General features: G+C 35.2%; 5 protein-coding genes across 12 annotated transcripts; all 5 read left to right on the forward strand.

Moving 5' to 3' along the window:
* The first annotated feature begins 4,950 nt into the window (after window positions 1-4,950).
* LOC133287536 (cation/H(+) antiporter 18-like) lies at window positions 4,951-9,131 on the forward strand. The gene is made up of 4 exons (XM_061485163.1): window positions 4,951-5,029; window positions 5,481-5,715; window positions 6,592-7,593; window positions 7,688-9,131. The coding sequence occupies exons 2-4, from the start codon at window positions 5,515-5,517 to the stop codon at window positions 8,888-8,890; spliced, it is 2,406 nt and encodes an 801-aa protein (XP_061341147.1). The 5' UTR covers window positions 4,951-5,029; window positions 5,481-5,514; the 3' UTR covers window positions 8,891-9,131.
* A 1,188-nt stretch (window positions 9,132-10,319) lies between these two features.
* Window positions 10,320-15,336, forward strand: LOC133287534 (protein PAM71, chloroplastic). The gene is made up of 11 exons (XM_061485161.1): window positions 10,320-10,705; window positions 10,803-11,096; window positions 11,358-11,411; window positions 11,866-11,927; window positions 12,342-12,410; window positions 12,893-12,944; window positions 13,061-13,135; window positions 13,285-13,414; window positions 13,731-13,801; window positions 14,356-14,403; window positions 15,001-15,336. The coding sequence occupies exons 1-11, from the start codon at window positions 10,445-10,447 to the stop codon at window positions 15,070-15,072; spliced, it is 1,188 nt and encodes a 395-aa protein (XP_061341145.1). The 5' UTR covers window positions 10,320-10,444; the 3' UTR covers window positions 15,073-15,336.
* A 5,370-nt stretch (window positions 15,337-20,706) lies between these two features.
* Window positions 20,707-27,349, forward strand: LOC133287533 (uncharacterized). 8 transcript variants are annotated; one of them, XR_009748250.1, is made up of 5 exons: window positions 20,707-20,876; window positions 22,134-25,726; window positions 25,905-25,968; window positions 26,164-26,263; window positions 26,498-27,349. XR_009748250.1 is itself a non-coding variant. In XM_061485160.1 (2 exons), exon 2 carries the CDS (start codon window positions 22,409-22,411, stop codon window positions 24,464-24,466), a length of 2,058 nt encoding a protein of 685 aa, XP_061341144.1. In that variant the 5' UTR covers window positions 20,707-20,876; window positions 22,134-22,408; the 3' UTR covers window positions 24,467-25,891. The 8 variants fall into 8 exon arrangements, 1 of the variants encoding a protein (XP_061341144.1); XR_009748246.1 differs by having other exon boundaries at window positions 25,905-26,349; XR_009748248.1 differs by having other exon boundaries at window positions 25,905-26,291.
* Window positions 27,350-29,229: 1,880 nt separating this feature from the next.
* On the forward strand, window positions 29,230-33,303 carry LOC133287532 (calcium-dependent protein kinase 1-like). The gene is given in 9 exon segments (XM_061485158.1): window positions 29,230-29,995; window positions 30,077-30,220; window positions 30,476-30,628; window positions 31,507-31,619; window positions 31,842-32,009; window positions 32,131-32,258; window positions 32,561-32,660; window positions 32,813-32,855; window positions 32,858-33,303. Coding segments are annotated over 9 exon segments (1,500 nt in total). The 5' UTR covers window positions 29,230-29,379; the 3' UTR covers window positions 32,893-33,303.
* A 29,846-nt stretch (window positions 33,304-63,149) lies between these two features.
* Window positions 63,150-64,451, forward strand: LOC133287535 (probable membrane-associated kinase regulator 2). Its single transcript, XM_061485162.1, has 2 exons — window positions 63,150-64,263; window positions 64,345-64,451. Exons 1-2 carry the CDS (start codon window positions 63,150-63,152, stop codon window positions 64,449-64,451), a joined length of 1,221 nt encoding a protein of 406 aa, XP_061341146.1.
* Window positions 64,452-72,089: the final 7,638 nt, after the last annotated feature.

The following is a 72,089-nucleotide window of genomic DNA, read 5'->3' on the forward strand; positions in this document are numbered from 1 at the left end:
ATGCTTATCATGTATTTTGTCTACGTCACATCGAAAGCAACTTCAATACCCGTTTTAGGAATGTGGAATTGAAGAAAACGTTGATGAAATTAGGTAATGTACGGTATAATTACTCACATTTTCAACCATTTGAAGAAAACGTTGATGAAATTCACTAACCAATGCATATGTCATGGTTTTTTGCAGGGTACACATGTTCAAAGATAAATTTCGACATTAGATACAAGGAATTTATCGAGAACAATCCTGAAGTTGCTTCATGGTTGGATGCGATTCCGAAAGGGCAATGGTGCAGGTCGTATGATGAGACAGGACGTAGGTTTGGTCATATGACAACTAACCTATCTGAGTGTGTGAATAAGGTGCTTCGTGGAGCACGAAATCTGCCTATAACTGCATTGGTCAAGATGACATTCAGTAGACTCGTTGAGTATTTCGTCAAGAGACGTGAAGGGATTGAAAAAGATATCTCACAAGGTTGGATAATTTCAAAGAAGGTTGAGGCAGCTTTGCAAAAAAATGATGAATTGGCCGACGCTTATCGTGTGAGGATATATGATAGTGAGCTGTTATTGTTTGAGGTTGAGGATGCCTACAATCAATCTACACACGAGGTCGGTGACACCATGAGAGTGGACTTAATCAATCGTACATGTCAGTGTGGTAGGTTTACAGCAAGGAGGTATCCCTGCAGTCATGTATTAGCAGTTTGCAAGGTAGCCAAGCTAAACCATCATGATTATGTGGATCATGTTTTCAAAATTCCAACCATTGCTAAAGTATATGCTGCACACTGGTTTCCTATTGGCAATGAATTGTTGATTCCATCCGTTGTTGGGCCTACTGTAATTCCGGATGCTCAGTTGGTACATGCAAAAGGAAGACCAAAGTCTTCAAGGATTCAGAATGAGATGGATTGGGTTGAGTCTCAACCCTCTAGCAGTCAGAGCAGATGTAAGCATTGCAAGCAAGTTGGACATAACATTCGTACATGTCCATTGAGACTAAGACAAGCATGATTACGTATTGTTTTTGTGTAGTACTTTGTTTTGTAATGACAATCACTTTACGTATTGTTTTGTTTCCTTGTACCCTAAACTTTATCTTGTATTAGTTATGTATTGTGTTGTTGAAATGTATTGTTGAACTGTATTCTTGTGTTGTTGAAATGTATTGTTGAAATGTATCCGTTAAGTTTAGCGAGTCACTCGTTCCGTATTGTGCAATCTGAATATCTACCATACCCATTTACCCCTTCCCCGAGTCAGTTAAGGTTATTGTATTACACATCAATTACCAAGATGCAAAAAAAATGGATTGAACAGCACCTGCTGCTGCATCTGCAACTGGTCTACCCGGGTAACTCGTAATGATATACCCGAGTACATCCTACCCGGGTAGACCAGTTCGTGGTACCCGGGTAGACCAGTTGCAGATGCTGTTTTGGCCATTTTTTTTGCATTTTGGTAATTGTTGTGTAATACCTACATACAGTATGACTTGGGGGTGGATTGATTTCGTAGAAATAGGATGCAGTAATCAAGATGTGTGCCAATGAAAGTTGAACATGAATATTAAAGTACTTTGGGTTGAATTGATTTCCAAATTAACTATGACAATATTAATGCAAGGTCCCATACTAATGCATAGAACCAACAAGTCTGAACGTGCGCAAAACGAAAATTTCATTCATTCAAATTTTGAACATCCAGTACAAAAACATCCATGCAATGTAGGTAAAGTTCCTAAATGTACCAAAATGACTACATTACATCAAACTAAATCAATGATATGAAACCCTATGGACACACTAATCCGATGGCGTGTCCTCCCCATTCTCTTCATCCGATTGTGTGTCATCCCCATTGTCATCATCCTCCTCCTCCTCCTCCTGAGTATGGGCACCCTCGCCAATTAAACCCTCCAAGCGTGAAACCCTTGTGTCCAACCGTGCAACCCTTGTGTCCATCTGGTTCCGCCACTTGCTCGTGCTCTGTCTATATCCTCTAAAGTCAGTAGTCAGATCATATATGGATGCCATGACATGATCAAGTGTGCATCCACCCTCAGGAGGAGCTGGTGGTAGCCGACTGCGGGTGGGACGTGTCGGTCTGACATCAACCTCAGCAACGCCATCATCATCGTCATCATCATCAAGTCCTACATCATAAACCATGAAAAACACATATTATAAATACCACATTAAAAAATAAACAACACAAAATTGCATAAACTCATAAAGACCAACACATCACCTGCAGGTGCATCCTCCATCTCAGCATCGTGGTGGAATGGGATCTCAGGTGGTTCTGGTGCCTTCTTCCACGTCCAGATACCCGCTCTGTTCGGTAGGATCCCACACTGCTTCAGGAGCCTCTCACCAAATGTAGCATTCCAGCCTCTGGCGGTCTTCAAGGTCTCTGTTGCCATAGGCACTCCAAATCTATGCAGAATCTTCTGCACCAGAAATGCAAAAGGCAATTCAGCCTTCTTTGACTTGGCTGCCTTCCACATCAGTATGCATATGTAATGCCTCCAGTTCACCTGCTAACTGTGAAGGAGGGCCCACAGGATGACAAAGTCCCCTTCCAGCACCTTTGAGTGATTATGCGGGCGCTGGAAAATAATATGTGTCACCACATAATGAAGAATGCGAGCAGAAACTGACAAGTTGCTAACAGGATAATGAGCAAAATGACCGGGCTCTGCGTCTGCCCTCCTAGTCTATGTAACAATGGTCTCCCGGTTATAATCACCAAATATATGATGGCTGTCTCCATCATATAGTGTTGCTCCTGTGACACCATCAAAATCGAACCCCAGTAGCTCCGTCCAGATAGGAGCAGTCATGATGATATCAATCCCGCAGACACGGGAAGTCAGCTCGCCTTGCGAGTAGCCAAGGTTCTAGTAGAAGGCTCTTACCATAACCTCCGAGTATGGGCACCGCATCTCCGCCAGGTGAAGTAAATGTGTCTGCTCAAGAAGCGGCACAATGTCAAAACGCTCTAGGTTGAAGAATGCCGAATCCAGTGATTTCGGTTCGCCGATCTTCCGGGTCATGAAAAACTTCACGAACTTCTCGTGTGAAGGTATGTCATCCTCAAACAAATATCTGAACGTCAAGTCCGGAGCCTGACTCGAAGCAGCCTGGGGCTGAGAGGATGACGACCCATCGAGACGACTCTTGGTTCTTCTCTCGGAATGGGTCACTGGCAGCTTTGAAACGCGTCGAGAGGTCATTGTGTCACACTATTAAACTGAAAAAATAACCAAAATCAGAAATTAGATACATGTTAGTGTTAGTGTTAGGGTTAGGGTTAGGGTTAGGGTTAGGGTTAGATTCAGGGTTAGGGTTAGGGTTAGGGTAAGCGTATGACATACAAATTGATAAAATAATTCGGACAGAATCAAATGATATAAACGAAAATACAATGAATCAGAACAGAAATCATAACATAATTGAAAAAACTGAAAAAAAATGCACCTTTGATCGATTTCAATCGGTAGAAGGCAGAGAGGTTGCAAGGTCCGCGAATGATGATCAGAAACAAGACGAATTGGTGCAAGATTATGCCTGAAATCGCTCAAGAAGACACTCCTCCAGCAGCTCTACTCGGGTACCCCTTTTGTGGGTTTTCGAAATGGGGCTGCTGGGGTATTTTAAAACCCTACCGTCGATGTTTACCCGGGTACACTGCTCCATACCCGGGTAAATAATTCAACCATTTTTCCAGATTCAAGAACTCTACCCGGGTACACCCCTTCATACTCGGGTAGATAAAAAGTTTCAAAAATTACCCGGGTAGGTAATGGTATACCCGGGTAGGCTTCGTGGTCAACGGTCAAACAGGGACATATTGGTGTTATGTTTGTTGGGGAGGGTAAATTTTCGAAATAGTTTTGAATGAAGGGCAATTTGATAATTAGTTATTAATTAAGGGTCATAAGGGTCAAAAAGCCTGGTAGGGAGTCTTATCCTACAGTTAGGATTTGACATAAGTTTCTCTGTCCATCCCTGATAATAAGCTTATCTATTTATTGGATTGTTCAGATATGGGTCAATATCTTATTCCATAACAATAATTAATTTTATTATTTGTTTTTAAATTAAACAAATACTTTATAATTTTTGAAAATAATATATAAATAAGTAACTAAATTTAATATAATAGTTAAATAATAATAAAAAAATGTTTATCATTTTAAATGACATAAAATTATGTCATTTTAAAAGAGATAGATATTTTATTTAAAATTTGAATTAAAAAAAAATTCGCCATAATTTTCATTTCTTATGTCTATCTCTTTCCTAAAATGATATAACTTTTTTTTTTGAGGTTACAAGGAATTGAACACAACACCCTATACTACACACACTCCTAACACACACACCCCACACCACTAGGCTAACCCTAGTGGTGCCTAAAATGATATAATTTAAGGGAAATAGTAGTCTCATGTGGTAGGAGATTACTATCTTATGCCATAGACACTTTGATAAGTGTGCTGTTACTTTCTTTTCTTTCTTTTTTTCGTTTTTAGTGGTGGGTCCCATCATCTTGTGTCTTAGCATAAGATATAATATCTTCTATAACATGAGAGTAAACAAACCCATAATTTAAATCATTTAAAATGACAAAAGATCAAATTCAATAATAATATTTGATATATTGCATATGATAAATACTGAAAAGAAAAACTCGTAATGGAGATAAAGTGAGATTGAGTGTGAGTGCGACGGATAAAACAATTTTTTGAGTCTGAATATTGGGCCCACTTTGTTGCCAAAGAATAGAAAGTCAGAGGGCTTTCAGTTTTCACTTATGACTGTGAGCGGCGAGCGCATCTAAGAAGTCTTTATCACTTTTGAATCATTTATCAACGAATGTGTTTCCCTCTGGAGTCTGGAGCTTCTTTTTTCTTCCCCAATTTCTCTCTCTCTCTCTCTCTCTCTGAATGATCATTAGGACTTGCATAACTGAATCTGATTCCTCTTTTTCTTTCAATGACCATAAACGTCAAACAGGTAATGTCTCAGTGCTCTTCTTTTCTTCCCTTCCTCTGTTTAATTTTTTCTTGTTTTCAAAAATTAAAATAAAATAAAAATATACCGATTCTTATTCTTTATTATGTGATTAGTAAAAGAAAGATGCATTTTCCAATTCACTTGTGTTGAAGAACAAACATGTCATGTTTGTGTGCGAGTGGCGTGTGTTTTGAGTGTGTGGTCTTGGGGATTGCATCCTCTCATTTTAAAATTTCATGAAATTTTTGTGTGTATTCCTCTTTTTATATGCATTAAATAAGTGGGATTCAATTATCGATGATGAAAAAAGAGATATACACAAAATTTTCACGTGATTATTATGGTGGTTTGGTGAGAGAGATACCATCTTTGAAAGATAGTTGTTACTATAATTTGGAGTATGTTGTCGATGAGTATTTATCGGTGTCGATTTTATCAATTTCTCATGCAGAAATTTGGGTGTATCGGATTTCGTAGTGGTAAAAATGACTTTGAATGCTACATCTGGAAATGCTTGCCCGTCACCAATGAAACCCACATCAAATGGTGTATTTCAGGGAGATAATCCTCTTGATTATGCACTTCCCCTGGCTATTTTACAGATATGCCTTGTTCTTGTAGTCACAAGGGGACTCGCATACCTTCTAAGACCTTTAAGGCAACCACGAGTTATTGCAGAGATTGTTGTAAGTTCCTTTTTTTTTCCCTTTAAATATTTGCTCAATCTAATGAAGTTAGGCTATGTTTTTCTTCTTTATAAATAAATATTCGTTATTTAATATTACTAAGATCTTTCTCTTTTTGGTTTTGGTTGCAAGGGAGTTCCTAGGAACTAGTGAATGATTGGCTAAGACCCACAAGGGATTGAACTTGAGATCATTTGCTTCCCAAAAAAACTGGTTGCCACTAGGTTACAAGGCATTTGGCAATTGGCATACAATAAGAGCTTATACTGTTCCATTTTTATATAATTTCATGGTCTTCAGTCTTCACTTTGTTTCACTAGTCTAAATGAGTATAATATTTAACGTGAAATTTACCATGTAGAATGCAATATGGCTTTAAGGAGACGTGCTATATTGGGTCAGAACATAACATATCGATTTTATTCTATGTTTGATTTATATTATAAATAGGACAGAACTAGATATGGGGTTAAAATGTGGTACATTTTGGTTCTACTAAAAAGGGTGGAACCAAGAAGAACAGAACAGAACAAAGTTGTTCCATCCCCGTTCCATTCTTCTCTGTCGGTATGCCAAAAGCTATCTAAACAATTCACATATTTAGAGAAATATACATGCAAAAATGTGTACATTAGAGAAATTAGAATTGCAGTTTTTGCGCAACCACTCTCTACACAGCAAGGAATTTAAACGCACATCATTAAAGCCATGTATGGTCTTACAAATTGCCTTCAGAAAAGCACAGAGATTTTTGTAACTTCTATTAGATGTGAGCTTGTACATGAAAAAGGAATGGTTATTACTGTATAATTTTTTTTTTTTGGTGGGTACAAATTAATGTATGATTTTAATATATGTAATACTGCTTATTGACAGGGAGGAATATTACTTGGGCCATCAGCACTTGGACGGAATAAAAGCTATCTGCATGCAGTTTTCCCACCAAAGAGTCTTACAGTATTAGATACTCTTGCAAACATTGGCCTTATATTCTTTCTCTTCCTAGCAGGCCTAGAGTTAGATCCTAAATCTGTGCGTCAGACTGGAAAACAAGCCTTTGGCATTGCTATGGCTGGAATAAGCTTGCCTTTTGCAATAGGAATTGGTTCATCATTCGTTCTGCATGAAACAATTAACAGAGGCGGAGATAGTACCACATTTCTTGTATTTATGGGTGTTGCTCTGTCGATAACTGCATTTCCTGTATTAGCTCGTATTTTGGCAGAGTTGAAACTTCTAACCACTAATGTTGGCAGAATGGCTATGTCAGCTGCAGCAGTTAATGATATAGCTGCCTGGATTCTGCTTGCCCTGGCTGTTGCCTTATCAGGCAAGAGCCAATCTCCACTTGTGTCCTTGTGGGTCTTCTTATCTGGGTGTGGTTTTGTAATTTGTTCAATCCTCATTGTCCCCCCAATTTTCAAATGGATGGCCCAACGATGCCATGAAGGGGAGCCGGTTGAGGAGATATACATATGTGCTACGTTAGCTGTAGTTCTAGCTGCTGGGTTTGCCACAGATGCTATTGGAATCCATGCTATGTTTGGCGCTTTTGTTATTGGAGTTTTGGTCCCAAAAGATGGTCCATTTGCCAGTGCTCTTGTGGACAAAGTAGAGGATCTTGTGTCTGGTCTGTTGCTCCCACTCTATTTTGTGTCAAGTGGATTAAAGACCGATGTAGCCACCATTCGGGGGCTGCAATCATGGGGTCTTCTGGCTTTTGTTATATTTACGGCTTCTTTTGGGAAGATTGTTGGGACTGTTGTAGTGTCTCTTTTCTGTAAAGTACCTTTTAATGAGGCTTTAATGTTGGGATTCTTAATGAATAGTAAAGGCTTGGTTGAATTAATTGTCCTCAACATCGGTAAAGATAGAAAGGTATTTGAGTTTCCTTGCATTCACTATTCTCTATAATTAGTTTAACAAGGCTATATATCATCATGATGGATATTTATAATATATGCATTTGCAGGTTTTGAATGATCAGACCTTTGCCATTATGGTTCTTATGGCTCTCTTTACTACCTTCATTACCACTCCTCTTGTCATTGCTGTGTATAAGCCCGCAAGGAAGACGGCTGATTACAAATACAGAACAATTGAAAGGAAAACTGCAAATAGCCAACTGAGGATTCTTGCCTGCTTCCATGGTGCGAGAAATATTCCATCAATGATAAATTTGATTGAGGCTTCAAGAGGAATCCAGAAGCGTGATGCACTTTGTGTGTATGCAATGCACCTTAAAGAACTTTCCGAGAGATCATCATCTATACTAATGGTTCATAAGGCAAGGAAAAATGGGTTGCCATTCTGGAATAAAGGTCAACGTGCAGATTCTAACCATGTTATTGTGGCATTTGAGGCTTACAGGCAACTAAGCCAAGTTTCTGTCCGGCCAATGATAGCAATTTCATCCATGGCTAGCATACATGAAGACATTTGTGCAACTGCTGAGAGAAAGAGAGCTGCTGTCATTATTCTTCCATTTCATAAGCATCAAAGGTTGGATGGTTCACTAGATATTACAAGAAATGATTTTCGATCGGTTAACAAAAGGGTACTTGAGTATGCTCCATGCTCAGTTGGAATTCTTGTTGATCGTGGGCTTGGTGGTACATCTCAGGTATCTGCAAGTAATGTTTCTTATTGCATTACAGTCCTTTTCTTTGGTGGTGGTGATGACCGTGAGGCCCTTGCTTATGGAGGTCGAATGGCTGAACATCCAGGCATAAGATTAGTGGTTCTTCGCTTTGTGCTGGAACATAGGATTGTAGGAGAGATAGTTAGAGTTGATGTGGGAGAGTCCTCCAGCACCAAAATAATCTCAGAAGATGAGGAGTTCCTTGCTGAATATAAGCTGAAAATAGCCAATGATGACTCCATCGTCTATGAAGAGAAAATAGTAAAAAGTGCTGCAGAAACAGTTGCTACTATCCGTGAGTTTAATTGCTGCAATCTGTTTCTCGTGGGTCGAAGACCAGCAGGTGAAGTGGCCTATGCTCTGAAAAGAAGTGAATGCCCCGAACTAGGACCCGTCGGTGGTTTCTTGGCATCACAAGATTGCCCCGCAACAGCATCGGTTTTGGTGATGCAACAGTATCACAATGGGGTGCCAATAGAATTTATCTCAGAAGTGGAAGAACAGTTATCTGATAGAGACCCAGAATCTGCTTAACGGATATGTTGTAATTTTGGTGTAGAACGCACTCACGGGGATGGGACTACAGGCCATCATTGGATTCATATGACTTCAAAATTAGGGGCTGATTGGTGCCCATGATAGTATAGGAATCAAATCTCGTAACTCTTTGTATCTCTTTCTTTTATTTTTTTTTTAGTTTCCCAAAGTATCCTCCCACTCACAGTCGAAGACTAATCTTTTCGAGGCAGGAGATCTCATTAAGTGGGCAAATCTCTTCCAACAAAGTCTTTTCCATACATACTGCCAGGAATCGAATCCTTGTCAATATATTTAAGGAACCCAACTATCTACCAACTGTGTTGGGCTTTGTTGGTTCTTTCTTTCTCCTTTTTAAGTCTATGTAATTAAATAATGATAATTCAACAAAAAATTAAAAAATTGACAACTAAGAGAAAAATATTGTCTTTTAAAATAGTTTTTTCTTTCCCCCCAGATTTGTCTTTATTTAATTTTAGAGGACGTGGAAAGAGACACGAGAAAGAAATAGCATATTTGAATCCAATAATACAAAACTTAGTAATATAAGATAAAATTTTAATATTATATCATGTTGGGCATAATATTCTATAAAATGTTATGTCAAATAAAATAATATTGTTTTATATTTAGTGAGTGTGAGTGTTTGTTTTATGGAAGGACTAAAATCTCACCCTAGGGTCATGTAATGCGTGCCAAGACCATTAGCTTGAGCCTCTTACCATGCATTGGGGGAAATATTAAGACATTTTATTCGAATTGAATCCTAAATTAAGTATAAGATACTCATCCAAAACACACGTAATCTTGAAATTGCAAAGCCCATAAGATTTTGAATATTTTTCTTTCTTTTTAAAAAAAGAAAGACACAAGGTTTAGAAAAAACAAAAGCTAACTAACAACTTTTAGAAAACTTCAACCTTCATTTGATGAGAGATGACAAGTATATTCAACTCGGTAAATTTTATTTCTAGTTTTGCCAAATATCACATTTTTAGTTTACAAATAGCCACCTATGATGAAAGAAATTGTTCCCTTTTAATGGTTGAATGAACCTTCAAAAGAGATAAAGATGGGGTTCAAATGGAATTAGTTGGGACTTGGGAGTAGGGTAGTCCCTGCTTGAGGGTGCAGTCTAACTAAAATAATTGAAGGCAATTTTATAATTGTAGCAATTAAGTTACTGGATAATGTTAATTTTTAATTTTTCTTTCATGCGACGTCAAAGAATTTAAATCTCTAGGATCTATTATGTTATATTATAAAACAAATTTTTTTTTTTATTTCCCCCTCTTCCTTGGGTCTTATTGGGCTAGCAGAGATTCAGAACTATTAGTTTGGGCCCAAAAAAGGCCCAGAAAAATAGACATGGAATTGCTGACGGTTAATTTATAAGTGCCAAGTTGCAAAAAGATAATAAGCGGGGAGAGTTGGTTAGTGAATGGTGTCGCGGGGCTTATCCAAGGAGGAACCACAGAGTGATGTGATGACACAGTAGTTGAGGAAGCAGAGAGTTAGGGACGCAAAGGGAAAGTGCCATACAAGTTAGAAATGCACTCACACTCATATAGCTTGCTACGCCCACATTCACTCCTTTCATTTCCCAAACCATTCGCTTCCTCTTCTTTTGTTCTTCTTCCTTCCACTCTCCTCTCTAAGAGTAAGAGGTACCTCCCTCCGCAATCTTCAACTTTCTCCTCTTGCATTTGCTGCCCAATTTTCCGAAATGAAACCAAATGCCGAATTCTCCTTTCAACTCCTTCCTGCAATCAACCGCCACGTTTTGGAATTGATAAGCTTCGGGGTACAGGGGTAATTTCCTTCACCTCTTTTCAACTTGATTTTACTGATTAGCGCCAATGTCGTTGGTTTCCATAGGTTAAATGAATGCTTGTGTATTTTCACACAGGAATTCACTCGTGCTTACAAGAATTGCTGCACAGCAGCACACAGTTGCAACAATTCGGGTGAATCAGTTGGTGACAACTCCAATTTGGAATGTCACTTAGCCCAACCTATTGTTTCTTCTGCTGGTGATGGTTTATCCATTGAGATTCTCAAGTTTATGCTGCTCTTTGGGTTCCTCACACTTGAAGACTCTTATCCAGCTGCTGCTGCTGCTGCTGCTTCTGATTTTACCAGTGGTTTGAATCCACTTCCTATCTTTGGTGATATCGGTGACATAAGCACAGGTTTTGCTTCAGTTAGGAAAATCTCCCTGTCACTTTTATTATCATAATCATTCTCTTTTTAAGGAAAAATGAAGCATAGCAACACATTACAATTAATAGTGGAACACGCAGCTTCTCTTTACTAACATATAATTATAGATTTTTATTTGGTATTAGTTACAGATTTGCAGTGGACTCTGTTATGCCTTTACCATTTTTAGTAAAATCAATTGAATATAAATTATTGTGCCACTCAGAGACTAATATTTGCTCCTCTTTGTGCTCTGTCACAGGCATTTCTGCTGATCTTTTTCTCTGAACTGGGAGACAAGACCTTTTTTATTGCCGTAAGTTTACATAAATCAACAGTTCATTCGTTTCCAACCAAACGCAAAACAATTGAAGAAACCAAATCGTACCATTACCAAACCATAACCACCCTTCTATTAAGTTTCATTTGACAAGTCTGCATGGTGGGATGAACGGGCCTAGCTCTGTAAATAAGTTTGTTTTCATGCATCTCTGAGCACACAGTTAATTCTGATATAATTGCACCATACTTTCTCGAGTGTATACTGATATAAGTCATATACCTAACTGTAGACCACAATGTTGACTTTGGTTTTAACTACTTAATTTTGTGAATGTTCTTGGAGAGAGAGTCTTATCCATTTTCCCCTTTTTCTAGAAAAGAGACTAAAAAGTAAGAGATTTATGGTGTTCAAGGATAAATATATTCACCTATACCATCAAAGCAAATGTTATCACCCCATTGATTTAGGTATTTGATGTCTTATGCAGGCACTGTTAGCAGCTAGGAATTCCGCTGGTGTTGTTTTCATTGGGACATTTGGCGCACTTGCGTAAGTTTTAATATTTCATGGTGATTTAGATACCCTTGCAGTTTATACTTCGTTTTGATAGAGTTTGACATGATTACTCACCATGTGTGGTAAGTTTATGCAAGCAATTACGGTGAAAATATTTGCACAAGCTAGAATAATGAAATTGGCTAATCAAAATCCTCCACAGAGTTATCTAGTGGACAATATCAGTATACTTTATGGTTTTCTTAACATGCCTTCTGGAAAGACCAAGTGGTAAATTTGTACAGAATTCTTCAGGCCTATATTTTGTTTAGAAGTCAAATAAACATGTGAGCATTTACATTGAATGCCACTTTAATAAATGTCAATTATTTTATATAATGTATACATCTTTCACTTATATACTAATCTTCAAATCATTAATATTTTTCAATTTATTTGTATTCTCAGGGCAATGACTCTCATATCTGTTGTTCTTGGACGAACTTTTCATTATGTTGATGAAATCTTGCCGTTCAGGTTTTCTTTATTTCCTAGCTTTATTTATTAACTCTGTGATATGACTTGGTCACACTGTAAGAGTGAAAATAGTCTTAGTAATTCTTCACATGTTACGAAGTACAATGTTTTCGTGAATTCATGCTAATCACTATATAGGCTGCGGATTTTGAAAATGACTCACAATGTTGTATTTCAACTCATATGAGCCTTTGACCAATCACAAAACAGTTTTATCATAATACAAAACAAATTTCTGTTGAACACATTTTTTATCATTTGCAACAACTTAATTGATTACTTTGTGATGCATAGACTAAGTTCCTTGTTTTTGTATAAATATAATTACTTTCTTCTATGCCTTTCTTTGGGTTTAGTTTTTGAAACCACGTAACTTGAAAGCGTAATCTGAGTATTTGACTAATACTTTTATAGGAAAGTACTACCAGTTAGAATTAAGAATGACTTCTCAAAAGCTTCATCTAATAGGTTACCTTGAACAGGTTTGGAGAAACTGATTTACCTGTTGATGACATTGCTGCTGTTTGCCTATTGGTAAACATCACCTCTGTGTTAGTTAACATTGTGTTTATTATGGAACACATATTTATCCTTTGCATTTTCCGTTTTTAGATGAAACACGCTGTTAAGTGATACTAAATTGACTTCAGGTTTACTTTGGGGTCTCTACCCTGCTGGATGCTTCCTCTAGTGATGGCCAAAAATCGGATGATGAGCAGAAGGAGGTAATATTTGGCATTTATTTATCATCTGTTACAGAATAATGTGCTGGATACACGAATACTGGTTTAAGCCCTGTTTTTATTCTTCACTTTGAAATGGTTCACGATGTTTTCTAAGATTCCTAAGATTCAATGGTTCATACCTTAACCAGGCAGAGCTTGCAGTTTCAGAATTTTCTGGAAATGGTGCTGGGATACTAGCTGCTGCTAGCACAGTCGTGAGCACTTTTTTCTTAGTTTTTGTTGCTGAATGGGGTGATAAATCATTTTTCTCCACAATTGGTGAGTGCTGAAGTTAGAATTGTTGGTTCATAAAACGTACTGTTATGTATGGACCACTTATGATTAGAACAGATCACTTTTCTCATTGTCAATTTCAAAAAATTTATGGTTTTACCATTCTTTGGTTTGAAATATAGGAGAAAAAAACATCTTGTACCAAAATTCCTATTAAACAAACTCATGCGTAATTAAGTAAATAAATTTATTTATATTGATTGAAAAATCTTGATGCTAAGTTGTCATGTTATTCTGCACGTTGTTATGTGCTGAACTTACCTTCAAAGATCCTGAACTATTTTTCCCCACTACTATTCAGCCCTTGCCGCAGCTTCTTCACCCCTTGGAGTAATAGCTGGAGCACTGGCCGGTCATGGTGTTGCAACTTTGGTAACTCTTTTTTTTTCAGTAATAATTGATGCAACTTCTGAGTATGGGGATCTGCTCTTTTAAAGTAACAATAAGTGCATTGTTTAAAATTAACATAACAGTATTACTTTAAGCTTCCAGTGCAGTATATACAAATTGGATTTGCCAAAATCTCGAACTGTAAGTGAAACCAGAAAAAAAAGGAAATATATAAATTAACAATTGGTAAATATAGGCCCAGTGCAAAATGAGTTGCTGAAATTACTTGTACCCATTTTCTTGGTGCTTTTTAAACAATTACTTTCGAGATGGCTTTTATCAATTTATTTTAAAACATCTTATTCAATAGTTTGAAAACAGCTTCAAGTTATAAGCGATTTTTCTTTTTTTTTCTCCTGCTGAGCTAAAAAAAATAAAGCTGAAAATAAATCTGTCTGAAGAGGACCTTAACTATGTCATGAAAGAGTTTAATGCGTGTAATTTATATTCCTTGAACCAACTATCTTTGCTCTTTATATCACAAATCTGTATATATTTTTGGGCTTTAATATTCTCAATGTATCTTTTATATACAGCTAGCTGTCCTTGGGGGCTCTCTACTGGGTACATTGTTGTCAGAGAAGGTAACTTCTGGCTTGTAGCATCTATTCCTGATATGCTATGTTTTGTTAGTTCCAACTTCATGGTTCTCTCCCTCGCACAAATGGACCGGATTTCATAAATTTGGAACTCTACATATTGATGCTCTATTATCTCAATTAGATTTATTAACCAATTTAACCGTAAGGGTTTAATTTTAGGCAAAATAATAGAAGTTGAGATATGATCTTCAAAATGATTTTCTTGAGTTAGTGCTACGTATAGAATCTGGCTCGTGGAACTCTTCTGTGGATGATTTTCTGCCCGAGAATTCCAGTATTAAGTACATATGGCTGTTATGAACAGCAGCAACATGTTAGACGTTCCTCTTGAGGGGCCTAATTGGGAACGAACATGTTCTCTCAACCAGATAATGGATGACCAAGTGAAGTCTTCCTTCTGGTTGGGCGACTAAGAGCACCTTATTATAGGCATACGAAATTTTTGATGCTCTTCCAACTACACTTTATATTCTGTGGATAGTGCACTATGGTTGAAGCATGGACCTACATTTGTGCATCTGTTTTGGAATATTACATTATGGAGATATAAACTAAACAGTTTTTTCGTTCCTTTTGAAGGTTATTGCCTACATCGGAGGTGTTCTCTTTCTCGTCTTTGCTGCAGTAACCTTATTTGAAATCGTGCAATAGAGGTTAAAAGAATTGCAATATAAGCTCAGTACAAAGTCATCAAGAACGCATTGACCTCCAGAGTTTTAGTCGCACTTCCTTTATTAAATTTTTTTAATGTGGCCTCCCAAAAAAAGAAGAAGAAAAATCACTGTATCTTTTTTACAAATAGTTGATCTACCTTTTATTGCGATCCTCATGAATTAGGTCATGTTAGTGCTACTTGCATTAAAATTTTAATTACTTAAATTATGTGACATATTTCTTAATCGCTACTGTAAAAACATACAATTTTTTAAATAAACAATGGGGACAAAGGCCCAATTAGTTTGCAAGACAATCAAAATGAAAAAAACTGGAATCGACCAACAGAGGTAGAGACAAGAAAGAAGCGACTGTAGAAGACGAAACCCCACAGGAAGGGAATGACTATGCTTTGGCCGGAGGTCTGCGCAACTATTTGTCTATTTCCTTCTCTTTTCTTATCTGTACATATTATAGGCACCCAAAATTTATTCAAAAATGGAGCACTGGAAAGCACATCTGAAATCTTGAATCTGCTTAATTGATGACTCTCCTATGGCCCAAGTCGTAAGCAATACGAGCCCCAGATAAACTCCACAGTTCTGCTATTGTATTAGATCAGGAGCCGAAATTAGCCATAAAATCAGTGATACTTTTCAATTTTACAGAGTATAAAAACTTTTCAATTGAGATTGAATTCAAACTCTTTAGATAAACTTTTTAGGTCTTTTATTTTAGGGCCTTAATTTCACGTATGTGCACCAATTCGCTCTAGTAAGAGTATGGTTGGGGAGGATATGCCAAATAGGGGGTGTCAAAGGTTACGTTTGGAATAAGTCTCTTGTTTAATTAAGTACCTACCAAGTTACTATCGTTGATATAACAGTTAGATTAATCTCTTTACATAATGCTTATTTATCATAGTTAAATTGTGAATGGTTAAACAACACATAATGACATGATAATATAAAAAAATGAATTTTATAAGAGTTATGTTGTAGGAAAAGTGATTGTGTAATGTTATAGAGATTCGTTTTGCGTGTCATAATTTCTTTTTTTTTTGTTTTTCTTCAAAAAGTGTGGACCTCACAAAATGTTGTGTGTGTAGAAAAATTTGTTGTATCATGTCAAATGACAAATGCAAATCCTTAAAAAAAATATCCCATTTGCTTTATCTGGTTATCCCAAATTTACACATGGACCATAGAAAACAGTGGAAAAAAAGAAAAAAAGAAAAGAAAGCTTTGCATATGCATGTGAGCTAAAAGTGTTGGGAAAAGTTGGCAGACGTGTGGTAGTGCCTCGCCCATCCATAAGGTGATCTGAGTCGGAGAATCAGAATTCAGAACGTGCGAAAAGTGATAATTATGCAGTGGACAAACATTTTCCGTCTATAGCTCTCCCCTCCCCCTGGCCCTTCCCCACATAAAACCTTTTTTCTCCACTAGTTCTATGATATGTCTTTTGATGATTTATTTATATATATATATATATATATATATATATATATATTTCTAAAACATCTACCTTGTCACTTTTTATTTTACACTTGAAAATCCACATTAAAGCTACGCCTAATTATCAATATACTAGTTATTGATTACTATTGTATGGTGGTCAATTAACCATATGATAAACACTAATAGCACAAATAACTAATACGTAAGCAACCAAGTATATATTTGAGGCGTAAATATAACATTTTTCTATATTGCAGTGAAACGATATATTTACCAAACTATCGTACCTCAATTGATTCACTTATCGTATCAAATTAAATCAAAGACAAATTATTCACGCAAAACTAAATAATTTCCAAGGATTTTACCTTCTAATCTGTAAAACCACAAATTCCTTCAGAAGTTTATGTGACGCTATTTGACCATTTTACTCCTCATTAATTAATTAATAACTATTTTATTCCTGATTCGAAACTATCTACCAATTTGTCCCTCTTTAATCGACTACTTTGCATTTTTAATCGACTAAATGGTTGTTAGGAGATTTAATCGACTAAATCTCCTTACTTAATCGATTAAAAAATCATACTGACTTGTTTTCTTTTGTTGTCTGTTGGGAGATTTAGTCAACTAAATAGGGAGATTTAGTCGATTAAATCTCTCAACAGTCATTTTTGCATGTTTTGGCCATTTAGTCGATTAAAAATGCAAGGTAGTCGATTAAAGGGGGGCAAATTAGTAGATAGTTTCGAATCAGGGGCAAAATGATTATTAATTAATTAATAAGGGGCAAAAGGATGAAAAAGCCGTTTATGTGACTATCAAACATCAACAGTGTAAACTACGTGACTGTTTTTCGTGAATAATTTTTATTTTTGATTATGTTTGGTTTGAGCGATGACAAAAGGTGTTTAGTTTGTTTTATATCATTTTTTTAAATATTAGAAAAGAAATAATGAAAATAAAGACAGGTTATTTTTATATAAATAAAAAAATAAAAAATATTACATTCATTTTTTGTTATTAATACACTAGTATCATAATATCATTGATTCACATATCTTAAAAATTAAAATCATTAAATAAAAAAATTAACCATCGAGAATATAACTTATATTTACATAATGGAAAAAATATTCTATTTTTGCGCACTAAAATCATTGATAACTACAGTATATTTTTGCGTGGGGTCTAACAGAAGGGAAGGGTGCGAGACGAGCCGCTACGTATTCGGCAAAGGCCAAGTTGACGTGAGAGGAAGAGAATGGAGAAAAGTTAACATAGACCCGGTGCACCATAATTCAGTGTTCCATTTTTTAAAATAAGAAATTTTTTATGACACTTTTATCCCTATCCTTTTAGGTATTTCCTTCCATGTCCTAGTTTTTTTCTATTTTTAGAAAAAGGTCCATTGTACCGGGTGCATAGTAACTTTTCTCAGGAGAATGGTGCATCTGTTCCTTCTTTCAGTTGCCATCTCGTTTCGCCACGCCTACTCAAGGCCCAACTCCTCAAATCTCAAATATCCAATTCCAAATCCATCCATGCCCTTTTTATCTCATTGAATTCTTTATTTTAAATTAGGGTTATATTTTTAAGGGTTTGATTTTTTCATGTTGCATGAGAATTCTCATATTGTGGCTCAATTAGTGGTGGACTCCATATTTATTAAAAAAAGGAAAAGAAAAGAAATATTTTGCATGCAAATTAAAAGATCACACCATGAGAATTAAATCCTCATGCAACATGAGAAAATATTTTTCCTATTTTTAATTAGGGTAGTTTATATTAATCTTAAAACAGTTTTCTATTGTTTAACAATGTATATAATTTATTTAAGTGCATACCGACTGTTTTTAAGTGCATATTCCGTATAAGATTATTTGTCACGGTTATTTTAATTAAAATTAGTATTTTTATTTAATATTCACTTTCTTCCATTATAATTTTTGTTTTTATATCATAAAACATAATAATTTTAATTAAAATAACACAAATCTACCTCCTTTAAAAGGATAAACACGAATCCCTAAGATTAATTGACCAATCTACTATTATTTTACAATTTATTTATTAATCTATTTTATTTTAATAAAAGTTCATCACTTTGAACCAGGTTTATCCATCAAATGTAACATATATATTATATAATTAAAACATGTCGTGTTTGTGGGATCTATCATGATTAAAAGTGATTAACTTTAACAAAAAATTATAACTTAATAAATAATTAAAAAAAATATTAAATAATTTTAAAATAAGGATATATTCATTGTTCCCCAATTTAGAAGCTGGACTGGATTTGGCGAGACTTATAAATCATGATTCCATTGATTCAATCAGTTGTATTAATAATTTTAAACGTTATGAAAATTAATCAACATTCATACAATTGATTAACAGTTCAACTAGTCTGATTCATTGTTTGGATAGTTACTTCCCATTCATGGTATATGGAGCCAAATTGCAGTATTATTTTTTATGGTTGATTTTTTCTAGAGTGAATGTAGATAATTTATTTACATTGAATCTAAAATGATATCGTTTTGAAACAGAAATCAAGGTATTTTTGTAATTATAATTTATTTCAGGGACATAATAGTCATTTCCATTATAATTTTTTAATTTTTCAATCGAAAATGATGTCATTTTAGGAGCGAAGGTAGATAATTTATCTACATTCCCTTTAGAAACATTAAAGCCTATTTTTTATTAGTAAAATGCTTCAACGGTTGATTAGATTTTTTTTAATTTTTTTTTGTATACAAACAACGGTTTATTAGATGATCTATATTCCCATGCCTCCATTTAAATTCTACTTTAAAATTTAACAAGGAAAGGATAAATTATTCTATTTATATTTTTTTATGGCTACTTTATAGTTTTATTTACTGATCTTCAACACCATTATATCATAATCTTAAAATGAGAGAAATAATAAAAATTAATATAAATTCTGATATAATAATATTAAAAATTGTTAGGTAACATAAGCATGAAAAAAATAGGTAATATAATCCATTCCAATAAACAATGATTGAAAAGTTGTATTAAACCTAGGAAGTTAAATTTGGTTCACATATATCAAGAATTAAGATTATTGTTTTCACTTATAAAAAAAAATTATTGTTTTCACCTTTGTAGTTAAATTAAAAATATTGTAATTTAATAAATATAACAATAAAATAGTTAATTGAACTAGTTTCCCAATGAGTGTGCTTCAGTTGGAACCTTGTGCTGATTAGAGAAAGAATTTTAGTTGGATTTTTATCAAATAAATCTTTAGCGAGGAATAAAAAAACTTTAACTTACTCAAAATTAATTTCATAACTAACTTAAAAAATTAAAATTTGTGAGAATAAGAAATCAACTCGTCAGAAGAAGAAGATAAATAAGAACGATTAAGAAAAATAGCCCCTCCTTTATCGTGCAGGCCTGTACTCTTTAAATTTACCAATTTTGTTATTTACACAAACAATAACCTTTAGATTTTACAAAACTGTCACCAGCATATTAATATTTTTGTCCGTTCATTTTTTTCCTGTCTACGGGAACCATCTTATTCCCTTTTCTTAACTCTCTCTTGTTTTTCTATTTGACTCATAGAAAGGTACATGCATGCCATTTCTAATGTGTTAGAAATTAAGTGTGTGTACGACAAAATTTCCATGTACTATTTTTTTTTTCTAGTGGAGGATAAAAATATTAGAAATAACATTTAATAAATTCAGTTTAAATATAAACCGGTAATTTCGAAACATAAATTAATAAAATATTTTTTTTCTAATACAATATTTATTAAATACATATATCATAGAATATATTATTAAAATTATATATATGTTTCCAAAATATATATATATATATATATATATATATTCTCTTCATGTGTGAGAATAAAAATAAATTATGTTATTAATAATTTTATTTTTATCTATTAAACACATAAATAAAAAATTATTTTACACTGTGCTTGTCATGCCAACTTAAGTATGTGTTTCTCCTCTCCACTCCACTAAAGTCTTAATATAAGGATCTATTCCGAATAAGATTAATCTCAAAGATTAAGATATTAAAATAAAAATAAAAAAATGCCCCGTTGTCTGAACCGGCAAGTGGAAACACACTCCAAAAAAATGTCTTTAAATTAATGCTCTCGTATTCGCTCGTCACTGTCTTTCTCTTGTGTCGCCCTCGCTCTGCTTCCTTCTATTTTTTTAATCTCATATAATTCAATCTTTCAAAACCCTACAATCGTTTCCCAAGCTCGGCCTTCTTCACCCAAACAACATAATCAATTCAAAGAGAGGGATTAGCTATTAAATCTATCCAGGATCTCCGGTATTAAATCTTAAATTCCTATCTAATTTGTCGTTGAACGAATTCATCTGCAACGCTATGCTTTAATGTTTTTTTCAAGTCAATCATCTATGTAATTTTTTTTTTTATTTGGTAGCTGGAATTGGAGCCCTGAATTGATATTGATTGTGTTCTTCTTCTCAGCTCAGCCTAAAACGGTTTTTTTTTTTTTTTTTTTTTTTTTTTTTTGTGTGTGTTGACCGAAAGATTCTAGCCTATAAATTGCCGAAGTTGAAGAGGGATCCCCGCTTTTCATTTTCCCTGCAATTTCCAAGTAGAAAGGCAATATTTCGTGTTAATTCAAATTCTGTGTCTGTCTTGTTTGTTTTGTTTAACGGTCTAGTCTCCTGTTTCATGTTGGTTGGATCATGCGTGCAGGACTTAATGTTTTAGTTGGTTTGTTTCCTCGTCTTCGTCTTACATGTAAAACAGTTGAGATATCATTGAGGTTAAGAGTCAGTTGTGTTAGTGTTAGCTCGTTTTTCTCCGTTTGGTTGGTTTTAATCTGTTTGAAAACTGTAATTTGATTTGGTAGTTCAGAAGTACAAAGAGTGTGGGGGTGAAAAAGGACAATATTTTTTTTAAGGAAATAAAACTAATCTCTTTCTCCAGTGCTTGTGGTCAAATAAGTTACTATGTAACTGTGTTATTTCCCTTGTGCTCAGTGTCGGAGAGACTATCGAAGTTCAAAGATGTTCTGCTCATGTTTTGGCTTGTCGGAGGAGAGATACTATTACATTTAATTTCCAGAGATTAATTACAAATGTCTTTCTGTTAAAATATTAACTTCTGTCCTCTAAAATAATGGACCCTGGCCTTACTAAAAATCAAAAGGGGGAACACGCATTCAACATTAATTCACTGGTTTTTATCTAGGTTTTCTGTCCTATTTATTGAGATTTCTTCATCAAATTCAATCATGTTTTGGGGGTTACCTGTCTCGTAATTTGTTGAACTGCTGAGTGTTATTGATAAAAATATTAGCTTAAATTATTGTATCTTATTGTATCAAGGAGTCTTCTTTTTATATTTAATATGTTCTTTTTCTTTTTGACACCATCTATGTAAATGTGTTCCTGTTACAAATGGAGTAGATATGAACACGAAAAAGGTTGCTCCTTTTTCCTTTTTTTTTTTTTTTTAAAAAAAAAATGATGCTGAAATATGTCAAAATGTGATTGCAATCACTTTAATTCTGAAGGAAGTTTCAGTGCTGACCTTATGGTATGCCATGAACAGGATGATTGATTTCGCTGCTGGGTTTTGGAAAGATGCAGATGTTGTTGAATTAATGTGCACTTACAACAGCTGATAAACTCAACATCAGTTTAATCTTCTATTATCTTAGATGGATCGACATGACACTTCAGGATTTGTCAGCGGGGGGTGTGTTATATTCTTGTAGATGCATCTAACCCTAATTTTGGAGATATACAACTCTTTTTTATGTGGAAGTCAGCCGGCTGTTCTGTTGAGATTTATAGATAGGTTTAGATTGTTACTGCTATTGTTTCATGGACGCAATGTTCCAGAACTTGACTTTCGCAGCTAATCATTCTGCAAATGCATTCAAGATTTTGGGCAAATCTATGCAAGTTGAAGGAAGAGGAGCCGATTATAGTACAGATACTATCTTACGACTTGATTCCCCTGGTTCTTCAATTTCCTATATGCTCTCCTCTAAGGGAACAAAAAGGAAGTGGGATTTAATTGATGGATGCATTGGTAAGAGAGATGGCTCTTCTTTGTCTCTTGGGCTTGGATGTTCAACAAGTTCCTCAGACAGCAAGGGGAGTTCAGCTACTGCTTGTACTGCTATGTCTTCAGCCAAAGAGATTGATGAGGAATCGTCTATGGATATTGAACTGGACTTTACACTTCATCTTGGCTATGAGAAGGTACAGTGCCTGAAAAAACCTTCTAGTTCAAATTTGAAGACATTTGAGTCGAAGCCCAAGGTTGATTTGGAGTTGAGCCTTTCCAATGGGCCCTCTGAATCTGATATTACTAGTGTTCATCTAAGTCCCTCCCAGGACTCACCTCTTCAATTGAACACGGAGATACCATTAGTATTCAGCAGGACACCAAATACAGATGAGGGATCAACTTCATGTGGTTGGAGATCAGGGCCTGTTTTCCCATTGTTAAGGACTGCACTTAATACAAACACTGGTGTTATGTTAAACCAGGCTGCCAAAAAGTTTGATCATAATCCCGTTGTTCTGGATCTCCCATCAACCAGATCAAAAAGTTCAGTCACCTGTACTTCTGCGCTAACACAACAGCAACAACCACCACATCGCAACAGTAATTCTAAGACATGTCAAATTGAGGGCTGTGGAAAGGGAGCCAGAGGTGCTTCTGGACGTTGTATATCTCATGGTGGTGGTCGGAGGTGTCAGAAGCATGACTGCCATAAAGGAGCTGAAGGTCGGACTGTGTACTGCAAGGCTCATGGAGGTGGCAGGCGATGTGAATATCTTGGTTGCACTAAGAGTGCAGAAGGACGTACAGATTTCTGTATTGCCCATGGTGGTGGCCAGAGATGCAGTCATGAGGGTTGTATCCGAGCTGCCAGAGGGAAATCCGGATTGTGTATTCGGCATGGTGGTGGCAAGAGATGTCAGAGAGAAAATTGTACTAAGAGTGCGGAAGGCCTATCAGGTCTTTGCATCTCACATGGTGGGGGGCGTCGATGTCAAGCTTCTGGATGCACAAAAGGGGCACAGGGGAGCACCATGTTCTGCAAAGCACATGGTGGGGGGAAACGGTGTATAGCACCAGGGTGCACCAAGGGTGCGGAGGGGACAACGCCCTTTTGCAAGGGCCATGGTGGAGGAAAACGCTGTGCATACCAGGGTAGTGGAATTTGTGCTAAAAGTGTGCATGGAGGTACCGACTTCTGTGTGGCACATGGCGGTGGAAAGAGGTGTGTTGTACCTGACTGCACGAAGAGTGCTAGAGGACGGACTAATTATTGTGTCCGTCATGGGGGAGGCAAGAGATGCAAGTTTGAAGGGTGTGGAAAGAGTGCACAAGGTAGCACTGACTTTTGCAAGGCACATGGGGGAGGAAAGAGATGCTCTTGGGGCCATCCTGGGTCTGAAAATAGCAAACAACAGGGTGGTCCTTGTAATTCATTTGCAAGGGGGAAGACAGGTCTGTGTCAACATCATAGTGGGCTACTGCAGGATAACAGAGTTCGTGGAGGTGTATCCTTGGGATCAGTTGTTCAGAGTACTCATGCTTGCAAACCAGATGAACTGAAGCAGATACACATTCACAAAGACATGGATGTGGATATGATGAAAATGGATAATAGCCCAGGCCCAGCTTGTAAAATAACTTGTTCTGATTTTAAACTTAGTGAAGTTGCTAGTACTCATGTCCCAGCTGGGGAAGATGACCACGCACCAGTATCAGTTGCTGTTCCTGAAGGCAGGGTGCATGGTGGGAGTCTAATGGCAATGCTGAAGGGGAGTTCTGGCCTTGGTTCAAGCAGCGGGAGAGGCCTAGTTAGTGATCCATCTGAACCAATTAAAGCTTGCATTGTGCCCCACAGTTGGATTTGAAGCTAGTTATTATTGCTTTTGCTGTCATGCTCTCCCTTGGTTGTAAATTATATCAGCATGTTTACTTCCTTCGATGTTCGATTGTTGATGATTAGAGTCATTCTCTGATTGCATTCATCCCTTAAAATCGAGAGATTACGTAAGTTGTTCGACATTCTCATGGAGAGGCTATCAAAGCAGCTCATTGTACTTTGATTAGGTAATTGGTGTTTTCTTTCTTTCCTCATTCCTCCCCCATCTGTAAATATTATAATCTGATAAAATATCTAGCAGGTTGTGACTGCAGGTCTGTTAGTGTGCCTTGTATATGTTGTTATAGCGCTTATGTTATTTTAGTTCATGGTTATTCTTTGGTAACTGCTTGACAGTCTACCTAGGCTGTGGTTCCTCCCCTTTGACAATTTCTATTGTTATCATATATTCTAATAAGATTGTGTTGTTTGTTTTCTGTGTTTTCCTGTAATTCCCTTGAGATAAGTTTTTGTTGTTTAATTCTTAAGTTAATCACTTTTTTTAAGCGGAAAATGAAAGTTATTTGTAATTGTACTGTTGGGGGTACATTACGATATTAAGATCAGCAATGTGACTTGGGACCACCTCTAGATGCACCTATATATAAGTAAAATTGCCTGACAAACATAAATGGCATTGTTAATTGATAATATTTATCTGACATATACATTAATATGCTTTAATTTAAAATTTTCATCCATGTGTGATGTATAGATTCACCAATAGAATTTAGGGTCTATTTGGTGTACTAGATAAGACTGATAGGATGGGATAGTTTATCATATCCTATCCTTATCATATGTTTGGTGATCCAATGGGATAGGATAACCTTATCAGGTTCATTCGTTTTATCCTATTGACAACCTGATAAACTATCTTGAGGGGGACCATGGGTTACAATCCTAACGGATAGGATAAGAAAAAATAAAAAAATTTATTCCAAGATAGCCCCTTGCTTCCTCCTCTACCCTGGTCAACTCCCACGCCAACCTTGTCACCGAACAGTCTCGGTCACCATTGACGGGCTCCGCTTCCGGTTAGCCCGGCCACTAGAACACCTCTCCGGTGTTGGAAACATCTTTGGAAAATGGCACCATTTCACACCCACTACATCTTTGGAGATGGAGACATTGCCGACAACATCGACGATGAAATGAGGAGGGAGATCAAAGGGCATTCAGACCTCGAAGCATTTCTATGTCATGGCCTTCTTCACTTCCCCGTTGCTTGGCTTTACGTCGACGGCAGGTTTCTCTCTCTCTCCCCTCATTTTTCAGTTTCATTTTCACTTTTTAAATTGTTTCTACAAATTGCATTTGGATCCGATTCTTCTTAATTTCTGCTATTCGTTTTGAACTGCTGTTGGAAACATTAACGGATTTGGTCCTTTTTTTGTTTTGTTTTGTTTTGATTTGGGAGTGGTTAGGTTATGGAAGGATGCAGAGATCCGAATTTCACTTGCTAGTCTTCTGAAGAAGAATTCAGCTCAGGTTTTTTTAAAAAAATAAAAATAAAAATCGAAGTCCTTTCTTTTCTTTCATTTTTAGCTTCTGATTTGTTGCTACAGGTAGAATCCTTATGATATATGAACTTACTGCCTGTGAAACTAAGGTCTAATTTGTCTTTGAGGGTTCAGTAGAATATGTGTTTATATGATGGTGTTTGTTCATATACTCTCTTAACAGGTTAGTCCTATTAAATATGGCCATGTGCTGCTGATTCATTGTATTTTCGAGTGTTTGCCCCAAAGGATTGATTCAAGGATATGTGAGCTCTGGAAGAGATGTGAGCTGTTATATGTGTTCATTTGCCTGTTAGTAAGGGTGGAACTAGTATCTATGGTTCTAATTTTAAAGATGAGAGTTTTGCCTGTATGTCTCTATTGCTGGTTGGATAGTAATATTTAGTTCTAATTTTTTAATAGTGATTGGTATTCAAAGTTCAGCTTCAATCATTGTTCCAATATTAAATAGTTTAGTTAATCTTCTGACATTTCTAGTTTCAACACTTTCCTTGCAGTGAAGCATATTGGTCCTAGAGTTTTGAGCATGGCAAATGCGGGTCCTAATACCAAATGGTAGTCAGTTCTTTAGGAGCTGATGATCAACCAGATATCTTCAGCTGGGACAACAAATATGCTGGTGCACGTCCTTCTCTCAAGGGTGAATTGCTCATGTGCCAGCATTGAAAAATATGAAGAGCCAATTTGTTTTTCTGATTCATTGGGTTTCCATTATCCTTTTTGATTGGCAGAGAGCATTACTGAATGGTGATAAGAAACAAGCTGAGAATTTCATGTGCAAGATCTTGCCCAACTCTCCCTTTTTGGCTGAATAACTATAATTTGATGCTGATGTCTTTAGTATTGTCCAAGGTGTTTCTGTGGTTTGGCAGAAGCAACAAGTTATTGATAACTAATCAGCCTTTAGACTAGTGAGGTTGCCAAGGCATTCTCAGTTATATTCATGGGGGAAGGATTCCCATGTTCAAATTTGTATTGATTTTCTCATTTTCTGGTGAGATTATGTGAGAAATAGGTCTTATGTAAGATTTAGGGAAAGTACTGAAATGAAAGGCTTCTGGCCTTTGTGGAAAGGTATTTATCCTTCCTAGAAAAAACGTTTTACTTAAGTGTATTGGCATTTGGCAATTCAGTAAGTTATCATAAACTTGTTTGATAATTTAGAAGGGTATTACATCTCTTATGTCACAGGAGATTTTCGAATTTTGCAGCAGATAGATACACAGGGGAGTCCACACTTTTACAAAAACAAATAGAAAATTGAAACACTCATCTCGATGTCTCAGCGGTAGGAGAGATGTTTTTCCTGTGAAATGAGAATTGTAAACCCCAATTTAGAATCCAACTTAACAGTCAATTTAGTAGATCTTCGGGATGCCCTTTCATGCTTTTTGCATTATATTTTTCCTGGCCTCTGTTGACTCATTAAACTTGTTTCCTAATTTGGTGGTAAGTTTTATACTCTGAAGTATTTATTATGCTTGCATATTTTAATTTAATTCTTGATTATGCATGGCATGGATGCTGTGCTGTATCTGTAACAATGAGTCTAGGACCATGACTGTTTTATCAAGTACTCATTCCTTCGGGAGAATAATGTGGATCTTACAGATGTAAAGGTAAAAGATGACTTTGCTGCATTACAAGATAGCATATGCCAATCTAATGCAAACTTTCATTCATCATTTACATGACAGGAGAAATTTAAACATCTAGATTAACGTAAACCCACTCTCACATGATTATTATTATCTCATACTAGTTTGCTTGGGATAGATATTTATAGATAGCTGCTAACTTTAGTCATGAAATCATGCTTAAAGAGCTACCTGACTTGAGAAATGGGGATTCTAATGCTGATGCAAACTCTCAAACACCCTTGTCAAGATTGTCCAGAAGACTAGCATAAAAAATAGCTTAGACTTGAAATACCAAAAAGAGGCAGTGTGTTGGACATTTTTGGAGAGCAAGTGCATCCTCCAAATTGCCAATCCCCAAATGTAATTTCAGAAAGTGGTTATGAAACAGCAGAAGAATCATTTATTGATAAGGAGGATTTCATGGTTTCTAAATCAAACTTGTTTGTTTATATGAACAAAATTTGATTTAAATTTACGTGACGAGGTTGATTTTCATGTATTATAATATATATCTTTTTTTTTTTAAAAGTGTTTTAGAAATTTTCAATAATTAAAAATAGAAGTTAATGTATAAATAAGTTAAAAGAGAAAAAATTAAAAAGTATATGACTTTATGCTATAAATGATATTTTCGTCTATTTATATCATATTTTGACGTTATTTGGTTGACTTTAAACACGTGATAGGATAATATAATTCTATCAGACTGTCTATCCAGTGTACATCAAATATATGATAGGGTATGAGTTTATCATGTCCATATCATATTTCATTCTTATCCGATCCTCCTATCGTGTCTTATCCACCAAATGAGTCCTTAAAGTATTGGTGTAAGTGTAATGTTTATATTTACATGTGATTTAGATATTGATGTGTTTTCTTGTAATTTTTTTTTTACGTATGATATAAAAATTTATCATATAAATTTAAAATTATATGCTTTGACATACAGTTTTCACTTATATAAATATATATCTCTATAGTTTAGTTATTAATACATTTATAATTTTTTCATTCTCAGTTACTTGATTTAGATATTATTATAAAAAAAGCATATTTAATCTACATAAAAATGAAATAATCACATATTCTTACGATTCAAAAATGTAAAAGACAAGATGGTAACTTTATGAAAAGAAGAAAAAAAATGGGCAAAAAGATTTGACACCAAAAATTAACAGGTGTTCTCTAAGAAATTCTAAATTATTAAATTTAGGAAGGGGCAGAATATATTTATCACCAAAAAAGTTTATCACCTTTACAACCAATTTAATCACTGTGAATTTTTGTTAATCTAACGATTATAATTTATTAAAAATTAATAATTAATTAATAAATACGATCCAATAATTTTTAATAAAGTATAACCATTACATTAACAGAAATCAACAATAATTAAGTCAGTCATAAAGATTATAAATTTTTTTAGTGATTGTATATCTTTCCGATTTATGAATGGACGAATAAGAAGGTATAATTATTTTTGTTTGTACAAATAAAATAACACATGGCTCTAATTTGTTATTGTTAATCTAACGGCTAACGCGGTATCCATTATGGAATGGTGTACGAATACGTAAACGTCTGTTTCAGTCATCAAAGTCCATTTTCAGACACACGACCAAAACCTGAGTGAAAACTTGAACGGGGAGAAGAAGCAGGTACAGTTGCAGCACCTCACAACCGCCACCGTTATCGTTACCGTCACCGTTGTGATATCCTACATTCTATTTGATTTGATGGGCCACCGCAGCAGTAGACCCTCTTCCGAAACCCAACCAAGTTCCGACGCCGCTCCCCACCATCGTTCTCACTCCGTCCCCACTTCCAGTTCCCATTCCAGAGTGGGCCGCGTCCTCGGCCGGCCCATGGAGGACGTTCGGTCAACCTACATCTTGGGCCGCGAACTGGGCCGTGGTCAGTTCGGCGTCACCTACCTGGTCACCCACAAAGTCACCAAAGAACAATTTGCCTGTAAATCCATCGCCACACGCAAGCTCATTCACCGCGATGACTTGGACGACGTTCGCCGCGAGGTTCAGATCATGCACCACCTCACCGGCCACCGCAACATCGTCGAGCTCAAGGCAGCTTACGAGGACCGCCACTCCGTTAACCTCATCATGGAGCTCTGCGCCGGCGGCGAGCTCTTCGACAGGATCATAGCCAAGGGCCATTACTCCGAGCGTGCCGCCGCCGATTTGTGTCGCCAGATCGTGACCGTGGTGCATAATTGTCACACCATGGGAGTGATGCATAGGGATTTGAAGCCTGAGAATTTCTTGTTCCTCAGCAAGGACGAGAATTCGCCTCTTAAGGCAACGGATTTTGGTCTCTCCGTGTTTTTCAAGCTTGGTTAGTGTGTTTCTTCACTGAATTGCATTTTTTAGGCACACTAGTACTTGCTGTGATGATTCTGAACAATTTTGTGTGCAGGAGATGAATTTAAAGATCTTGTTGGGAGTGCCTATTATGTTGCTCCTGAGGTGCTGCGTAGAAGTTATGGACCCCAAGCTGATATTTGGAGTGCCGGAGTTATATTGTACATTCTGCTCTCTGGTGTCCCTCCCTTCTGGGCAGGTAAAGCTCCTTCCTTTTTTAAGCAATCCGGGCCTCAGTTTTACTTTTTATTGAATACTGATGCATTTAGGATGTTAAATGGTTCAAGATTTGTTTAGGTGTTCAGCTTTCTGCTTGATTTTGAGCTTCAATTCAATTCAGATGTGCTTTAATATGGATTTATTTTTTATCCATTATTTGATACCTTACCTTGACAACATACTAGTATACCTCTGCGATCTTTCTCATACTTTTTTTCTTATCCTTTATATGAAGAAAATGAAAAGGGTATCTTTGATGCTATTCTTCTTGGATATGTTGATTTTGCATCAAATCCTTGGCCTTCGATATCGAGTAGTGCTAAAGATCTGGTCAGGAAGATGTTACGAGCTGACCCTAATGAACGGCTTTCAGCAGTTGAAGTCCTTGGTAAGTTTAACTCTTCTTGTAAAGGCAAATTAATTTGTTTTATGTCAAAAGTGGTTTCTATTTTTTTTCAAAAAAAAAATCATGTCAGACTCTTAAGGATCGGCCAGGCATTGTTTACAAAATAAATCTCTTACCATATCTTGGAGAGATCTGATCTGTAGGATGGGTAACAAAGTGACAGAGAGGCTGTAATAACAGGCAAAAAATAGGATATTAATTTTGAAAGAAGCAGTCACTACTCACTCGATTGATCCATTTTTTTTAAGGAATTCAATAGGATAAAGAGGAGAATGGAATTTTATTTTCACGGCTAAATATATTTCTACAACTTCAATCCATCCTCCCAATAAAAAGAAGAGGTAGGTCAGGATACGATGTCTGCCATCTCTTCTTTATTGTAGAAGTCACGGAAGATGTGTTACTATTTCCTGAACAAAAACATTGTTTCTGCAAATTACTCAACTTTAGGTTTTCTCTCTGCCTCATGTATAATGTGCTCTTGTTTTGTTGTTGCTCACCACAAATACTTACAAGATAACTTTTAACTTATTTCATTTTGGATTTTATCTGAAGAATGGTACCCATGAATTTATTTTGTGATTAATTTTTTGCTTTGAAAGTGACTGCTGGTCTTTTGTTTTTTAATTTTTGTATTCTTATGATTGGGTTATGCTACTTGGTTAATTGGCTTGCTCAAGGTACATGATAATGATAATATGTTTATTATACATATTCATGCATGCATATAATTGCATGCTTTCTCTTGTCCTCTTCTCTTCTCGCTTTTCTTTGGCATGGAGCATTTGAGCTGTAACTATCTTGGCAATTTGCTTATTTGAGTCAATCAGTCATTATAAAATGTTATCATTATCGTCCAGATCATCCTTGGATGAGAGAAGATGGAGCATCAGATAAGCCTCTTGATATTGCTGTTTTAACTAGAATGAAACAATTCAGGGCAATGAACAAGCTAAAGAAAGTAGCTCTGAAGGTAAATAATCTTTCATCATCAATTTATTGTTCTGAATTCTGATCATGACAAGCTTTTGATAAAATATCTAGAATTATCATTGTAAAGCCTTGAGGACTGAAAATGGTGTATATTAATCGAAAAATCCGAATAAATGAGTAATAAGTAAATAAATAGGGAGAAGGAATTCATAAATGGAGTAGATCAAAAGATTATATATAAAAATTCTTTTATTTGTTACAGGTTATTGCTGAAAATCTTTCTGAAGAAGAAATCATTGGCTTGAAGGAAATGTTCAAATCCATGGACACAGATAATAGTGGAACAATCACTTTTGAAGAGTTGAAAGCTGGCCTCCCCAAACTGGGTACTAAGATCTCTGAGTCTGAAGTAAGGCAGTTGATGGAAGCGGTAAGATTTCTTTTGGTGGTACATTTAGATGATCATTGTGATTACAAGTTTAACACTTCTCTTGATTTCAATGTTGGTTTTTCTACACTATTATAAGTTTATAACATACTCTGGTTCTCAGGCTGATGTAGACGGAAATGGAACCATTGATTATATTGAGTTTATAACAGCTACCATGCACATGAATAGAATGGAAAAAGAGGACCACCTATATAAAGCTTTTGAATATTTTGACAAGGATAAAAGCGGGTAATCTCTTTTTTCAGATCAGAATCCTCTCATTATTTACTAACATGACAGGGGCATGCTATGAGAGAGAGAGAGACACAAAATTAAAATAAATGAACCCTACATAAATAATGGTGGATTCTACTCTAATTGCTTTTGTGTCTATCTTTCTCGTAACATCAACATGACCTTCTCATGTTAGTGAGTAACATAGAATATCCTGATCTTTTTTATTTTTCATTCATAATTTTTAGTTTAACAGGGTTACCACTTTAGATGTGGAATCATATGTTGGTTTCATTTTCTTGCTTCTGTTTTCATAGGTACATAACAATGGAAGAGTTGGAAACTGCCCTCAGAAAGTATAATATGGGTGATGAGAAAACAATAAAGGAGATCATTGCCGAAGTTGATACAGACAATGTATGCTGATTTTTATTTTTTTTCTCTGTCTCACGGGTCACATCCTTGTTCTCATTGGTAGTTTAGTTTTCCTAGGGTGAAATTATAGGCGATTGTATATCCTTGTTTAATTATCCGTTGCATACATATGTTAATTTCCAAATTTCTTGCAGGACGGAAGAATTAACTATGATGAGTTTGTAGCCATGATGAGGAATGCAACCCAGACTTGGTAACCAATAGACGTCGCTAATAATTCAGTCGATCATGAATTGCTTGTTTTACGGAACAGTGACCAAAGTGTAACTGTTGGCCAAAGTGATCATGAATATGCCACGTGATATTTTGACAAATATTACTGTTGGCGTGGCAGTCTGGTAATTTTTTTTGCCAACAGTGACAAAATGATCACTGTTCCTTGTTTTACTGGGTTCGGAGGCAGGAGGCACGAGCCTAAGCCTTTACACGTTTTACCAATACGGATTGTGCTGCATTTAGCACTCTTTATTCACCTGTTGTAAGAAATGTGTCTTTCTAACGAAAATATTGTATATCTGTTTATTAAAATGAGAAGATCCGTAAACGGTGCATGTGGATATGTCATCCTTACCTTGAATTTGTAATTTTTAATTGATGGTCATGTAAAGTTAATTAAATTTTAATATGATGCCTTTAGCTAATAACCTTTCATCTTTTATATTATATGTTTGATCTGGTTTGATTCACATAAATTTTTTGGTTCCTCCTTTGTATAAACTTAACAATTCATGTAATATTTTTTTACAATGAATAACAATATAGTTTCTATTATTGTAAGACTAATGGAACTAATTGCGAACAAACATAATACGAAACGCAGAATAACATATACCGACACATGTGTATGTTCTATGAAATATGGGGTAATATGAGAATATTTCAAGTATGGAGGAGATACGAATCTACGGTGACGTAGGAAAATATTAAAATAAAAAAAATCTCATTAATATATATCTTGATCATTGAAATCCTAATAGAAGCTACTTGATATTTTTGTGGTGGGAAAAGACATTAATCTGTCTCTGACCCGCCAGATTTTTGATCTAGTAAGAAAAAGATGAAGCCTGAATCACGTCAGCCAATATTCAAAGCCAACCAACATAATATCTTTCAACTTTCGCAGCATGATAAATTTGATCAGATCAAGTTAGTATTTATGAAGAGAAAAGTATAAAGTCATTTTCGGTAAACGACGTGGTGTTAAAGTTATAAAATTAAATAATTATAGTAATAAAAATAAATATAACTTTGTGATATATTAGAATTACAAAAATATTTTGATTTCTCCATGAAAATGACATCGTTTTCTCTTCTTCTATTATCCAAACCCTAAATCCGTTATCCCTTCAATTTTTATTTTCACAAAATTGTTGTGCTTCTATTGACACAACAAGTACCGTTGCTCTCCCTTCTCCAATCTCCATATTGCTCTCATTTTGTGCCGTCCACCGTTAACGTATAGCATAATTTACCGTAGCACCACTACTTTGGCCATCCAGAGCTCAGATAGAGAATTTAGAATATACAAACGACGCCAATATGACAGGGCAATGCTAATGCACCCGACTAATATGATAATTTGTTTTTTAAAAAAAAAAATTAATTATCGTGTATTTTAAATTAATAAATTAAAAATATAATATAAAATTATTGATGTGGTCTTGATGGACTTTTTGACTCTTTTATCCCTTATTAATTAAAAAATAACTATTTTATCCCTGTTTCAAAACTATACACCTGTTTGTCCCTATTTAATCGATTACAAAAAGAAATCTAATCGATTAAGTGTCGAAAAATATTGTAATCGATTACTGAATTTGTTTTAATCGATTAACAATTTGAGGGAATTCCCAAACGAAAACACAGGAACGCACCAAAGCCAACTCATTCTTTTAGCTGTTGAAGCGGTGCTCGAAATCAAGTCGCTATCAGAGGCGATGGAGCAAATTTCGTATGGAGGGTCAGCAAGGGCAACCTTTGAAAGAAAAGAAAGAGAACAAAAAAGAAACCAGAAATGAAAGGATTTTGAATTTTTTTTTTTTTTTCTGAATCAGAACTTTGCAACTGTATCTCTTCCCTCAGGCTTATTATTGTGTGCATATTCTCATTTAAATCATATAATAGACAAGCAATACATGTCAGCGATAATGGTTATGAAATTTCCAATTGGTTTTTTTGTTCTGATTTTCATTAAGTTACATAACTTGATTTCTGCATCCAAAGGAGATTATGGGAATCTCAAAAGGTTGCTGAAGACACTCTATCATTCAAGGAATTACTATTTGATTCATATAGATTATGGGCTCTAGAGGCAGAACAAAAGGATGTGGTTGAATATGTGGCTAGTGACCCTGTTTATGCTCAAGTTGGGAATGTTTGGGTTGTGGGGAAGCGTAATTTGGTCACTTATAGAGGACCAACCATGCTTGCTACCACTCTTCATGCTATGGCAATTCTTCTGAGGACCTGCCACTGGGATTGGTTTATTGATCTTAAGTGCATCTGATTATCCCTTAATTACACAATATGGTATGGTGAGTGGCCTTAAATGCTAGATATCAATTGAATAATCACTATGCATTTTTTATTTGAAGAAAACATTGTTTACTTGTTTTGGAGTTACTCTTTCTTTTATTGGGTCCGTGAAATAATCTTACCAGTGGCGATTACATGTTAATGAAAAATAACTTAATGAAAATCAGAACAAAAAAACCAATTGGAAATTTCATAACCATTATCGCTGACATGTATTGCTTGTCTATTATATGATTTAAATGAGAATATGCACACAATAATAAGCCTGAGGGAAGAGATACAGTTGCAAAGTTCTGATTCAGAAAAAAAAAAAAATTCAAAATCCTTTCATTTCTGGTTTCTTTTTTGTTCTCTTTCTTTTCTTTCAAAGGTTGCCCTTGCTGACCCTCCACACGAAATTTGCTCCATCGCCTCTGATAGCGACTTGATTTCGAGCACCGCTTCAACAACTAAAAGAATGAGTTGGCTTTGGTGCGTTCCTGTGTTTTCGTTTGGGAATTCCCTCAAATTGTTAATCGATTAAAACAAATTCAGCAATCGATTATAATATTTTTCGACACTTAATCGATTAGATTTCTTTTGTAATTGATTAAAGAGGGATAGATAAGTGTATAATTTTGAAACAGGGACAAAATAATTATTTTTTAATTAATAAGGGATAAAAGGATAAAAAAGCCGGTCAAGACCTACTTTATTGTTTGTGAAACAGTTTGTCCCATGCATTGGGTATATTCTACGAGGGGAAATTCAGTGGAAGAGATACATTAAAATTAGAAGCTCAAGAAGTAACATCTGAGGTTTGCACTGCTTGCCATGTTTGTGCATTAAGTTGAGAATAATACCTACCAGGTACTAATATAGTAATATGATATGTATGTCTTTTTCTCTCTTTTTGAACCATCCTGCATGAAGCAGAAAGAGGAACGAGCTGTTGTGAAACCAAAAGCAAAGTCAGAAAATCCTGCTACTGCTAATATTGAAAAGAAGTTTTTGTATATTGATATTGAATAAATTACATGAGTGAGTATTTATACAAGAAAGAATCGCTAAGAATGACTAAGCGATGACTAATCAATCCTATCACAATCCTAATCACAATCAATTCTAATCAATCACAATTAATCCTAATCAATCATAATCAATCCTAATCAATCATAATCAATCCTAATTAATAGGAAATAAAAACGGAAACATGTTTGAATTCTAATTTTCTACACTCCCCCTCAAGTTGGGAGGTAAATATTGATCATTCCCAACTTGCCAATCAAGTCTTCGAATGCTGGACGGTGTAGGCCCTTGGTAAGGACATCTGCCGTTTGCTCTTTGGTTGGAACATATATCAAATGCACACTTCCATCATCTAATTTTTCTTTGATGAAGTGACGATCAACTTCCACGTGCTTTCTTCGATCATGATGCACAGGATTTTGAGCAATGCTAACAGCTGCCTTGTTGTCACAATATAGTTTTATTGGTAGGGAATATGAAATCTTCAACTCTTGAAGAAGTCTTCTCAACCAGATTCCTTCACAAACTCCATGAGCTAAAGCTCGAAATTCTGCTTCAGCACTACTTCTTGCAACCACTGTTTGCTTTTTGCTTCTCCAAGTAACAAGATTTCCCCACACATAGGTGCAATAGCCTGAGGTAGATCTTCTGTCTACTGATGAGCCTGCCCAATCTGCATCAGTGTAGATTTCAATTGTCCTTTTATACCCCTTTTTAAAGAATAATCCTCTTCCTGGAGTATTCTTGAGGTATCTAAGCACCCTATAGACTGCACTAAGATGCTTCTCCTTGGGTGAGTGCATGAATTGACTAATCATACTCACCGCAAAGGCAATGTCAGGACGCGTATGAGATAAGTAGATTAGTTTACCAACCAATCGCTGATATTGTTCTTTATCCACCTCATTCCCATCTTCAATACCTAACTTGGTATTAGGTTCCACAGGTGTCTCAGCAGGTTTACACCCTAACATTCCTGTTTCCAACAAAAGATCTAGAACATATTTCTTTTGTGTTAGAGTGATGCCTGTTTTGCTCCTAGCAACTTCCATACCAAGGAAATATTTGAGAGTGCCAAGGTCTTTGAGTTCAAATTGAGCTGCTAGAAATTTCTTCAAGGTGTTCAATTCCTCAATATCATCACCTGTAAGAATTATATCATCTACATATACAATAAGAATAGCAATTTTACCATCCTTAGAGTGTTTGTGGAAGAGAGTATGATCAGTTTGTGCTTGAATGAAGCCTCTTCTTTTGACTGCTTGTGTGAATTTGTCGAACCATTCTCTGGGAGACTGTTTCAATCCATATAGAGACTTTTTTAGTTTACACACTGATTCATTTCCCCTTTCAAAACCAGGTGGAGGATCCATATAGACTTCTTCATGTAAGTCACCATTTAGGAATGCATTCTTCACATCTAACTGTTGCAGAGGCCAATCTAGATTGGCAGCAAGAGATAAGAGAACTCGGATGGTATTGACTTTAGCAACCGGAGCAAAAGTCTCATGATAATCTATCCCATGAGTCTGAGTGAAACCCTTTGCAACCAATCTTGCCTTGTATCTGTTGATGCTATTATCTGCATTGAATTTTATTGTAAACACCCATTTGCATCCTACTGCCTTTTTTCCTTTGGGTAGGGTCACTATCTTCCAAGTTCCATTTCTTTCTAAAGCATTCATTTCTTCAAAGACAGCATCCCTCCATTTTTTATCATTGAGAGCCTCATGTATATTTCTCGGTATCTTTGTACTATCCAACATAGTATTGAAAGCACGAAACCCTGGGGACAACTTTCCATATGAAATATGATTAGAAATAGGATGAGTAGTACAAGATCGAGTACCTTTTCTGAGAGCAATGGGCAAGTGTAGATCATTTTCACCATGACACTCAAGTATTGGGGTGCTGGAACTAGAACATGGTTCAGAATCCTGGCAGTGTAGAGGCTCTGGGTTATTCACACTTTGAGGAGGCTTTCGCCAGCTATAAACTTGTCCCCATTTTGAGGAGGCTCCTGATGGTGAGGATTCTGTAGCTCCCCCTGTTTCCAAAAGTAGAGGTAATACTGTGGCATTAATAGGTTCCCATGACTGATCTTCATCTACTCCTATAGACTCCCCCTGAAGAGAAGTCGAGGGGAAGAAAGGTTCATTCTCAGAAAAAGTGACATCCATAGAGACAAAGACCTTACGAAGAGAGGGTGAATAACACTTATAGCCACGTTGAGTAGGAGAATAACCAATAAAGACACACTGGAGAGACTTAGGATCAAGCTTAGACCGTTGATGGGAGGGAATATGGACAAATACAACACAACCAAATAACTTGAGAGGTAAGGAGGAGACACCTCGGAAGGAAGGGAAGATACGAACAAGACTAGAAAGAGGAGACTGAAATTTCAGAATGCGAGATGGCATTCGATTTATCAGATACGAGACAGTGAGAACTGCCTCTCCCCAAAGATATTTAGGAACACTCGTGGTAAACATAAGAGCCCGAGCAACTTCAAGGAGATGTCGGTTTTTTCTTTCCGCAACTCCGTTTTGTTGGGGTGTGTCAGGACACGAGCTTTGGTGAAGGATGCCATGTTGGGAAAGATATTCTCCAAGAATAGAGTTAAAATACTCTTTGCCATTATCTGTACGAAGAATTTGTATAGCAACTTGGAATTGGGTTTGAACCATGGCATGAAATTTTTTAAACACGGATGCAGCATCGGACTTATCCTTTAGAAGATACACCCAACAAACTCGAGAATGGTCATCAATGAAGGTAATGAACCATCGAGTACCTGAAATATTTTTAACACGGGCTGGACCCCATATGTCGCTATGAATTAAGGAAAATGGGGAAGAGTCATGGTGAACTTTAGAAGGATAATGAGCACGAGTATGCTTGGCAAGTTGACAAATATCACAAGAAAACAAACTTGGATTTTTATTAATAAATAAGTTTGGCAACAACTTCTGAAGATAAATAAAATTTGGATGGCCTAGCCTACGATGCCACAGCATAACATCATTACATGAATCAAAAGGAAACATAGAGTTTTTTTCTACGAAAACAGCTTCATGAGTCACATCCTCCTCAAAGTAGTAAAGTCCACCATCCTCTCTAGCACTGCCAATCATCCTCTCCGAGTCCTGTTCCTGAAAAACACAACCATGTGGAAAGAATTTAGCAAAGCAATGCAACTCAGAGGTGAGCTTGCTAATGGAAATGAGATTACAAGTCAGAGAAAGAACATAAAGAACTGATGTCAAAGTAATCAGCTCAGAAAGTTTAATGGTTCCGTGTCCCGCAATCTGGGAAAAACTGCCATCGGCGATCTTGACCCGAGAAGGTTCAGAATATGGAGTGTATGAACAAAACAAGCCAAGATTACCTGTCATATGATCAGAGGCTCCAGAATCAAGGATCCAATGATTTTGACTATCAACATGGAAAGTTGTACCTTGCTGGACCACATGACTAGTGGCCTTAGGAGGTTGCTCGTGGTAATAAAAAGAGTGTTTTGAGGAAGCCATGAATAAAAAGAGAAGGGTTGACCGTTGATGAAAAATCAAGTTTTGTAAACTTTTGATCTGACCTCTGGAACAGGAAGGGGAGAAGCCGGCGAGAAGGTCTGTGCAAGTCGCGACGGAAAAAAACGTCTGGAAGGCGGCGCGTGGTGGCGCGTGCAGCGGCTGACGGCGATGGGTCCAGCGGCGGTCGACTCGTCGGATCCTTCTGAGTCGAATGGTCACCTCACTTTTTTGATCGGAGGTCAGTAAACTAGGTTTCTGTGTTGGACAGATTCAAGGCGGTGTTTAGGAGGTGTTTGACGGTGATGGAAGTGTTTGGATGGTTATTTCAGATTTGAATTAGGGTAGGAACGAACCCGCTCTGATACCATATTGAAAAGAAGTTTTTGTATATTGATATTGAATAAATTACATGAGTGAGTATTTATACAAGAAAGAATCGCTAAGAATGACTAAGCGATGACTAATCAATCCTATCACAATCCTAATCACAATCAATTCTAATCAATCACAATTAATCCTAATCAATCATAATCAATCCTAATCAATCATAATCAATCCTAATTAATAGGAAATAAAAACGGAAACATGTTTGAATTCTAATTTTCTACAGCTAAAAAGGCTGAAGCAGAAATATCAACATTAGTGGAAAAAACGGATGGTGAAAATTCAGATCCAGCATCCAAAGCTGTGAGCCTCATTCTTTGTTTTTAATCATAACGATTTATTTTTAGTAGTATTGCAATCATGTCTGCTAGTAGAGTCGAATCGAGTCGAGTTTTGATCTTAAAAAGTTAAGTTTGTGTTTAAATGTGTCAGTATGACCAAACCACCTAGTACCCGTCATTAATATAATTATTGGCATGTGTCCTATCTTATTTACACAAAATAAAAGTCTAGTTTAGCCTTTAAAAAAAAATAAAACAACAACAAATTATCCAAACAGAATATACAATCAACAACACTAATAATTCCATAAATATTCATAAATTTAATGTACATCCAAACAGCATAATATAGAACAAAATTATTCAAAAAATCTGTTTAACCAATAAAATGAGTGAAATAGATTGAGGAGAGAGAACTATTACAAGTACAGTAAAAAATATAAAATAAAAATAAAAATTAATACACTAGTCCAGCCTAATAGGCTTTAAGGACGAGTTTTTTGAATTGAAATCTGAGGCCTTTTTATTAAACGAGCTCTTATACAAATCTAAGTCTGATTTCAAAATTAATTAATATTAAACATCTAAACTCATGCCTTTACTGGCTGAAAGTCAAAGGGCCCTGATTCGTTTTATGCCTGGTTATTCAAACACAGCTACCTCTCCCTCTAGGGCCTCACCGCAAGTGTTAATGGTGCGCTAGATAGGTATTGGGGTTAGCTACATATCTCATGAATGCCACTTTCTGTTCAATTGTGTTGACTTTCCCTTTTTGTCTTATAAATTTATTTAACTTCAAATATTCACTTGCAGGAAGTTCCTCCCGATAATGAGTTTGAGAAACGAATAAAGCCTGAGATAATACTAGCAAACGAGATTGGTGTAACATTCTCCGATATTGGTGCGTTAGATGAGACCAAAGAATCGGGGACAGTGGCGAAAGTGCCACTGTTGGCAAAAAAATAATATCAAAATGTCACGTCAACAGTAAATTTTGTCAAAATGTCACGTGACATATTTCGTTACTACATTGTGTAGCAAAATATGTGTGCAAATATTTTGTTACACAGTATAGCGAAATATGCCACGTCAGAACCAAAAATGTCACGTGTCAAACAGGGAGAATTTTGCTACACAGTGTAGTGAAATTCTTCCTGATGCGTGGCATTTTTGGTTCTGTGCATTCTGACGCGGCATATTTCGCTACACCGTGTAGCGAATTATTTGCACACATATTTTACTACACAGTGTATCGAAATATGACACGTGATATTTTGACAAAATTTAGTCTTGACATGACATTTTGATGCTTTTTTTTTTCAACGACACTTTGGCCACTATTCCAAAGAATCGCTTCAAGAACTATGTGGCACTGATGGCATATTTTGATCACCTGTACTTACTATAATTATGGTAGGACTACCATCTGTGGAGAATATGGAAAATATTTTGAGGAATCTTTTGGCAAAAGAGAAGGTGGATGAGAAACTTGATTTTAAGGAGCTTGCAACTATGACAGAAGGATATAGTGGAAGTGATCTAAAGGTTTCTACAATTTTTTAATATTATTTATGATGGATGTAACTATCGTGTTACGACGTGTCAGTGCTTTTGTTATTTTGAGCTTCTGATGCCTAATGCATTTTTCACTGTTACTAATTGGTAAATGCAGAACTTGTGCACAACTGCTGCTTATAGGCCTGTTTGAGAGTTGATTCGGCAAGAGAGACTAAAGAGTCTGGTAATTTTGCAATTTTTTTTTTCTTTAAAATACAATCCTCTGATTATATGATTATCATGCTGAAAAATCGATTTGTTTTCGGCAGGAGAAAAAGCAGAACGGTGCTGAAGGGCTGAATAACATTAATGTCCAAGACATACAAGGAAAACAATCTACAGAGGGAAATACCAAAGATGCTCTGGACTGGATGCACATGAAGAGGTTAAGCAGGAAATAGTAATTACCCTTAGGCCTTTGAATATGCAGGACTTCAAAGAGACAAAGAATCAAGTAATTAAGACTGATCTATAACCAGTGAAGGAGTATTTTATTATAGAAATCTAGTAGAATTTTTGGTTTTTAATCCACGTCAAGCTGTGGGAGGTCTAGGTTTGTATTTTGCCCGTAGGTTATGAATATTGTTGTAGTTGATAGTGTAACTGATGTTATACCCATAGAATGGTGTGTTCACAGCTTGTTGTAGGTCAATGAAAGAAGAAAGAGGCATTATTATCATGACGATGATTAAAGATGCTGTTATGTATAATAGATAAAATATTGGTATATGACTCTTATGATTCAATGTTAATTATAGCTTCAGCTAGCAATTCAATGTTGAAGCCTTCGATCTTGCTGATCATTATTGACCGCGATACAACATATACTGACGAATAAAGCAATTTTTTTTGAAGTTTTGATGGAAACAAAAAAATTCAATTTTCTTCCTTGTTGTATTCGCTTCTGAGTTCTGACCCAAATTTTACTGGAACACTAACCAAAATGTGGCATTGCTCATTTAAGTTTTTTACTCAAATGTCACGCGGGCAAGTTCGTTACAATGTCCAGCGAACTTGGTAGCCAATAATTTTGATACACGTGACATATTTTCTCAGGAAAAGTTGACTGTCACGTGTCCAAGTTCGCTACTATTGATAGCGAATTTGGTAGCCAATAATTTCATGACACGTGGCATACTTTTGCAGGAAAACGAAGTTCGCTACCAGAGGTAGCGAACTTGGTGCGCTACGTGGCACAATCTCATTTCCCAATCAGAATTAATGTACCAATCACAGTCAAAAAAAGAAAACGAAGGAAAATGACTATTTAATTAATGTACCAATCAAAATTAATGTACTAATCACCAATCACAATTAATGTACCAATCACAATTAGCATACCAATGAGATTAACTTTTGACTTTATCAATCATAATTAATGTATAAATGACCAATCACTTCGGAGGGCCATAACTTTTAATTCGGATATCCAAATCAGATATTTTTTTGTTTTATTTCACATAATTTTTCAAGATCTACTCAATGACACCTCATTTGGCATATTTTATCTCTCCCAAATATAGTTCGAATTTATAACGATAGTATCACAAAGAATTAATGTACCGATAACCGATCACAATTAATGTACCAATCAAAATTAATTGCGATTGATACATTAATTGTGATTGGTGATTGGTAAATTAATTGTGATAAAAATTAATTGTGAATGGTGATTGATACATTAATTGTGATTAATACATTAATTACAATTAATTGTCATTTTCCTTCGTTTTTTGTTCTTTTATTGTGATTGGAACATTAATTATGTTCGGGCAATGAGATTGTGCCACATAGCACACCAAGTTTACTACCCTGGTAGCGAACTTCGTCTAGTCATCTTTTCATGCAAAAGTGTGTCACGTGTCACGAAATCATTAGCTACTAAGTTCGCTACCAGTCGTAACGATCTTGAATACGTGGCAGTCAACTTTACTGTGAAAATATGCCATGTGTAACGAAATCATTGGCTACCAAGTTTGCTGGGAACTGTAGCGAACTTGTCCACGTGACATATTAAGAAATAACATTGTTCTCATGACATTTGAATAAAAATTTAATGAAGAGTGACATTTTGGTCACTGTTCCAATTTGATTGTAACAATTCTTTATGCTTTTTATCAAGTACAACGTGAATAGGGTAATGTTTCCAACATTTTAATACTTGGCACTTGCCAGTGTTCCCATTTATATTTATGGGAGTGATGGACCAAAATGATATACTTAAACAAAATTAAAATAATTTAATTTAAAACTATTTATGGAAATGATATAATTTGATTTTTTTTAATTATTTTGGTAAATAATTTCTTAAGAGTTTATCACTTTATCAATCAGTCATTTTTAACAAGTTAACCATCTGCAACAATTAATCAAATCCCAATGAAGTTTTGAAAATAAAATAAAAAATGTTAAATTGAACAAATATAGATTGTAAAATTACTTGTGAAAGAACAAGGTTACAGAATTTTGTTACATTTTGTCAGTTACTTTTCATCCATTATTGATTATTAGTGTTAATTGGAAGGGTTTTTTTTTTCAGTTTTTTTGACTATGTGATTCGGAATCTTAATTCAGAGAAGGGAATCACTTGATCTCAATTATTCAGTAATTGGACAACTCAAATCACAAATATAAGAAATGAAGACCAAAATAAAGAAGCAAATAAAAGAATTAAAGTGAGAGACAATGAAAGCATGTAAAGAATGCTCAGTGAAAGAAAAATAATAAAGAGCTAGAATTAAAAGCATGTAGGGGACTAGGGGCTATGCCCCTCCCCATTAAAAAAAAGAAAAAAAAGCATGTAAATGAAAACATGTAAAGATTAATGCTCAATGAAAAGAGCAATAGAGAACAGAAATTAAAATTATAAAAAATGATTCTGAATATAAGTGAAAGCAAGTAAAAGGAAAGCAATAAATTGAATGAAAACGTGCTAAAAATGATGAATAAAAATGGAAATGTACTGAAAGTAATAAATTGAATTGAAATTTCTGCAGGTGATAAATATAATGAAAATGAATTGGAATTGAAATTCTTTTAATTGATTATGAATCGCAAATTGAAATCGAAAATAATGAAAGGAACTTGACTGAATCAGTGAATTGAGGTGGTTGTAGAAAAAAGTCCTAACTACTAGTCTCTAGAATTTTTCCATCTCATAGACATGCGCCATTTTGCATTAAAGGGCAATTGTACTCTGGTTTCATTTTCAAATATAAATCTCTGTACAATTTGCATGTAGGAACCATTATTTTTATTAGTTAGATGATGAGGAGATCAGAGCAAAAATCCGCAAGTCAATTCCAGAAACACAATCGCCAATTAATCGTGCACATGCAAATTACTGAATTGAATGAAGATATGTGAACCCCACGATCCCTTCAATTGATAGTTTGATCCGAGCTAAACAAAGGGTATTGTACAACAAAAGCACGTACAGAGAGACATGAGGGGTAATAGTGGAACAAAAAATCAAATATATTCAGACTTAAAGAATAGATGTTCAATCAATGAGCAAACACATGAACCCACACAATGAAAGCTGGAAAGGAACAACCCCAACTCTACCTCCTCAAATCTGGACTCAATCTTTACAGTGTCTAACCCAAACTAGAGGAATTCTTGGCCCCACGTCCAACTTGTATATGAGAGGATCGCTGATATGACCAAAACGAAAAAGATAAACGTGCTCAAGTTCTTTCTGAAGAAATAAACATTGTGGACAAAGAGAAAGAAAAAGTTAAGCACCAAATGCAGAGAACAAACATTTCAAAACCCTATTAAAATCACAAACTTTGAACCCAAGTAAAAAAAAAATTACGAGACGTGATGCATCTAAATATCCATTAATTAGAGAAAAGAGTTAAAAAAATAATCTTGAATTCAGATTTAATGAAGAAACAATTTTTTTGTTATTAATTATGTTTAATAATTTTTATTATCTTATTATATATTAAAAAGGGAGTAAGATCAACTTACAAGGTGATAAGAAGTATTTCAATTAATTCTACTCATTGATTCACTTGTATCTAACTTTTTATACATCCGATAAATTAAAGCATATAAATATAAATAGATCGAACTAACAACTAAGTTTAAAGGGGAGAGATCTTTGATTTCGGTGTAAGAGTTGAAAGTCTTACTCTCCATATCTCAGCTGTTGATTTCCAACCATCTAATGATTGTCATTTAATTAAAATTAATAATTAATTAATTGATATATAATTTAATAAACTATAGCCGTTAGATGGACAAAAATCAATGGTTAAGATGGGAAGTAAGATTTTTAAGTCTTACATTGGAGTCAAAAAATTCCTCCCAAAATTAAGAGGGTAACTGATACTAATATAAAATTATTTAACCTACCTCATAAAAAGGTAGGATCCTTTGACACCAGTGTCAAATTTGAAATTTGACACCTCATCTAAGAGCCATTGGATAAAAAAAGATCAATGGTGTCACATGCTTACAAATCAGAGCCATTGATCTTTTTTGTTCCAATGGCTCTTAGATTAGGTGTCAAATTTTAAATTTGACACTGGTGTCAAATGATCCTACCTCTTTATTTAATTGAAATATTTTATATATAAGATATGATCAACTTATATCGATTTAAAAATAATAATGAAATGATGATAGCTCAGTTGGGAGCTGAGCAAGTGTTCGATCCTCCTCAGTATCATCTTTGGGAGGAATTTAAAGCCTTAATCCTGGACCCGTCCAGAATAGCATTGCCTCCCGTGGAGGATACATGTAGTTTATCCAAAAAGAAATAATAAGTCTTATACCAAATTTAATCGTTGATTTTCGTGAATCTAACGGTTATAACTTATTATGAATTAATAATTAATTAATAATTGTGATACAATAAATTATAACTGTTAGATTCACAAAAATTAACAGTTAAAATTTGATATAAAACTTATTATTCTTATACCAATATAAGTTGCGTTGATCCAAATTAAATTATGGTGTAATAATATATTATTTCATGAACTTATTATCTACCATTCATACCATCAAGTACTTCCACACCATCAACATGATCCGCCGGTGGGATTTTTTTTTTTTTTAGGTTACAGGGAATAGAACACACAACCACACACTCACACACACCCTATTACACACACCCACACCACTAGGCTAGCCCGGTGAGATTTTTTTAATATGCTCTAGAATCACAACACTATTCCATGGTCCATTATTAAAAAAGAAAAAATTTCTTTCATTTATACCCTTTTCTTTTTTATAAATTCCATCTCAATTCATTTTTTTTCCTACTTTTATAATGGGAGCAGAAGCTCCGGGAGCACATTAAACGAGCAGAATCACGAGCTCCCGCCTGTGATTCTCGACCATATCAGACTGAGCAACGTGTGGATGGACAGTGGAGGAGAAAAAGAAGGAGGCGGGGTTGAGGATTGTAATAACGACCAGGGTTCTATTTTGGAGGAGGCAAAGAGAGTGTTTGGCGAATATTACTACTCGGTCATTAGAGAGTTGCATGGTGAGGGATTTGAACTTGGATGCTTCGCCAAAGATGGAGGTAGGAGCTGTGGTTCTGGAAGAGACTGGTGGTGGAAGGAGGAGAGTGAAATCAGGAGTGGCGGATCATGGTTGCAATGGAAGAGAGGGGCTCTAAAATATGCGAGGACGGGAGGATCATAAAAAAACAAAGGATATTATTGAATTGAGAAAAATATTTGTCTATTTAAATGTCGGTTATTTAATTAAAATTAGTATTTTTTATTTAAAATTTAAATTAAAAAAAAACTCTCATTTACTTTCTTCATAATTTTTATTGTGTATTTATTTTTTTATTTAAAATAATACAATTCTATATCTTTTAAAAAGATAAACATTAATCGCTGCTTATTGAATTTTAGATAAATTGTACTATCTGACAAAAAAAATTGCATGTGCTTCAACCCTTATTTTATTTTATCGTATAACCTTTTTGAAAAATCAAACCTAGAATAAGTTTTGTCCTATTTAGTTATTATTTTTTAGCAAACCAAATGCACCTATAGAGTTACAGAAATCGTAGTTTCTCATTAAATGATTTATGTTTATATAATCATGTTTATCAATAATTTTTTTATTACAATGAAATATTTTTAAGGGATTTTGAATTGCAGAGTGGGCAAAAAAATTTAAAATATTACTGTTTTAATAATTAATTATGAATAGGTTGCAGTTTGAAAATTATCTACGAATTTATTGTAGTCATTCACGCTCAAACTAGGCGTGACTATTCACGCCCAAATTAGACGTGACTCTCAAGGCATTCACGCCTAATTTAGGCGTGAATCATCTAATGTTGACACGTGGCAAAAAAATTCAACTTATGAATCGTAAAACTTTGGAAAGCCATAACTTTTGACTCGGGTATCCGAATGAGGTAATTCTTTTTTTGATTCCACATAACTTTTTGAGATTTACGCAATGACACCTCATTTGATATATTTTATCTCTCACAAACACAATTCAAATTTGCTAGAGATTTAAAAATTTAAAAAATTTATTATATAGTGTATTACCAAAAAAAATTTAAAAAATTATTATTAATAAGAAAAACAAAATAAAGATTTAATTTGTGATTTAAACTCAAAAATAAATTTGAAAAATCTGTATTAATAAAGAAAATAATTAAATAAATATTCTAAACACTTGGTAGAATATTATATAAATTTCTATATATTTTAATAATTAAATAAATAACCTTGTACACTATTTATTTTCAAACACTTGGTAGAGGCAAAAAAAATTAAAACATTGCTTTTTTAATAAATAATTATGAATAAGTTGTCGTTTTAAACCTAATTACGAATATATTGCACTCATTCACGCCCAATAATGGTACTATAACATTAAATTCAAAATTCAAATAACCTCCAATAAGTTGATTGCATTTTGTATTTAATAGGAGTTGATTGTATTTTGTATTTAATAGGAGCTAATTGTGTTGTAATTTATTACAAAAAAAAAATTGTGTTGTAATTTCATGAGTTGGTTACAGATTGTCGCCAATTCAAATAAATTTGTTGTTGGTTATTTGAATTTTGAATTTAATGTTATCAGAGTTGATTGCGTTTTGTATTTAATAGGAGCTGATTGCATTTTGTATTTAATAGAAAATTTGGTGTCATCTTATTTATAGATGAGTTAATCCACTTTGTGCCATCTTTATAGTATTATTGTTGTAAATTTGAATTGTGTTTGTGAGAGATAAAATATATCAAATGAGATGTCATTGCGTAGATATCGAAAAGTTATGTGGAATAAAAAAAATTACCTCATTCGGATACCCAAGTCAAAAGTTATGGCCTTATAAAGTTTTACGATTAAACTATTAATTTTTTGTGTCACGTGTCAACAGCAGAAGAGTCACGCCTAATTTATGCGTGAATGCCTTGAGAGTCACGCCTAATTTGGACGTGAATAACTACAATAAATTCGTAGATAATTTTCAAACTACAACTTATTCATAATTAATTATTAAAACAGTAATATTTTAAATTTTTTTGCCTGGAGTGTGTGCTCAGTCCATGAAATAACTTTGAGAGGGTTAAAAGGCGCTCACCAGAATGAGTCACATGCAATTGAGAGGCTAGCTCCATATATCCCAAATTACTTCAGCGCTAGGCTCTAGTTGCATTGAACTTTTTCCTTGTTTTCTTTCTCCAATGTCACAGTGGCATTATATCCCTTTCCGGGAACCTTCAGATTAATATGGTAACATGCCAAATAAGAAGAAAAATAAAGAAGGCATGACTAAATTGAAAATATGTGGTAGATGGTCCAGAGATTTAGTTGGTACCGAATCAAACAGAAATCCACATGAAACCTCCTTGGGTGACCCCATCCTATCATTACTATTAAGATGGCGTTGGTTTCATCATCAGTTCCCCAAATCGAAAAGCATCCAATCAAATCCTTTTCTTCTAGTGGGGTATCATATGTTGGATTAAGAGGCTTCTTTGTTTTGCTGAAAACAACGGTTTAGATTGCACTGGTTTGCGTTGAAATAGTAACCAAATGTCAAAGCAAGTGTTCCCATGGCAGTTATTTTTTTCGTGCAATTTTTTTACTGATAATATTTAATAAGTTGTGAAATATGGAAAAGTATTTGGCGGGGATCTGAATCCTCTAATGTGAAAAATCACATAATATGAAAAATCATAACCATACAAAGATAGATCAATGGTAATAAAAGAGGAGAGAGAAAATATATAAAAATAAGTAGTTAAAAAATTATAACCGTTGATTTACTTTTGTATAGTTGTGATCTTCTGACATGATTATGTCATATTTTTTTTTCACATTAGAGAATCTATTTTCATTTGTAGGTGAGGTTTGGCGGCTTTTTGACTAAATTGAGGTAGTTTTGGAAATGGTTTATCAAGTGGGGATAGTTTTTTTTTTTCAGGAATCTCTTAACATGCAGGCAAGTGCCTTTATGTTATTACTTTTTTCCTTTTATGTTACTTAAAGTATAGCTCCATGTATAATTACAAGTAAAACGTTACGTAAAATTGTATTTGATTGGATAATTAAGGCAAACGTCATCAATCTATGAAATGAGTAGTTTTTTTTTTTTGATAAAAGATGCTCCTATTTATCTAAAATTTGACCAACAGGCAACATATATACAATAGAAAAAATTCAATAAACAAATTGATAAATGACCAGTATGTAATAGCACCCTAGCTAACAGGGTCCTTTTTTTTAAACCCTTTATCTCACTTTCACCGATCATGTTCCCCCATTTCACCTCGCGCACTTTCTTCATTCATTTTTCTTTCTTTCTTTAGTTAGTGGGGTTTAACCTGAGGTAAAATTCTTTAATGTGTTTAGATAGGTAAAAATAAGATATTCACTCATTATTAGAAACAAGTAAGTAAAAAAAATACTGAATGTAAGCATGAGACAATTGTGAACAAAGAAGTGAAGTCAAAGAAGGGTAACGAGATCGAAGGAAGGGTGTAGGGCTTTCGCCACAGGACAATATTCGGGTGAAGTTTCACTATTTTACTCCTGCATGTAAAGATAGTGATTAGTCACATTAAAAGTTGTGTGCCAGTATAATAAGGAAAAGAAGATGATATTAATAGAATAATTAACACATCTTTTAATCGTCCAATTAAGTATAATTTTATAAGAAGACGCAATTTTACGTAATGTTTTAAAAATGTCCCAGTTTGATTAAAAAAACCCAATCTCGAACTTTTTATCTCACTTTAAAATACACACACACACACTTTTACTGTTTTACATGTGTCTTTTTTAAACTCTATCTTACTTTCACCAACATTGCCCCCATGTCCCAAGTGACCAATTCCATCTCTCTCGCTTTATTTTTCCCTTCCTTCCAATGTTCGTTTATTTATTTTTTGTTCAATGAGTGGGGTCCAGATTGAGGTAAATTTTCTGGATTTTTTTGGGTTATTTATTTAGATAAAAATAGTCAGCTAATCATAGTAGAAAATGTTGGGCAAGTGACTTCTTTATACGAGGATGCGAGAGAACACTTAGAGGGGGTTGAATATGTGTTTTCAAATTTTTCAAAAACTTTTTCTTAGTAGATCCTTAAATTTGTGAATTCTAGACAAAGTTGAACAAATAAGCTCAATCACCACACCAACTCAACAAGATTGATAGTTATCAATTTTTTTTTAAGTTCAATCCAGATAATAGTCACACAGATATAACAATTTTACTAATTTTACTTTAGGTCCCTATGTGTCCAAAATGATTTCTATATGATGTATATCAATAGAAAATGTACCTCACCTTTTATTTTACAGAGCAAACGCAGTCACAACCTTTCTTACTTAAAATAGAAAATGATTAATTTCCAAATATCAGAAAACAATTTAAGTGCTACAACAGTTATATTAGATCCAGTAAGGTGCTATAGCACTCTAAAATATAACAGAAAATTGCTACAGCAAAAATAATAACAAACCAGAAGCAGTGTTACTTTTTGTCTCAAAAATAGAATATTCAGAAATTAAATCAGAGAGACAAGACACACACGATATATCCTGGTTCACACCCACTAAGCCTAAGTAAGGTGCTACATCCAGACTGAAGTCGCTGCAGATATTTTATTTATCACAAGTGTACCTATTTTACAAACACGCGTCACACAAGCAATTAAAAGAGATATCAAAAATCTTCCTAGTGCCTACACTGCTCCAAGCTCTAAGAATACTCTTAAGCCGAACCTACGGAGTTCACCAACTCCTCTCACACAAGACCTCCACTCTCCCTAGTGGATTCTTAAGGCTCCAAGCCTTGAGACACACTCTCAAGCCAAGCACAAGGTCGCCAACCCACACGGTTGCACCCACCCACCTAGGACAGATTTACATCAGGCAACTACTCCACTTTAACAACCAATACAGAATTTTTTATAACTGTAACAAGTGAAATAACCCAAAAATACAGTGTCCTATCATACAAAATATATCAAGGTAATATCAAACTAAGCTCCACAAATATATGCCATATGCAGAAAATTACACCAATGACATATGTATCAAAATATCTAAAATTAATGAACCAAGGAGCTTGGATATTACACAATTAATTTTCTAATCAATGGACGCCAAGAAATCTGATTTAAACAGAAAATATCACAATGTAAGTATAAAAATCAGATTTGAAATTTAGCTCAAAATTTCACATAAAATTCAGAATTAATTCTAGATTAATCTTCTAATATAGAACCACAAGAAAATCTGAATTAAACACAATATGCCTCAATGAAACCTGAAATTCAGATTTAACATGCTTAACCAAATTTTTTTCAAGTTTTCATAATATAGGGTTCAAATAAAAATAGAGTAAATACCTTTTTTTGTTCTCAGCAAATTTCACGATTTCCACTTTAGTCCCCAGCAAATAAAAAGGTCCGCCGTGGTCCTTAAAAAATTCAAAATGGACCCATTTAGTTAAAATCGCTGTCCCATACAAATTCAAAAAAACCCATATTAGTATCTCAAAAGAACTAAAATGGGTCCATTTTGAATTTTTTAGGGACCACGATGGGCCTTTTTATTTGCTAAGGACTAAAGCGGACATCGTAAAATTTGCTGAGGACCAAAAAGAGTATTTACTCATAAAAATATTAACCAAGAATATGAGTAGATTAGAGTTTACCAAAATGAAGCCCCAAAAGATTTGTTTAATCTACTCCCTCAAGAAAACCCCAATATTTAGTATCAATCACAGAAGTGTAGATCTTATTCTTGATGGGTTTTTAGCTTCTGCAAATTTTTCACTCTTGGAGATGCACGCACAAAACCTATTTTTTTTTATTCAAAAGCACGAAGAAGATTACTATGCAAAATTGCTTTTCACCATGTTCAGATGCTCTAGGTTTGGATTTCTGGAAACTTGTTTTTTCTTTCTATTCTAACCTCTTGTATCTTTAAACTGTTAGGAAAACTCGGTTCCCTCAAGCTCGGCTCAGGGGCCTTTGTGCGGAAGTCAATCAACAAGATCCTGATCTCGGATCTCGGTAATACCTCAGCCTGAACTTCACCAGGTCAGGCAGCGCAGCGGAAAAATCAAAACGAAAACAGGAGAGAGAGAAGAAGAACACAACCAGATTTAACGTGGGAAAACCTTCTCCTATGAAGAAGTAAAAAACCCACGGGACCTAGTCTAGATCAGAAATCCACTATGAAAATAATGGTTACAACGAATCAAATGCACCAATGTGGTGGTTAACTCGACCTCTCCAACAATGGTGATAATCAAACTACCCTAGAGATGTTTCACTCAAACTCTCTCTAGAGATCTCTCAAATGCAAAGCATAAAGCTTTTGCTCAAACAATCAAATAATTCTCTCAAATTTGTTCTCTCAAATCTGACATAGCATCCACTCTCAACTAATGAGTATATATAGAGGAGGTGAAAATAGGGTTAGGGTTTTTAGGAAACCCCTCAAATGGACTTGGGCTTAGTATTGAAGGAGGAAGCCCAACAAATCTCCCCCTCCGACTTCAATGCGTCGGCTTCATCATCAACCCAGCTCCTTCACAGCAGTCTTCAAATTTTCTTGCTGGAACCGGCTTTGTCATCATGTCGGGACCAATTTTGGTCAGTGTGCACCTTGACGAGTACGAGCTCTCCACCTTCCACCACATCCCGGATCCAGTGATACCTTACATCAATATGCTTAGTGCGGGAGTGATAGGTTGAATTCTTCGCAAGATGGATTGCGCTTTGATTGTCACAACTCAGCTCGTACTTGTCTTGATCATGGTCGAGTTCCATGAGGAACTTCTTCATCCACAGCATCTCTTTGCTTGCCTCAGTAGCGGCAATGTACTCAGCCTCAGTTGTCGATAGTGCAACACATTTCTGAAGTCTTGATTGCCAAGAGACAGTTGCTCCGGCAAATCTCATCAAATATTCTGTAGTCGACTTCCTCGAGTCGAAATCTCCCCCTAAATCAGAATCCGAGTAGCCTTGCAACTCGGCTTTGCCTTCTCCAAATCGGAGACATAAGTCGGTCGTACCTCGGAGGTACTTGAAGATCCACTTCACTGCTTCCCAGCGCTCTTTGCCGGGGTTTGACAAATACCGGCTTACCATTCCAACAGCATACGCCAAGTCGGGTCTAGTGCAAACCATTGCATACATCAAGCTTCCGACGGCGGATTGGTACGTGACCTTCATTATCTCATCTTTGTCTTCATCAGATCTCGGACATTGCTTTTGGTTCAGCTTTATGTGTCCGGCTAGGGGGTGCTCACTGTTTTGGCTTTATCCATGCTGAATCTCTTCAGAATCTTCTCAATATATTTCTCTTGACTCAGCCACAGTAGCTTCTTCTGTCTATCTCGGATAATCTTTATTCCGAGAATCTGCTTTGCAGGGCCGAGGTCCTTCATTGCGAAGGACGAGCTCAACGCCTTTTTCAGGGCGGCTATCCTCGATTTGTCTTTCCCTACAATAAGCATGTCGTCAACATATAACAACAATATCAGAAAATCTCCGGCCTCATACCTCTTCACAAATACACAGTGGTCGGCATCTGTCTTTTCAAACTTATGATCAGTCATGAATGATTCAAATTTCTTGTACCACTGCCGAGGTGCTTGCTTCAAGCCATAAAGACTCTTCTTCAACCCACATACCATGTCTTCTTGGTCTGGAGTTTGGAACCCTTCTAGTTGCTCCATATATATCTCTTCTTCTAAATCACCGTGAAGAAATGTCGTCTTCACGTCCATTTGTTCTACCTCGAGGTCCATTGAAGCCGTCGTGGCTAATGCGGTTCGGACCCAGGTCATTTTTACCACAGGAGAAAAAATCTCCTCAAAGTCTACTCCTTTCTTCTGATTGCAGCCTTTCACTACAGTCCGGGCTTTGTATCTCGGCTTTTGCCCGTTCTCTTCGTTCTTAATCTTGTAGACCCATTTGTTTTTCAGAGCTCGTCTTCCTTTTGGCAACTCAGTCAGCTCATAAGTTTGATTCTCGTGCAGAGACTTCATCTCGTCTTGCATTGCCTTTTCCCATTTTTCTTTCACTGAGCTCATCATAGCCTCATCGTAACTCTGAGGCTCACCGTCTTCAGCAACAACGGTGTATCATCAGATGGGTATCTCGTAGAGGGTCTTCTTTCTCGAGTTGGATATCTCGGCTGTTCTTCAGCTTGAGAACCCGGTTCATCATTCTCATCCCGGATCTCATCATCAACTCGAACCTCAATGTCTTGGTCATCTTCAGCTTGTTGCTGATCATCATTTTCTTGATTTTCTCCCCCTGCTTCAGCTCGGACAGGAGGGATGGGTTCTTCACGTCTGACAGTAACCCGGACTTTGGGCTTCGAGATGTCATGAATGTTCTCATGCTCATGAAAGATCACATCTCGGCTTCTCGCGATCGTCTTATTGATTGGATCCCAAAGTCGGAACCCGAACTCACATCTCGGCGAACCAAGATAAATGCATTATTTGGTCTTTGCATCAAGTTTGGCCCTTTCATCTTTAAAGATATGCACGAAAGCTCAGCATCCAAACACTTTCAGTTGATTATAGGCCGCTTTCCGACCTGTCCAGACTTCTTCTGGAATTTCTCCTTCAAGTGGCCGTGATGGTGAGAGGTTGATCAAGTCAACAGCAGTTTTGACGGCTTCTCCCCAGAATGATTTCGGCAATCCGGCATTGGATAACATGCTTCGGACCTTCTCTTCAATAGTTATGTTCATCCGTTCAGCCAATCCATTCAGCTGAGGTGTCTTGGGGGGTGTCTTCTCAAGTCGAATCCCGACCGCTCTGCAGTATGCATCAAATGGGCCGCAATACTCACCACCATTATCAGATCGGACCACCTTCAATTTCTTGCCAGTCTCCCTTTCAACCATAACATGGAATTCTTTAAAGGATTGGAGTACCTGGTCTTTAGACTTCAACAAATATACCCACACTTTGCGAGAGTGGTCATCAATAAATGAAACAAATTACTGAGCTCCTCCAAGAGATTTCTCCGACATGGAGCAAACATCAGTATGGACGAGGTCAAGAATATTCCTTCGTCTTCTTGGTTGATCCGGTCTCGCAAAGGAAACCCGGTGCTGTTTTCCAGCTAGGCAGTGCGTGCAACTCTCCAACGCTTGGCCTTTCAACCCGGTCAATAATCCTTTCTTGTTCAGGATCTGTAGCCCTTTCTCGCTCATGTGGCCGAGGCGCTTGTGCCATAGCTCCAAGCTAGGTTCATCTCGAACAGAATTGGCTTCTCCGCCATTGATTTTTCTTTGCATCACGTACAAGGAGCCTTCCTTCTTACCTCGGGCCACGACCAAGTTTCCCTTGGCCAGCTTCCATCTCACACTACCGAAGTAGTTCACTAACCCAACATCATCAAGTTTGCCTACCGAGATTAGGTTCAAACGCATGTCAGGAACATGCCTTACATCTTTCAACACAAGTCGGCATCCGACATCTGTGGTCAGAGTTACATCACCGACACCAACAATCTTGCTGGTCACCTGATTTCCCATCTTCACGACTCCAAAATCACCACCTCGATAAGAGGAGAAAAAACCTTTGTGTGGAGTAACGTGGAAGGAGGCACCGGAGTCAACAATCCAGGTGCAGTCATCATATGCAACATTCAAATAATTATCCTCACCAAGGAGGAATATCTCGGCATCAGGGTTTGCAGCCACCGCAGTGGTGCTCTTGTCTTCCCTCTTCTTGGGAACAATCTGATTCGGCTTCAAAGAGCCGTTCTTTTCATCATTCTACAGGGTCCAGCAGTCTGGCTTCTTATGACCTGTCTTTCCACAGTAAAAGCACTTCAACTCATATTTCGGCTTTGACCGACCTCTGGACTTATCTCGTCTATCACGACCTCTACCTCGGCTTTTGCTTCTACCGCGGGAGTCAGATTTCCCTTTGTTCTCAGCAACGTTGGCCTCAGACGTACTCGAAGTACCTCGTTCTCTTCTCCTGGATTCTTCACCCAGGAGGCTGTCAGTCACGACATCCATCTTCAATTTTCCATCTGGAGTCGAGTTATTCAGGGTCACCACCAGAGTATCCCAGCTTTCTGGCAGCGAGCTCAACAGCAGCAATGCCTGCAGTTCTTCATCAATTTTCATATCAGCCTTTGACAGCTGATTCACAATACCTTTGTAGGTGTTCAGGTGTTCAATCATGCTCATGCCGTCCTTGTATTCAAGCTTAACAAGTCGGCGAACCAGGTGTGCTTTGTTCCTGGGAGTCTTCTTCTGAATCATGGACTCTAATTTCGTCCACAACTCATACGCGTTCGTGAATTCGGACACGTGCTCAAAAAGGCTTTTATCAATATATTTCCTGATCGTGGCTACCGTCTTCCGACTCAGGATCTCCCACTCCTTATCTGTCTTGCCTGCTGGTCTCTCATCAAGGATAATGGGCTCATGCAAATCTTTGCAGTAGAGATGATCTTCCATCATCGGTCTTCAATAAGTGAAGTTGTCTGCGGTCAACTTGAACATATCTCCATCATGAGTTATGCCACTGGTCTCCATCTCATCTCCCTCAGAACCCGTCGAACTCGGGCTCTGATACCACTGTTGGAAAAACTCGGTTCCCTCAAGCTCGGCTCAGGGGCCTTTGTGCGGAAGTCAATCAACAAGATCCTGATCTCGGATCTCGGCAATACCTCAGCCTGAACTTCACCAGGTCAGGCAGCGCAGCGGAAAAATCAAAACGAAAATAGGAGAGAGAGAAGAAGAACACAACCAGATTTAACGTGGGAAAACCTTCTCCTATGAAGAAGTAAAAAACCCACGGGACCTAGTCCAGATCAGAAATCCACTATGAAAATAATGGTTACAACGAATCAAATGCACCAATGTGGTGGTTAACTCGACCTCTCCAACAATGGTGATAATCAAACTACCCTAGAGATGTTTCACTCAAACTCTCTCTAGAGATCTCTCAAATGCAAAGCATAAAGCTTTTGCTGAAACAATCAAATAATTCTCTCAAATTTGTTCTCTCAAATCTGACCTAGCCTCCACTCTCAACTAATGAGTATATATAGAGGAGGTGAAAATAAGGTTAGGGTTTTTAGGAAACCCCTCAAATGGGCTTGGCCTTAGTATTGAAGGAGGAAGCCCAACATAAACTTCATCTTCAATTTGAAATTTTTTGTAAATCTTTTGTCATCATCAAAATATATATTCCATTATACTTAAGAGATATAGAAAATAAAAAATTTAAGTAGAATAAAATTTTGAGCAAAGAAGATGGGGTGGTGAGACTATAGGAAAGGTTAGAATTTAAATAGAGGAAGCATGACAACACTTGGAGTGTTGGGATTTTCGCCACATGACAACACTTTAATGTACATCTTAGTTTTTTTTTTTTTTAATGTATATTAGTGATTGGTCACGTTAAAAAGTTGCGAGTCAACTTTATGAAAAAATAAATGAAAGAAGTGTTCTTTTTATGGGGTTATGATATGTCTTGTTCATTCAATTAAGTACAGTCTTATAATAAGACATAATTTCACGCAACATTTTAAATATGTCCCAGTTTGATTGGGGAAAAAAAAATTCTTGCACCTGACCCCCACCCCATCAGGATACACGGCACGTGAGTTATCCATTCTCTCTCCTTTTCTTCCTATTTTTTTTTTAATTTTATTATAGGGGATGCTCACCTATAAAGTACGGACACACTTTACTTTTCAAAAGAATACGTGTCGGACATAGAGATACTCTTATACGGATTTTTTTAATATATTTCAGGAGTATAAAAAAAATTTGTGGTCCTTTTTATTTTTGGGTAAAAAAAATTACTCTTATATCCTTTTCTTTCCCTATATTTCCCTCCTATCTCTTTTTATTTTTTATATTTGAAACGGACCATCCTGTCCTCGGTCCACGGTAGGATGCGCTTCTCCTATACGCTATGTTACATGGTCAACATTTTGATACATAGAGTTAATCTTCCCACATACATTCCACACGTGATCAATATTCATTTAGATGTAAATTTTATTTATTATTTTTTAACTAAATATATAAAAAAAATTATAGATCAAATATTCTTTGATATAAAATTTGATACGAAAAATTAACTAGACATGAAAAATTATTTTTAATTTATATTTATGTTATACAATTTTAATATTTAATTGATTATATGATTTATTATACATTTCTATATATATTAAATATAAATTATATTAAAAATATTATTTAATATAATAAAATTTAATAATTTTTTAAAATTAATGTGTTAGAATATCATGTCTGATGTGAGTATAGCGGAAATATCTATTGTGCAGTTGTTGCACAATACACTCCATGCGACTAACCAATTAAAATGGAGCAAGAAGCTGTGTTGTCCGTACGGAAAAAGAAAAAAAAAAATTAATCCACTTGTTATTTTCTTAATTACAGATGTATATACGACTGTCGTGTAGAAGATGATCTCGAGTATAGCATACATGCTCCCCTTAGGTGGGGCATTAAACCTTTGGGCACGTTTCCCTGAATGAGAGTGGGTAAGGGGAATGGGGGAGAAGGAAATGGGAAGGGCGATATGTCCTCACTCTTCACCGTGACTCCGTGAGGCCCCCTTGGTTCAACAGCGACGAACCCGCTAGCCCCCTTTGGGAAATCATAACCATGACTAATATTCATAGGGCCTTCAATCCAAAAAAACGGATATATCTCTATTTAACAAACATTTTCTTATTAAGCTTTTCAATGCTTAATAAAAATTATTGTATACCTTAGAAACTTACAAAATGTAAAATACTTTATTATTAAATAATTATGTCAATTATTAAAATAATTAGTTTTATGTGTTTTTTATATGAATCAATCGCTAAAAAATTTAAGGAGGAAAGATTTTATATATATATATATATATATATATATATATATATATATATATATATATATATATATAGGATCTTTTGACACAGTATCAAATTTGAAATTTGACACCTCATCTAATAGTTCTTACACCAAAAAAATCAATGATGTCACATGCTTACAAATCAGAGTCGTTAATTTTTTTTTTGATCTAAGAGTTCTCAGATGAGGTGTCAAATATTAAATTTGACACTAGTGTCAAAGGGTCCTACCTTTATATATATATATATATATATATATATATATATATATATATATATATATATATATATATATATATATCTATATATAGTGAGAGAGAGATTAACGTTTCTCACTTCAATGTTATCTTCTACAATCAAAAGCTCAGATAGTAGTATGAAACTAAGCAGGTGAGGTAAGAGCATGTATTCGATCTTCTCCGGTATCTTCTTTTTTAAAGCCTTAATTCCGAGACCCGCCCCGAATCGGACTAGTCACAAAGCGATGAGCCGATTGAAATATTTCAAAAAAAAAAATATGACATCCTTTTAGGATTTAGAATAAAAAATATTTTAGTAATATACATATTAAAACAGGAAAGTAAAAATTTCAAAATACCTTTTATTTTTTATTTTAAATCCTAAAATAATATTATTTTAGGGTTGCATGAGATAACTTTATTTCTCATGCAGCTTGAGATATATTTATCTTCGTCCACCAAAAAATTACGTATTTTGTTTATTTATTTTCTTATATTAATTGATTCATCTTTAAATGATTATGATTCCTGTTTTCTCTCTCTTCCTTTATCACCATTGATTCATCTTTGTACGATTATGATTTGGTAGCTGAAGATAAAGTTATTTCAAGCAACTTGAGAAATGATAAGTCACACACACACACACACACACACACACACATATATATATATATATATGGTTCATTTTTTCTACATTGAATGTAATTAAGTTATCTCTATTGAACCCAAAATAAAATCATTTTGACGCTAAAATCAAGATATTTTTATAATTATAAATTTATCTCAATGTTATAATAATCTTTATCATTATAATTTTTTAATCTCTCAATCCAAAACGATGTCATTTTGGAAATGAATATAAATAGGGTTCGTTTTTTCTGCAGATAAGTTATCTGCAGTAAGCCCAACACGACATCATTTTGGGGCGGAAATCATGGTATTTTTGTAATTTTAATTTATTTCAGGGTTATAATAGTCTTTATATTTATAATTTTTTAAGATTTTAATACCAAAACGACGCCGTTTTGGAAATAAATGCAGATGACTTATCTGCATTAACTGCAGAAATATTTTTTTCATATAAATAACTTATCTGCATTTACAATAAAAATATTAAACTAAATATATAATATATATATATATATATTAAACTAAATATATAATTTTATCAATTTTAATTTTAAAAATAGATGCATTATATATTTAAATTAATTTTTTATTTTAATAAATATGTGTAATTAGAATCAAAAATAGAATTTTTTTTAAATACGAAACAAACTTATCATAAGTGTAATCTCCAAAGCACAGATACGCGATTGTGTGAAAAATTTGCGTGTCGGACACGGATACGTTTCGACACGCTCGGACACGCGGTCAACATTTGGGGACACGCGATCAATGCTCGAAAATGCTTGGGCACGTTTTTCCGACACGCAGTCAACTTTTTCTGACACGCGGTCAACGCTTGGACACATTTTTTTTTTAAATCTTAATTTTATTTTATTAACTAAATATAAAAGAAATAATTTATAAATTAATTTTTTTCTGTTATAAAATTTGACATGAAAAGTTAATAAAGTACGAAAAATTATTTATATTTATATCTATGTTATGAAATTTAAATATTTGTTTGGTTATATGACTTATTATGGACTCTTATATGTATTAAATATAAATCATATTATATATATTAAAATTTTATTTAAAATCAAAACGTGTCCCAACATGTCAAAATATGACATCTTTTAGAATTAACGTGTCGTGTCTCGTGTCCGTGTCACGTGTCGTATTTTATTTTATTTATTCATAATTTTTTGACTTTTTATGTATACATCAAATTAAAAATAGATTTTTATGTTTGGTGCGACTTTAAATAAAATATTTTTGAACTTTAAAAATAATTAAAAAATTTAATTTTTTAAAAAAGTAATTATAAATGAAGAGGATAATTTTCACTACTAAAGTTTTTTACTACCTATTAACATTTTCTCTCTCTCTTTCCAATTTTTTTTTAATATTCTCTCTCTTTGATCCAATGGTGATGTGATGAGTAATAAATTAGTAATGATAATTTTTAGGAGTTAAAATATTCTCGCACGTTATAAATTTGATTTTAATTATATTTTGAATTGCTTAGAAAACATGCACGGTGTTATATAGGTGATGTTACATAGAAATAATAGAAAATGAATCATGAATAGAATAGCCTCTCGTACGTGAGAGTTCTGAAATCTGAAATAAAAGCTACCCTCTCTACTGTCTCCGTATTAATCTGACTCCTCTCACATGACTCTTCTGCAACCAAGCATACTGACAACATTAAATAAAAGCTTTCTCTTACTCTTTCCCTTTCTCTCTCTTTCTGTTTACATCTCTGCTCAGTTGTATTGCAAACTCCATTATAAGAAAAGCAAACATCAACCTTTTTCTCTTCCCTTTTTTCTCCCACCATACAATTCTCTTTCTATTTCTCTTTCTCTCCCTCTAAAAAGCAAAGTAACCGCATCATTTCTTTTCTAGTTTGCTATACTACTATACTGGCTCTCCCTACCATGGAAGCTTTTACCTTCCTCAAATACTGGAGAGGGGGTTCTCCACCCGCACCTTCTTCTCACAGTACTCCCACCCTTAACGCCACCACCACTATCCTCACCGCCGTCGCTCATAATCATAATGCAACCGAAACCGACAACGACGACGACAGCGACGGCCCTTTCTTCGACTTAGAGTTTGCTGTACCCGACGAAGTCGATGATTCCGAAGATGGTCATGAAAATCCAAACGCCGACCAAAGCCAAGAAGAAGAAGATGATGATGATGATAATTTTAATATTGAAGAATCTGATGGTGAGGGTGAGAGAGAGTTTAAGTTTACGCTTTCCCCTTCAAGCAATGATCGTAGCGATCCCAACCTTTCGCTATCTCCTTCTTCTGACGATGTGTTCCTCAAGGGAAAGCTAGTGCAAGTGGAGCCTTCTTCCTTCTCCGAAACTAACTCCAAGCCTCAGTTCACCGCTTCATTGTTAAAATCTGCCACCAAATTTCGTGTTTTTATGTTGGGCCTCAAGAAATACAAGTCAATGTCGGACAAGGACTCAACCGGGTCGGATTCTGCTGCTCCAAACCCACACCAACCCGAATCACAGAAAAAGCAGTCAGAGAGAAAGCTTTTTACTGTAAAATTCAAAGTGGAAGAGGTTCCAATTAAGTCTCTGTTCACCAGAGATAACAGCTCCAGAGGTAACAAACCCCAATCCCAGAACCCGGAGGAGTCACCTTCGTCTTCCGATGAGAAACGTTTCTCAAAGGAAGTAATGCATAAGTATTTGAAGATGGTGAAGCCTCTCTACGTCAGAGTGTCTCGTAGGTATGGAGACAAGCTCAACTCAAGCAAAGCTGCTGCACCGCCACCCTCTGCGGCGGAGAAGAAACCTTCACCGGCGGAAGGGGATGCTGACGTGAAGAGTCAAAAACAGGGGAATCTGCCGGCAGGGCTTCGAGTTGTGTGCAAGCATTTGGGGAAGAGCCGTTCGGCATCTTCGGCGGTGGCAGCGGCTCCGCCGGGATTTGTGTCTTCGAAACGGCGTGATGATTCGCTGTTGCAGCAACAGGATGGGATTCAAGGGGCCATTTTACACTGCAAGAAGTCCTTCAATGCATCCAATGGTAATATCGTAATTATTTTTATGCATTAACACATCATCATGGTGGTTTAAGATTTTTTAGTTTATTGAAATGTTGAAACAGAGTGCGAGACTTCTCAGCTGCCACGTTCTGTGAGCGTTCCATTGCACGACATATCCTCGGAATTATCAAGGAAGTCTATCAATGAAGGTAAAGACAAGCGCCTTTGACGTGTTTTTATTTGCCGAAAAAACCGGTGCATCTGTCATCAATGTTTGAAGACTGGGAAAAAAAAAAGAAAAAGAAAAAAGCCGGTGTCTGTAAAAAGTGTAAGGTTTTTACTACTTATTACTTAGTAGCAGTATATCATATTAGATTTTACACTACGAGGAAAAAAGAAAAAAGAAATAGTGAACGTAGAGTCGTGGACGGCGTGACTTTTGAGATGAATGGAGCTAATTAGCCATTAGCTCAGTGCCTCTTTTTTCTTCCTTGGTTGTGTAAACTGTAAAGCACTTCTTTCCGTTAAAGTGAAAGAAGAATCAGATATTTTCTGTGTGTGTCTGTGTTTCTTTTGGCCATATGTGTGTATCTATATTTAGCTAGCTAGCTAGCTGCAATTCTGATCCAACAACATCAGAATTTGACTTTGTTAATTTCATACTCTTGTCTAAATAATATTTATTTTAAAATCTTGTTCATAAATCTAATGTTTTATTTTAGCATAAATTAAATAATCGATTTTTTAAAACCTGGTGCGCTGGTCAAGGTGCTGATAGAAACCAAGATAATGATAAAAAATGGTTCACCTTATAATCATTGTTGTTGATTTGATAAAGTTTGAAACTTTTAATAATATGGAGTATCATAGTTACTCGAGACGAGGGACGATGCGGTCAGAGAAGTAGGAAAGATAGAGGGACATGAGCAGTGAAAGTGCGATTATCTTTTGGATGAAGAGAGGAAAAAAGTATTTGACTAGAGAAAAGAAGGGGGAGAGGAAAGGTAAAGGGGGAAATCGAATTTCACAACGGAGTGAAAAATGCAAGACTGCAAGAGCCTTGTCTTTACTCCTGTCCTTCTCCTGCATGTTAGTTTTGGGTCTTTGGCTCTCCCATCACATGTTTCTGATGGCTAGCAGGTATTGGAATTCGCGAAGTTTTGTCTGTTTTATTAATTTTGGTGCACTCTTTGTGCTATATTTGATCCATGATGCTTCCTCCACTGTCTCATTGAGTATATTAAAATTTTCGCTCTACCAAGGGTTTTCTGTGCCACGTCATCGAAAAAATTGGATGTGTAACTTCGCGTTGTTGAACAACATCTTTGATATTACTGTCATATTAAATATTGAATATGACTTTTATACAAAATAAAAATAAAAATATTGAATATGACTTTCATTCAAAATAAAATTATATATTCTTAAAAATATTTAACTATAATTTTTTTCCCCTCTCTTTTCAGGAAATATATTAGTTGTGTTGTGTTTTTATTAAGTGGATATAGGTACGACGGTTATATATTAAAAATTTCGCCCCTGGTCATGCCCACCGGTCCTACCATATTACATCTGAGTTTATAATCATGTTGGGTTTTATGGACCCAATTGAGAGCCTAGTTCCTTAAATCTCTCCCACCGCTTCCACATGAAATTCGACGATGTCGTCATTTTTTGTTTTAGGTGGGTACAAATAAATAGTACAATCGGGACAAGATTATAATAAATCCAGAACTGGTTACTTCAGAGTCCATAGTGTTTCATACTTAAGCATATTTGAGGATAAGTTATGCGGATTGCGAAGATGAGGACAAAATGCAAGTATAATTAGACTTTTGACAGTTAAATTGCTTATGTCTCCCGCTTCAACGGTTAATAGCTTCTCGTGATTTGATACACCTTGTATTTTCTTTGATGTTACGTGTGGTTAGCATTGCTATAAAATGTTTCCTGTTGGGAGCAAGAACGTTTTCGACATTAAATGCGCGTTACTCAAAGGATGACGGAGTTAATCATATTGGTCCAATAATTCTTGATGAAAATATGCATAATGATTGAATTATTATTTTTTTTGTTGCAAATATTTCAATCGGTTCATTACTTCGTAACTAATCCGATTCGAGACGAGTACAAGATTAAGGCTTTATTATTATTATTTGCAACTTTGTATAAAAATATTTTGATTTTTATAATAAACATTTGGAAAAAGTTCAAATATCCGTACTTTTTTTAATCTAGGTTCCTCCTTAACAGTTAGAGTTTCCAACTAATATGACTATTCTACTCTTCTTACGGAAAATATTTGTTCAAATATTTCGCAACACTGCAAGGGTTTTTAATTATACAATTTTTTTTTCCAGTTTTGACAAAAAAATCGTGAAGTTCTTGGAATAATTTTTTTTTTCTTATCTCCTTTGTTCAAATATTTGTTCAGCTTCTTTGAGATGGAAGACACGGATTCGGTTGCGATGCTGATAGACTCTACAACTTCTAAGATACAACGCAGCTCCGAAAGGCGTTTGCTGAGCTTGAAAGTTATCGAGCTGTTACACTTAACTTGAAATGGAAAGAGCTTGAGGAACATTTTCATGGCCTTGAGAAATCGTTGAAGAGACGGTTTCATGAATTGGAAGACCAAGAGGATGAAAGCTCGCGAATCATTGGAGGAAAACTCGTGTAATACTAAGGCAGTGTTTGTTTCAAGAGTTCTATCGATTTTCCAGGCAAATGATTCTAAGTTTGTCAATTGTCTGCGTTTGTTTCACGGATTCTCAATTTTTACCCATAAATATCAGTTAGCTAGCTATCAACAATTACACGTTAAAAAAGAAGAAAAGCACTGTTAAGTTTGCACAATAAGTTTTGTAAAAGCTAAAAGGGTTATTTTTAAAAGGATAATTTTGTAATTTCAATAAGTTTTCTCATCAATATTTTATATTCAACCAAACGCACATTCATGAATTTCATTCAATTTTTCTGGTAAAATTTTTCCCAATCAAATAACTTTTTTTACAGTTTCCTACCAAACTCACTTTCCAACCATTTTCCTAGTATTCAAAAAAATTCTCCTCAACCAAACGCCCCCTAAGGAAAAAATATCTGTCATGGATATAATTTTTTATTATTTTAGATTCTAATTGTTAATTTTTGTCAATCAACAGTTAAAGATTTATTGAATCAAACTCATCAATTAATTAATAATTTTTAATAAAACTCTATAAATTCTAACCATTAATTGACGAAAATCAATAGTTAAAATATAAAATAACACAAAGTTATATTTTTTATAAGGATAAATAATTTTTTCCTAATACTAATAGTACAATTACAAATTTACAAGCCTAATAATACAATAAGACTCCTACCCAAAGGCCTAGTCAAATAAGTAATTAGGAATCAACTCCTAAGGTTGCTTCTCAATTACAGGAGTGACTGTGTAACTGATTCTAAATATATTCTGAAGATATTCTAAAAATATTCTAATACGATCATTTCTTTGCAACTACCAAGCTCAATCTATCAAGATGACAATAAATTTATTATGTAACCTCAATTAAAACCAGACATAAAAATCAGATGCCCTCAACAATATTTCACAGCATTAGTTCAAATCATTAAAAGAACACAACAACAGAGAGAATAATTACTTATATAGCAGAAACTCAACAATTTGCTTGCACAGTGTTATGGCTATTCATAGGTCAGGTCAAATTGGATTTTTGTGTCGACTCGACCCAACTTGATTTTATAGATCATGTATTTTGATCCAATCCAATTTAATTTGATCCAAGTCAGGTCTGACTCAATTTGAATTTTTTTTGAACTGGTTCAGAACTAGATCAGATATGACCTGACTTGATTTTTGAAATAGGTCTGACTTGGTTTCAAAATTAGGTCAAATCCAACCTGACTTACTTTTGACTTAGTTTCAAAACTTATTTTTTATTTGATTTTTTTTATAGTTTTGTTGGAAAACAAACAAGTAACAATTATAATTTTGTGAAAGAGGTTCGATTTATTAAACATGTAACTTTTAATTTGATATCAAGATTTATATGTAAGAAAAAATATCTTATATTCTAAGACAAAGCCATTCTTTGGCAACTTCTGACACGTGGCTGCTTCTCCTTCTGACACGTGTTTGCTTTCACACTTCACAATTCAAAAACTTTCCTTTTTGGGTAATTCAGGGAATAAAAAAATTCAAAAAGAAATTATAATCTGGACTCAAAATTGATGGCCACGATTTGCTGTCCAAAATCAATGGTTTAGATCTGTTCTCATCTTTATTAGGACACAGCTCATAATCCTTTTCAAATTTTAAATGTGGAAGAAAAGAGAAAAATTTAAATTTTGAAAACTGACAACTCAGTAAATGTTCAACTGCTTTTTTCATTGAAATTGTTAAACATTTAACAAAACCCTAAAAGCCTTCTCATCTCCTTCTTTCTCCTCTTCTTCTGTTCTTTTTTTTTCCAGCTGCTATATCAGAGGAAAAACGCATCCTTTATGTTCTTAGTCGTTCTTTTTTTATCTGTTTGTCATTTTTTATCAGTGCACAATTTTTTTGTTCGTCGTTCTCTTTTCGTGCAGATTTAATCAAAATTTTCTCATTTTTTGTTGTTCTTTTTGCATCTTATAGTGTTCCTTTGCGTTTTGCAGATTAGATCGAGTTTGAGTGGATATGCTTAGAAGCATTTGAATCTCTGATTTCTTTGAAGATATTCTTCACGCCATTTTTTTGAGTGTATATGGTTATCTCCTCTTTCTTCCATTTTTTATTATTATTTTTCAATAATTTCTTCACGCCATTTCCACTTTCTTCACGCCATTTTCATGGATCTCGGGAAATTCATGAAAGAAATTGATTTTGTTTCTATGAAGAATATATAATTGTAATTTCTGTTTAATTTTTTTTGTCTTTTAACTTTTTATTATTTATTTAGTTATAATGTTGTTTCATAGTAATGTTTTTTCTTCTTTTTTTTGGCTCACATATGTGTTTGATACTTATTGTTCTCTTTTTTCTTCTGCATCCAGTAACTGTTTTCTATGAACTGAGTTTTGGGGAGACAGAACTGAAGCAAGGTATGGTGTTGAGCTCTGGCATGGATAGGGTAATTTTTTTTACCACTCTACATCATTTCTTTTATCTGCATGTGTCATGATTTATGAATTGTTCATGCTTTCTGCAGTTGAAGTTAGGAGATCCTTGCACTCAAGGTTGGGATTACCTCATGATCGTCCCCTTTTAAGAATTGCTAATTCCTTGGATTTTTCAAAATTGAAGAATGGCGGTATTGTCTCTATACAGAAAGGTAATATGTACATCCAAATGGAAAGTTTTTTATCTTTAAATTAGTGTTAATAGTTTCCTTTATTGTTACAATTAAAATTTGATGAGTTCTTATAGAGAGAAAAGAGGATGATGGGGTTGATGGAACTCATCCAGTGTATAGTTGTTTTCAATCCTTCGTAAAGGGTGTGAGAGAGAGAGGGAAAAAAAAGTTAGAAAAAAAGTTGCTTGTGCGTATGCACCGTGGCAATTGGCGAGCATAGGATCACTTTTCTTTCGTCATTTGCATTTTTAGGCTAAAAAGTAATTTTGGCAGATAATTTTGACTATTCCATTGGCTGATCTTTGATTTCTTGGCTTTTCCCCTGCATGGAACGTGAGTTGGTGCATTTCTGGCTGTCATTCACGTATTTGACTCTTCTACAGTTTATTTGGGTAAGCAATGTTTTCAGTTATTTTTGTTCCAGAATGCTTCTTACAATCTATCTTAAGCTTGAGTATTGTCGTATTATTTTGAAGAGATGTTTTTGTAACGTAGTAAAATTATCATGGCTATCAGGTGGATATGACAAGGGAGAAAAGGCCGCAAGAGCTTATGATTTGGCAGCTCTAAAGTACTGGGGTCTCACCGCTACCACCAACTTCCCTGTAAGAGTCACTTCTTGCATTTATTTGGTTTAAAATTTACTTGTTCATTATATCATTTAGTTTAATTTCAGTGTACAATTTCAACAATAATTTATTGATTATGGTGTTGGGATTCTGCAGGTGGTTGGTGTTCCTGTGACTCTGAATGGAGATCTTAAAAATCGGTTTGTGGAAACTAATGTTGGTTTTGATACAATTTGCAAGTGTTTGTCCTATGATGGTGAGAAATTTAGTTTAAAAATGATTCTAAATATAATATGTGATGGACCTCAAAACATTTGCTCTTCTTTATGCTTTATAGTTTATATAGCAACTTGATGTCTTTGTGAAGATGGTAATTTTGACGTTATATCACCTATTAAAAAAATGCGACAATGGCCAATTTGTTTGTATTAGGATTTTTTTCCCTTTATTTATTTTTTGCATTATGTTTGATGAAATGATTGCATATTCTCCTTGGAGAGTGCCCTTATAAAGAAAGACAGATTGGGATAATTGGGACCATGTCAGCTTGCAAGATTGTGCTATGAAATGATGAGGATTGAAGTACCAGCGAAATTTTGCTTTTTATTTAATCAGGTGAATTCTCAGCTCATCAGCACTGTCTGCACTGATGCTCTCTCTGCAGAAAAGGTAACGAGTCTAATTATCTTGCTTTTTTCCCATATCGTTTCTGTTGGCATATAATATACATATATATGTTTGATTGTTCAAGTAAGCTTTTTGTTTTCGTGAATTTTCTTTCCTGACTGAGATTTCTTTTTCAGTATTATTATATCATCCGTCTTATGGGACGGAAGGCATCACATGTTGCTTTGGAATACACCCTCCAGTCCCATCCAAACATGGTAAGTATTATTATCTTGCTTCATTTATGGCTGATTGTGCTGTAGTTCCATGCTGAAAAACTATTCTTTCTTATGCTCTATGTAGGTAATTCTTTGTGAGGAGGTTGGAGGAAATATGGGGAGAAGATTGCTTCAAATTTAGACCAGAGACATGGATTTCTAAGAGATGAGAGATTATTCATGTACCCTCTTCCAACTTCCAAGTTTATTGCTTTCAATGCTAGACCAAGAAGTTGTTTGGGTAAGAACAGAAGTTTCACTCAGATGAAGACTGTTGCTGTTTCTACATTGTGGAAGTATCACATCCACGTCGTCGAAGGCCATCCCATATCTCCAAGTATGTCCGTTTTCCTTCATATGAAACATGGCTTGAAGGTTATGGTGACAAAAAGAAGCATTTGATCAAGGGATCTCACTTCAAAATAAGTGGTTGTGTTCGTCTCTCTACATGCAATGTTTGTTTGAAATGTTAAAATTTAATACTTTGTATTTTCGGGTGTATACGTAGCCTTTGTTCATGTTTGTTTCGTTCCCCACTCCACCCCTAATGTCAAGGTATAAATATCTATAATTTATTAGTGGTTTAATGTTAGCATTTGTAACGACTCAAAATTTATTTGAAAAATAAAGAAAAATAATGAAATCGTCATTAATTTTATTTAAATGGAGAAAATTGGAAATCTCCTTTTATTTTACAAGTTGATAGTATTTTCTGTTCACACCACTACCCCTTAAAAACTTTCATTCTTTGGCAAATTCAAATTATTAAATATTGTTAAAATGCCCAACTGTCCCACTTAGTTGTTTCATGTCAGACTTTAATGATGATAATTTCTAAAATTGAATTGAGAGGCTCTTTTCAAATTTCAAATTCAAACTGATCATGATTTCTACGTTGGAATGATCAGCTCTTTTAAAACAAGATGTGATTTCTATTTAAAATTTCAAAATATGATTTCGATTTTGTTTTTGAAATTTCATTTTTTAAATATTTCGATTTAATTTCTTAGTGTATTTACGGTATTATGTTTAATGTTTCAAGGCAGTTCATTTCTGTTAAACGTTGCTAATTAAA

Source organism: Gastrolobium bilobum, unplaced genomic scaffold, assembly GCF_033153095.1.
Source record: "Gastrolobium bilobum isolate Gb01-03AN ecotype WA unplaced genomic scaffold, APGP_CSIRO_Gbil_v1 utg80313, whole genome shotgun sequence".
NCBI lineage: Eukaryota > Viridiplantae > Streptophyta > Magnoliopsida > Fabales > Fabaceae > Gastrolobium > Gastrolobium bilobum.

Coding starts and splice junctions, on each gene's coding strand:
- LOC133287533 (XM_061485160.1), top strand. CDS start 22,409: ATGGACGCAATGTTCCAGAACTTGACTTTCGCAGCTAATCATTCTGCA.
- LOC133287534 (XM_061485161.1), top strand. CDS start 10,445: ATGCACTCACACTCATATAGCTTGCTACGCCCACATTCACTCCTTTCA. Junction 10,706..10,802: donor ATAAGCTTCGGGGTACAGGG/GTAATTTCCTTC, acceptor ATTTTCACACAG/GAATTCACTCGTGCTTACAA. Junction 11,928..12,341: donor GGGACATTTGGCGCACTTGC/GTAAGTTTTAAT, acceptor TTGTATTCTCAG/GGCAATGACTCTCATATCTG.
- LOC133287535 (XM_061485162.1), top strand. CDS start 63,150: ATGGAAGCTTTTACCTTCCTCAAATACTGGAGAGGGGGTTCTCCACCC. Junction 64,264..64,344: donor GTCCTTCAATGCATCCAATG/GTAATATCGTAA, acceptor ATGTTGAAACAG/AGTGCGAGACTTCTCAGCTG.
- LOC133287536 (XM_061485163.1), top strand. CDS start 5,515: ATGACTTTGAATGCTACATCTGGAAATGCTTGCCCGTCACCAATGAAA. Junction 5,716..6,591: donor GAGTTATTGCAGAGATTGTT/GTAAGTTCCTTT, acceptor GCTTATTGACAG/GGAGGAATATTACTTGGGCC. Junction 7,594..7,687: donor ACATCGGTAAAGATAGAAAG/GTATTTGAGTTT, acceptor ATGCATTTGCAG/GTTTTGAATGATCAGACCTT.